Source organism: Polyodon spathula, chromosome 2, assembly GCF_017654505.1.
Source record: "Polyodon spathula isolate WHYD16114869_AA chromosome 2, ASM1765450v1, whole genome shotgun sequence".
Taxonomy (NCBI): domain Eukaryota; kingdom Metazoa; phylum Chordata; class Actinopteri; order Acipenseriformes; family Polyodontidae; genus Polyodon; species Polyodon spathula.
In genome coordinates, this window is record NC_054535.1 from 90,614,869 (window position 1) to 90,686,957 (window position 72,089).

Consider the following 72,089-nt stretch of genomic DNA (forward strand, 5'->3'; position numbering starts at 1 on the left):
TACTAGCTGCAGTAAAGCATTGTCTTGGATGGACTCCAGAGTAGATTGAGCATTATTTCCTGTCATATGCAACTAAGAACATAATAAAATATGCAAGCTAAATGGTTATTTCATTAAATAGGTGACACCAAGGCTTTCACATATTTATTTTTTCTTAACAGTACAGTTTATTAGGATTAGCAAAATTAGAAAAATGTAAACTGATGCATAGTACTGTACCCTAACTACTCCCATTTTCATGCAAATTGTAATTATAAATAACATTAAGGTTTCACACTTGACCACAAAACGTTGAACTAGGAATCTCATTATCAATCAAAAACTAACTAGGTGTGAAAAGCTCAAAGGACCGTTTAGTTTAATAAAGAACATTTTAGTGTGAATAGCCAAGTGAGGTATTATAGATACACAGAGAGGAAGTAAGCACAGAGTAAACAAATAGTTTAGCTGGTCTCCTCCCCCTCCTCAGCTGAAAAAGCCACACCTTTTGATCTGAAATCCTCCTATAGAAATATTTTCAAAAGTTATTCAAGATAGTGAGTTGTCAGTCTGGGAAACAGACCAGCAGAAAATAAAGACCAGGTCTCTGGGGTAACTGAAGAGGTAGAAAATCTGACCTTAGTCACTAGCCTGCAGAGTTTCAGATGGTAGTTATAATTCAAGGTGGTTGCCCAAAAAAAACAGGCAGAGTGTATTCTGGGTCCCAGCCTATTTAACTTGTGTCCAAAGAGTAAGACCACATCTCACAAGTGCCATTGTTTGTAGATATTCATACATCACACTGCGAAGGAGGTTGGAATCCATCACACATTTTTCTTTTTTTTTTAAAACTTAATGTGTTCATTTGTAATGTTTCCCCCCGATTTTCTCCCAATTTGGGATGCCCACTTGCTTTTCTCCTCACCGCAGCAATTCCCCACATGGCTCAGGAGACCTGAAGATTCAATGGGTGTCCTCTGATCCCACAACCAAGCCAGCTTCCTTTTTCACCCAGGAACTTGAGAGTGGAAGTCAGCGACCTGCTGACCTCTGGAGGACAAGGGTCAGCCCTGTAGGTGTCTGCTCTGAGCACACTGGGTGCCTGGCCAGCAGGATGAGCTGTAGAGTGATGAGGAGAAACAGTCCCTGCCAGTTTTACCTCCCAAACCCATGGAAGCGCCTGAGCCAATGTGATGCAAAAGACTGGCCTACTTTGCTCAGCCAGGACGTGAACCTACGCTGAATGGCCCACACTGCTCACCACGCGGCAATGCTTCTACCAGGTGAGGCACTTTGGTGGCATAGGCCAGTTGTCTTTGTTTTTTTTGGCAATGGCCATATTTGGGTTTCTGACACACAAAGGTCGAGGGCATGACCTTTTCTCAGTTTTGACATTTAACCTATAACTTATTCCAAAATGGGAAATCAAATGACATTAACATGCAGATGCAGAGCCAGTCAGATGCTGGCAAAGACACAGACACAATAGATACAACTCTGACATCCACTATATATCATTATAGTCGATTTTCTAGAAATAACTACAACTCATTTTAAAGCCACTGTCATCCTGTAATGTTACTGTAATGAAATGTGCTTGATTGGCATCACTATTTACAGTCCCAGTATCCACAGAATATGCCCTCCCCCTTATTAAAGGTACAGTTCAGCTTTATTAACACCCAGTTCTTGGTCTTATTTTATTAGATTAACTGTAAATGTGTCCAGCAAGAATTATGTCAAATTGTGTCATGGTTTTGTTTTGTGTAAAAACTGTAAGTTGAGACCAAAAACACTGTCAACTAAGTCAGGATCCAACCTAGGAATCCACAGGTGAAAGGCTTAACCTTTTTGCTTTATTTGGTTGTTGTAGCCAACCATACACACGTATATAAATTATATAAATGTAATGCTTATTTCTATTGTACGCAATCAGTTACTGTGTAATATGAGTTGATGACCTTAACCATATAAATAAACAGAAAATAGAAAAGATTTAAGATGTTTTATGTGTGTGTGTGTGTGTGTGTGTGTGTGTGTGTCTAGTTCAGCTTTTCCTAACTGAAACAGTTTCTTTTCAATTTTTACAAGCAGGGCTGGGTTAAAGATATATGGCACTGACAGACATCTTATGGTTAAACTTCCTTTTGCAGTAAAACTAGTGGGGCTGAATGCTTGTTTTAAACTGCAATCTGTGTTTTTTTACCCCTTGTGGTTAATTTCTAACACTGTATTCACATTTCAATTCTCTACGCAGAGGAAGCTGCATGATCCAATTAAACACAGTATCTAGCTACTGTCATGAAATGTCTCCCAGCTTTGACACTGATTTTATAGCGTAGTAGTTAGTAATATTCAGTGGTTCAAATATTTTGACCTGGGGCCATATTTACAAAGATTTAACACCTGAACACCTGAATCATTAGAGAATGTTTTTTTTTTTTGTTTGTTTGTTGGTTGGGTATTCATTCTACATTGTTAAAGTGATTGTAGACTACAAAATACTTCCATAAATCTTGCACTTCATTTAGCTGCATATGTCTCATGTGTAGTTTTGAAAGGAATGCTATAGTAAACATGTATTTTTTATTTTACATGTATCTGGTACTAAATTAATTCAAAGAACATTTTCAGTTTCCTTGCCTTACTCAACAGGCAACCTCTGCAGTGTAACTCGCTGAAAGCATGTCAGTCAACAGAGGAAGCAGCTGATTGGTTAACTGCAGGGTAACATCTCTTGAAAGGGTGGGGAAGTGCAACAGAGACTTCTTTAACTTAGTGTTGTGCGTGATATCACATCTGAAAATGTTTTTCTTTCAAAATTGCACATTTGAGACGTATGTAATGAATAGAAGTGTACAACAGGTAAGATTTATGTCATAATTGTATTAGTTAAAATCACTTTGAAAAAGCCATATATGGTCAGAATGTGATAGAGTAGCCTTGTAATTTTGAATAATCTTGTTTTTAGGATCCTCGCCTCAAACAGTGGAGACTATACTGGGTGAACACGATAACTGGCTTAGCTTTTCACCAATCTTCTTAATACCTTTCTCATAAAACTGCTAAACGTACTGAGGATAATCTCTCTTGTGATCTCGACATAACCGTTTGAAATGTCGAGATCCAGGGCTAAAACAAAACTTTCACTAATATGACCCTAAGTCATCAGATGTTCATGTCCCTTAATTTCAAGAACAAAGGTCTTTTGGTTTGCAGACTGCTCCATTGCTGTGGAATAATCTGCTCCCTGAAGAGTGTACTATATGAGAGGCAGCATCTTGCTCCTTCCTGACAGAAGACCACATCTGTTTAAAATTGTGTCTAATTGACTTTAATATCTTAATGGCATTGATTACTTTTAAAACTCTCAGGATTTTCAACAAAGCTTGTCAATCTGTTATATTGTTTTAAACAAGTGTTCTAATAAAATACAAGGTACAGGGTGTTTAAATAAAAGATGACAATATATACAATAATATAATTATTAAAGCATGTTCTGCTTTTCACACTTACCTATTAATAAGGTCACTTAAATGTGTAGTTAAACTTTTTTTGATTTTTTTCAAAGTGCTCTTCACTGTTTGCAAAGTGAAATAAAAACAGCTTATGTTTTTGAAAATAATAAATTAGGTGTGCTTACGAGCCCTTAAATCGACATTCAGAGTTGTTTATGTCTAGTTGTAACTATTATCATTTTTTTATTTATTTCACTTAGAAATAATAGAGAAAAAACACTGGCGAAAAATCTTAGCTAATCTGACCCACTGAACTGTGCCTCATTCAGTCGTCATAAAGATCAAAAGTAACAGGAAGTGTACAGCTTACCTGGATAGAGCAGGGAGTGAATTTAACAGTCATAAAGGTTATGATAAAATACACAATTCTTATTAATCTATTTAGAAGTGACAAGGGATATTTAACATCCACAAAGCAGAGGAACTTCAAAAAGGCTGTAAATATTCCAGTCAGCCATACCTACCATACAGGAGATGAATGTAGCATTTAATACTAGCCCAAAATAATGTGGAAAACTGGTGATGTCACTCGGTTGCTGCAATCAGTCATCCCGAATTCTTATTGGTCAAGCTGCTTCAGGTGGCGCCACCCAGTGCCAAACAATTGTAAAACAAATATATTAATCAGCTTTTTTAATCAATTTGGTTGAACCATATTTGACATCTAATAAAAAACTTGTCATTAAAAAAGAAATATGTCTTGCCAATAATTCTTATTATCAAGTCTAAAACAAATGCATACTGTAACACTGAAATTCAGTACAATGAAAAACATTTGATAGTAAATACTGTTGTAAATGAACTTTTTAAAAGTATACATTACAACTTGAAACCTGTATTTCCTATTGTGATCACAGACATTTTTAAAGCACAAAAGCAAGGCATCCTCAAAACTAAGGTAATGAGCAAATCAGAGATGCTGGCCTGTATTACTGTATCTAGGGTTTTCAGAATGTTTGAGAAAAGCATTCGCAGGAATGTTGAAATCAGCAGCAACATCTTTCTTTATCTTGTACACCAACCACTTTTGTCTGCAAGGATAATGGCTGTTTTTTTTTTTTTTTTTTTGCGCAGGTCACTAATTTCTCTGCTTTATGGAAATGGCATTGATGTGTGAGCACTATAAAATGCATCACAGGGCCAGTAGACGAAAATACAGTACAGAGGTGCTAATCTGAAAATTTTAATATGGAAGTTAACAGATTTCCCAATATGCTTTACACACAGCTGTCCACACTGGGGCAATTCATTCAAATTCTTGTTAAGTAAATTTCTATCATAATAAGTAATTTACAATAAGCAATTGTTAAATTTGTCCGGGACCATGTAAACATTGTAGTATCAGGGCATTTGTTTAATCCATTTGTCTTAATGAGAATTGACTATATATAGATTGTATGGTCTTGTAAAGACATCAACTGTATCCTTCAGGTAATGTGCTGTAAACCAGCAGCTGCAGCTTCTCAAGCATATTTGAAGATAATCATTAGTAGCTGTTCTTGGCTGGTGCGTCAATCTGAAGTAAAAGGGAAAAACATCTCTTTAGAAGTCTAGACCTAGATTCTTATGAAAGTGTTACATTAGGTAAGGTTTTCGATTTGTGGAAATTCATTTTAGTGTATGCCTGTTGCCCCAAATAAATAATTCTGCCCATCCAATATGAAACCAGTCTTGGCTGTCACCATTTTTTGTAGTAATGAAGAACAAATATCCCATTCAGTCATTCTGCAAAGGTAGTAAATTGATAACATTTGGGATACCACTGTATTTGAAGAGGGTACAATTCTATTAAGATATTTGATGATATTTAGTGAGAAAGGGGGTTTGATTGGAGTAAACAAATGTTGTTTGTCATTTTTTTAAAAAATGGATAACATATTGGGAGACCACTTCTCTTTTTAGATGGTGTTCTCATTAATATATATTGCATGTATTTGAAAAGTTTTAAGGATAATTATATATTATAATGGGTAAAATAGGCAACCAATAACAGGCAGCATCCCTCAGTGAAGATCCACCAAGTGGCTAACAACCAAACTGTAATAAAGTAAGAAAACGCTCTCTGAATCGATCTCAGTAGTTACTTTTGCTACTATGCAGCACTGCCAGCAACTTATTGTTCATGCTAGTGTATTACAATTTTTGATAACTGTTGTATTTAATTGCATCTTCTGTATCCTTCTGAAGAGATGATATGGAAAGAAACTCTATAAACAATATATTGTGAGAGGATACAAAGATGGTGGTGACCACTGAATATCTTATACATACTTTTTATAATAATAATAATAATAATAATAATAATAATAATAATAATAATAATAATAATAATAATAAAAACTCAAACAATGTCTCAACAAGTTATGAGAATGTATGAAGTTTCAATTGCAACCCAGTCCATGGCAACAATTATTAGATTGATGCACAATAATGGAGAATGGTACTCCCAGTGGGAATACACATAAAACACTGCTAATGCTAAACTGTGGCTGTCTCCTCTTAAGCTGGTTTGAGGTATGGACACCAAAATACATTTAAATGGATACAGACAAAAAAGGAGGCCTGTCTTTACCTTGAACCAGGTCCATTTGTGTTTTAAACCCATAGGCCTGGATCAATCTGAGGGTCATTTTAGGTTTGACAGATAATTAGCTCACTGTGTTTTGACACATTTACTCATTTAATTGAGATTACAACTTCAAATACAATACCAACCTTTTTGGTTTAGCTGGTTCAAGTATATCATAAAAAGAAAAGAATAAAAAGATGAAAATATTTTCCATCTGATATTCTGGAAGACCACAAGTAGTTTAAAATATGTAAAAAATGTCTTATTTAATAATAGTTTCAAAACACCAATTAAATAAGTAAGGGACATAACGTCAAGTTTCCTTCATCAAAAGGTCGGTCTGCAGAATTACATTAAAAAAAATACCATGGTACACAACAGCTTGATCCAAAATGAATGAAACCTAACAAAAAGGGAGCTTTCTTTAAAGGGAGTTTAATAGCCTCCCTTTAAAACAAATCTTGCATTTACTTTTCCTGCTGAGTGTTTTCTGTCCATAGCCAATACCCCCTGCCCTCTCTATCATACACTGTATAAAACACTGGTCTTTTTATCAGAATAATGTTATCTGGTATATGATAACTTTATTACGTTTTTTTTTTTTTTTTAAAAAGGAATTACATTATTTACAGAGAAAATGGAAGAAAAGCATAATCCATTCTAGGTAACTGTCACAATTCACCTTCATGAATGTATTTCACTTTAAGGAAATCTACCCCTTCGATATAGTTTGATACCATTCAGTATATATATTATATATATATATATATATATATATATATATATATATATATATATAGTGCCTTGCAAAAGTATTCAGACCCTTCCTATGGTGTCCCATTTTGTGAAATTACAAAATGATGCATACACATTTTTTTAAACTTAATATTTTATTCAGAACTTGAATGTTCAAACTGAAGACTTCTACGGGTAAGATAAGTTACAGGAAACGTCAACAAAAACTAAAGAGAAAAAACTGAAATATGTTGATTGCATAAGTATTCAAACCCATCAACTCAATATTTGGTGGAAACACCTTTGGCAGCAATTACAGCCGCAAGTCTTTTTGGGTAAGTCTCTACCAACTTTGCACACTGGCTTGGTGCAATTTGTGCCCATTCTTGGCAGAGAGCTCAAGCTCTCTCAAGTTGCTTGGGGATCGCTTATGGACAGCAGTTTTCAAGTCTTTCCACAGATTCTCAAGTCAGGACTTTGACTGGGCCACTCAAGGACATTTACTTTCTTATTCTTAAGCCACTCCAGTGTAGCTTTGGCCTTGTGCTTTGTATCATTGTCCAACTGAAAGGTGAATTGTCATCCCAGTTTTAAGTCTTTAGTATATTGAAACAGGTTTTCCTGTGGTATTTGCCTGTACTTTGCTCCATCCATTTTTCCTTCAATCCTAACAAGCTTTCAAGTCCCTGCTGAGAAGCACCCCCATAGCATGATGCTGCCACCACCATGTTTGACTGTAGGGATGGTGTTGACTGAGAGATGTGCTGTGTAACGCTTGGCATTTAGACCAGAAAGTTCCAATTTGGTCTCGTCTGACCACAACACCTTTTGCCACATTTTTGCAGTATCACTCAGGTGCTTTATTGCAAACTCCATGCAGGCTTTGAGATGGCTTATTTTTAGTAATGGCTTCCTTCTTGCCACCCAGCCATACAGGCTACTTTTGTGAAGTCTTATAGATATTTCTGACTAATGCACATTTTCTCCCATCTGAATCTGCCACTGAACTCTGTAGCTCTTTCAAAATTGTCGTTGGCCTCAGTGGCATCCCTCACCAGTTTCCTCCTTGCCTGGCTACTCAGTTTGGAGGGATGGCCTGATCTAGGCAGTGTCTGGGTGGTACAGTGCACCTTCCATTTCTTGATGATTGAGTAGACTGTGCTCACAGGGATTTTCAGAGATGTAGATATTTGTTTGCACCCTTCTCCCGATCTGTGCTTTTCAATGACTTTACCCCTGACTTGCTTTGAAAGCTCCTTGGTCTTCATAGTTGAGTCTTTGCTTGAAATTCACTACCTAACCAAGGAACCTCAAGACAGGCGTTTTTATTCTGAAATCATGAGAACCACTAATATTGGTCACAGACAGAGGTCATTCAACTAATTGTGTGGCTCGTTAAGGTCATTTTGTGCACCTGAATTAATTTAGGTTTGCCACAGCAAAGGGTTTGAATACTTACGCAATCATGACTTTTCCATTTTTATTTCATATTAATTATCTATTTCTTTTTGTTTTTGCTTTGAATGTGTGGAGTAGGTTGTGTATAACACATATTAATTCCCACTTCAATGTGTCATGACTGCAAGCTTTAAAACAACAAAATGTAAAAACTGTGAGAGGGTCTGAATACTTTTGCAAGGCACTGTATATATATGGGGGGAATAAAAAAAACAGCAAATATATACAAGTTTCCAGTGTGTTACCAATTTCGATGCTTAAAATAGTTTTTTTCTGATTTTATATTTATATAGGCCTAGTCACATCTTTCAATGTTGAAGGAGTGGTCACGGTTGAAAGCATTTTCACTTCTTAAGGCCCAGTGGTAAAGTGGTATCTGGAGGTACAAGGATCTGTATAACAATCATAGCTTTTGGTGATATTATCTTTCACTTTTGCTTATTAGTACTACTGGTGTTGGTAAGCTCTTTAAGTGCCAAAAAAGATTTCACAACAATTATTATTATTACGGTCTAATAAGGCTTCAGGGGTTTGAGCAGCAATCTTTTACAGACACTGCTCATTTTTCACATTAGTCAAAGCACCAGAAGCGAAGCATACATTTCCTTAAAGACTTTTAATAAAACAAGAAAAAAAAAAAAAAAAAAAACACAAGATTATTATTTTTTTCAAAAGACACCAAGAAATTCAGCTTGAGACATTTTTACAAATGCTATTTTATGCACAACCACCCAGTGCAAAAACTCCTTCTCCAGCAATATTTAGTATTATCACCTTTCTCCTGTTTTTTTTTTTTTTTTTTTGTGTAATTTGTTGCTTTCATGAAATATGAAGTGTACAAGGGCATTCATTGGGTTCACTCCTAGTTTCTGATAAATATATACAGAAACACTAAAGAGAAGAACTTACATTTTGTTAGTTCTGAGGTAAAATCATAAAGGCTATCATGTGCTAAAGAGAGCAGCTGTAAGAAAATGGCTACCTTTTTTTTTTTTTTTTTTTTTTTTTTTTTACATTAACACTGAACAGAAAACAATGAACCAAGTGGTTTTGTCAGCTACAGAGGCTAAAACTGTTCATGGTTAAACCAAGGTGCCATGTTCAAGCTATCCCTTTCTATCACAGAAGACTTTCATTAAAATTTTACTTCCCACTGAGTGAGGGATAGAATTGGCTTTCAGTAATAACAATGTTGTGTTTGAAACAATGGCGGTGCATCAACTAAAACAAAGCTGGGGGATACAAGAAGACATAAACCCAGATTAACGTAGCAATTTGCTACACAAATTTTGGAAACTGCTAATGCATTTAAATTAAATACAAAACATATACAAATATCTCCTATATTTATTTGCTCTTTGAGATTAACACTTAAGTAAGTACTCAATGTAAAACAAATAACTGTTCATCGTTAAGGTCAAATCCTTACAAAATCGGTTGGAGCCTGCCATGCTTTTAAACATCAGGGCAAACTTGCAATTTTCTTATTAAACTGTAGATATTCTAGTCATATACTGTATAAGTAAAGAATCTACAGAACCATCTGGTAAACAAATAGCATGCTTACTATTCATTAATGGAGTGATAATTAAAAAACTAAAAACCTGGTATATAATTAATAATTTTTTTGGATTTAAAAAAAAAAAAAAAAAAAAAAAAAAAAAAAATGAAATCACTATCCTCATATTTGTTCATGATTCATGAATAGTTCATGAGTATACAAGTGTCTACATTTCTGTATTCCAAACACACATTAGAAGTCTGTTTTCAGATTTGACCTTAATGACATTTCTCTACCATTTACTATTGGTTACCAATATATTAGTATCTGTCCTACGGACCAAATCTCACATTTTTAAGGTTCTGCGATTTTAAAATATGACACCAGTACAAGTAGGATGTAACACAGCTCAAAGCTTTTTTCAATGCATAACTGAAAACCGAGAACAGTTATCTAACAGTGCTCCAAAGGTTAAGAAACATGTATGTAAAGCAGCCTTGGTTGGTTTCAATTTTTTCAAGTAAAATTTCAAAGCTACTCCGTTTCCTATTAAGTATCATTTTTGGTCTCTGGCTTCCCATTGTCCTTTTCATTTTTGTTTGAGAGCTCAGCCTGGTGATTTTCAGCTTCCACAGGAACATTTAAATCCTCTTCACCTTTATCTTCTGTTGCAACAGGTGCTGCCCTGCTTGTCTTCATTTCAACTTCCACTGCCTGGACAACACTTGTGACCTCCTTCTTGTTGTTTTTCACAGCCCTTAATGTGAAACGGAAACAAAAGAGAAGTAGCGGTACATTAGATTTCTGACCAGAACACTGAAAAGTGCACTCGACTGTTAGAGACCAGTCACAAGGAAGGACATATTGCTAAAAGTTTTCGTGAATGTATGATTTTTTTTTATTTTTCAATTGCAACTTTCTGATTTCTTGTTTTCAAAATGGAAATAAACTCTTAAAACTTGGTTATGATTTGTCTAATATTTAATTATTAGGTACAAGTAGCATGTGTTTTTTTTTTTATTATTAATGTATTCTGGATTCTGATCAGCTGCATTCAACATAGCCGACTGTGTGGGTGGAGATAAAGGGGAAATGACACTGAGGGCAAGTAAGTCTGATGTCAATTATATTTTTAAACTACCTAATCAGCAACAACTAGGGGTCTCAATTAACTTGGACCTGGATTAAAAGGTGGCCCCATGATCATTATAAAGTATAGATATGGCAGTGACATTTATTCTTCTTTTGGCCTCGGTTACAAAGACAACAATTGAACTTGATCACTATGAGTCTTTCTGATTCACTATAACCAAGTTAAGCCATCTCAAAAAAATAAAAAATAAAAGGGACTGCTAATTGTGCAAGGGAATATCTGTGTGCTGCACTCAGTTCAGCTGTCGTCATTTAATTCTCTTCTGCATGCTCAACTCTTTAGTATTACACCACCGTAAAACAGCAAGTGAAAGAGTTCATAGTAAAATGGTATTAATGGCTGGACCCATAATCATAACAAGGCATGACCTAAGACATGTTACACAGTTTTACCGTTTAGCTTATACCACCTTTATTTGTCTGAAATTGCTATATTTACCCAATACTTTAATAATATGCTTCTTTGGAAAGGTCTCTGTTGGGCATCAATTAACTCAATAGTGAATCCTACTATCTGCCTGACTGTCCAGAAACCGTTTTGTTATCTCATGGAAGCACTCTTTAACAACATTCTTATTAGCACGGTCTTGAAATCAAATTTTTGATATTCACTGTACCAAGCAGGGCTCTATGGTGCACCCAGTTTGTTTGCAAATAAGACCAACAAAGTGGTTTGTGTGACCATCAATTTAGTTTTAGTCGCATGTGTGCGACCAGTGATTTCACAAGCAAATTTTGTCGGCTACAAATATAAATTTACCTGCAAAACAAAAACAAGGTTGTCCGGATAAGTTTGAACTCACAGGAGTGTTTTTATGACTGTCCCCCAGGGATTGTAGTCTATTGTATCACTACTTCTAGTTAGCTGAACTCTAAAAACTATAAATCCCACACAACTGCTTTTACCTGTAAGTGCATGTAATGATGTGGGCTCCGATTAGTGTTCAGTACTCATGGTTTGCTAAAACCAAAAAATAAGCCAAAATGTAGCCGTTTCTTTTTAGTTTCTCATCCCATAACTGGTCAAGATCGACAAGCTTATTTTATATACAGTATGATGATTCCTAGGACATGTCTCCAGGTAACTGCATTCTAAATAAATAAATGTGTAATAATAATACAAGCATACTTGTGTTTATCTCATTTACAGTACCTCAATAATATACTGGCACCATACAGTTAATACAAGATCATTCAAGAAAACATGTTAAATCCAAACATTTATTGAAAATTAGCCACTAATTAATATGACAAAGACCAAAATACACTATTTCTGGTAGTTTAACAAACTTTATATATAATAATAATTAAAAAAAAAAAAAAAAAAAAAAACACACTTAAGCAATTTCAAATATTTGTTCATGATAAAAGTATTGGCACCTTTATGGTAAGTCTGTAAAAATTCCAATACAAATGCTTTGGACCAATCTAAATAAAGCAGTAGCAAGAATTGTGTATCCAATCTGTCTGAGCTGAAGGAAATATAGGTCCAGATTTCGCCAGCAAGATTTAACATAATGGTTGAGAATTATCCTAAAGGTCTGAGTTATAATAAAACCAAAAGGAGCACACGAAACACTAAAACACTTAAAGATTATTTGTTAAATTACTATAAATTGTATAGCTTTCTGTTTTGTTAAAAATTGGTTGCAGTTTAACTAAATAATCCTTAATCTTTAACCTTGAATTATGGTATAATAAGTGCTGGGGGCCATTTATTTATTTATTGACATTTCTTTTGTGGTTTCATACAGGGGCTTACTATTTTCCGTATAATCGTAATCAGTAGCTTAAAAAAGGTTTGCGAAAAATGACTTACATGCCATGCCTTAGAACATGCCGTTCCCACTCAGAGGAACGTTCAAACGTGCGGCCGCAGAATTCACAAGGAAATCGCTTTTCAATGTAAACAGATGCTCCACTTCCAGGAGAGCCTGGCGCATCTGGGAAACAAAACCAGGTTTTAGCGATAAGCAATGCACACAAATACTAACCAAACATACATTTTCTTTGCAAGATCACAAAATATACAAAAAACTGAAAAAAAAATTTGTGACATCACCCTTTGATCTTTTGATTGATTCATTCTTCAAATCTTCTACTAAAAGTAGTTTGTGTGGCTTTGAAGAGAAGGGGAGTGCTGGCACATACATTGATTAACAAACCCACAGAAAACTGTTGATTCCTCTACCAAACCACAGTCAGAGCAATTCAACAGAAAATCGAACACCATTTTATTACGCAACAATCATTTCAACAATTAGCTAATTATATTATTGCACATTTCAAACGTAACACTTAGAAAAAGGCTTGTGATTTCAGTTTAGTATTTCATATTGTTTGCTAAAAGTAATACAATTATACATTTACATAAAGTAAAAAAAGGTTTTCATAATTACAAATTGTGACAAAGCTTTTTATTCACAGTCTACCTGAACACAGTTCTGGGTTCCTAGCACATACAAAACAAAAATAAATCCTAGCTCCTGTTTTGGAGCGCTAAGTAACTTAACAGGATCCCTAACTTTTAGCCAGACCACTAATCCAGTTTACTGACTTTAAATATATTATCCACAAATCACAGGATTTAACACACTTTGTACCTTTTATACCTGCCCGGCTTATTTAATTACAAACAGGTGTATTAGTTTAAGTGATTGCCAGCCAATCAGTGTTGTCGGATCGCTATGGCATTCTGGGAGATGTAGTTTTTCATTCCTTATTTAAACAGCAAGAACTACATTTCTTTTTTCCCACCCACAATTTTTAATGTCTACCTATATTCCATGGTAATGGTACTATTCTGGTCCTATGTGTTTCCCTTCTACAATTTTATCCCATATTCTACCCCCCCCCCCCCCCCCCCCTTCTAATTTGTATTTCACATATCTTCTGGACAGCAATCTTCTACATCAACCACACAGACATTAGATTTAAACTCTTGCATTTCTTTCTTGGCTGTAACCATTGTTGAAACAAGTTTACAGCCCACTTACATTTTGCCTGAATACTCAAACTGGTTAATGGCAATGACATTTAAGTCTTCTTCTGTTTTAGGTTTACTCTCCGTTCCCGGTTCACATTCCTTGTTTTTTTTTGCATTTTTATTTTTCTAAAGCCACTTTCATGTTCTACATCGAAAGCAGTCCCCGCTATTATCTTCACTTACAACGGACACTTTTGTCTCTAAGTGGGATTTCAAACTCTAAGGATCTCTTGACAACATTCCCACAATATGAGAGACAAACACTGTAACTGTTTGAACCAAGCGTAATAAAAGAGGACAACTCTAATCCAATTACCATATTAACAAGCTCGTTACTGAATAAGTATCAATTAGGAATACATGTTTTAAGTGGCATAAACAACTCAAAGTGTTGAAATCAGTAAGAACAGACTCCACAGTTTCTTGTGCATAACAGCACTCGAAACAGTGACTTACTATTACTGATTCAACAATTCAATTTTGAAAATAAATCAATGTTACCTTAGCTTCCCTGGGGTAAACTATTTATTTTAAAAATGTAACATTAATTATTGACCCTATACAGCTATGGCTAAACATTTAGTATCAACTAGAATTTTAGGATTGAGACAGAATTTTAAAAAAATACACACACACACACACACACACACACACACACTATATATATATATATATATATATATATATATATATATATATATATATATATATATATATATATATATATATATAATTTAGATATTTTATTTAACACCATGTAAATACAAAGAAACTACAAAATTATATCGCAAATGTCTGCCAGAAGCCATAATAGCAGTAAAGTATTTCAAAGTGTCATTTTTGGCAGTTTATCATTAGGTATATGGAAAACTACAAAGCAATATGTAATTCAATATGTTAGCGTTACATTATTCAGCAGGTTCTATTTATAAAATTAGTTCATTCTATAGCGTGATGCAAATCTTACGGCCATAGCTGTAGTTATTATATCAACATAACCAACTTCACGACATGGTAAAATAATAAACAACTGCAATGAAAAGTTCAACAGGTTACATAACAATACAAACATTCATTTACAAATAAATAAACCTATATATATAAAAAGTGTCAGCCTAATCATTCAGAAAATGCATTTACATTGTTATTACAATACAGGTCTAAATTAACAATATGTGATCATATATATATATATATATATATATATATATATATATATATATATATATATATTATATATGCAATATATGTTATATATATTTATATATATGCATATATATATATGCGACACACACAAGAAAGCATAGTGGGGTGTCCATATCAGTGCGGCCAGAGCTGTGTGAATGTGCTGCTGTGAGAGTGAAAGACTGTTTTTTGTTTTTGGTGTAGCCCAGGCTAACAGGGGGCTGGGAATAATCTTCCCAATAAACTTCGGATTCAAGTATCTGCAAATTGTGTGCGTCTCCTTCCTTCATTTTGCATGGTACGCTACAATACTACTTTGGCTTGTACGCATTGTAAATCCTTTTGAGAACAAAAATGCCAATATTTGTTATAAAGGTGGCTCTACACTGGAGGCAAGCGACTGTGGCAAACCTTTTGTATCTACATCAAAAGCAAACGTTTTAAGTCCAGAAACTTTCAAGTGACCCTAAAGTGCACAGCACCACACAGAGGGCACTTAAAAAAATTAGTCCCCCCCCTACCCGAGTATATTTATTAAATTCACTGCCCAGACATACTAGTAATAAGGGCGGAAATGTTCTGCCAGGCATTGTCCTTTTTACTTTTGTCTTTGTATGAATTTAATGAACAATTGTAGAGCACAGGATACTGCTGCACTTCCTGAATCAATTTCTCTACTTCCATGTTTATGGCGTATTTGTGTTATGACTGACATTACTAACATTGCTTCAGATTGGTCCATTTCACTTCAGTCACCCACGATGCACGGCAAAAATAGAACACAGTTCTATTCCTGTGGAGTTGCTCGCTTCACCCAGACTGGCTGTTCGCTGGTGGTGTAGATGCACCCATGCATTCCACTCACTTCTAAATTATTTGCATACGTCACATGCTTTCAGCATAGATCCACATTAAGGCAAAACACAAATAACGCGGTCTACTAATTATGGACCCTGACAACCACAACATAATGGCTAACACTGTATTTTTTAAGTTATGAATATCACAAAATTAATTACTTACATCTATTGGATGTTTTCTTTGTCCTTTGAAATAGAAAATACAAACAGAAAGGTTTTGTTGGGCTTAAAAAAAAAAAAAAAAAAAACTCTGCAGACAACCTGGGAATGTGGATGTGTGAGAGATTGACAGCTACTATATTCAAGCTGTGCAAGTAAACAAACAGGTCTGGCAGGTTTAGAAAGGGCTTCACTGTCTCTAAGTTTAGTGCAGAATGCTGTACTTTCATAGCTTGCCCCTTTTTTACTACTGACCTTTTATCTCACTCTTCTCACTTTCCGCCCCATCGTCATCGTCATCCTCCTCCTCCTCCTCCTCCTCCTCCTCCTCCTCCTCTCATCCTCTTTCTCTTCCTCCTCTAGCTCCACCTCTTCCTCATCTTCGCTGGTTAAGCTCTCCACCTTTTCTTTAATCGACTCAAGCTGGTCCAGGTTAATTCGGCCAACCAGTTCAAAGTTTCGGCTTACCTGTGCAGAGATTAGATTTGAATGGAGACATGTGGCAGGCACTCATAGTGAGAAGGCCTGGGAAAGGTTTCCTGACTTGCAAAAGCATATGTTATTTCAATATCATATTTATTGCTGGCACCTTGAGCAACACAAATTAAGTGTTTTTATTTCAGCTATAATGTGAAGGTCCTGCTGGTGGAGTTGGGCATGAAGCCAGAAGGGTTCTGAAGGCTCACCTTGTGCTCCTCATGCAGGTGCCCCTCAAGCTCCTCCCGTTCTTTGCTATCATAATAGCACAGCTGGCACTTGTAAGGCTTGAGCTCGTTGTGCTTCTCGATGTGCTGCTGCAGGCTCTCATCGCTGGAACAGGTGAAGGTGCACTTGTCGCAGCGAAACACAATCCCCTGCAGGTGCTTCGACAGCTTAGAGCGGCACACCTCGATCGGGACCACTCGCTCCTCTGTGGGATGGGAACAATCGCTCTCATCAGGGCTCATTCGTATAACCACTTGCAAAGGGATTTCTCTTTATTTTGCAAGTTCTAGGGATGCTTTTGTCTGAAATGTTCAAACTGTCATATTCAACAATCTTTTCTGTAAATGGGCTGCGACTCAATCACTTGTTATGCAACCCTGATACGTATTCTGTAATAGAGGCAAGCAGCATTCTCTTATTCAGTTTCAGCCTGATGGGAAGGGCAGCAGATATGGGTCAGGGCAGTGCATAGGCAATTGATTGACAAAGATTGTTGATGATTCAAGTCTTTAAGACTCTAGAGGTCATTTCGGATAACGGACTTTGCAGGAGATTTCCACCTCCAGTTCCCTGATCTTTGAGAAACAGTCATATGCATCAGATCTCCAATCAATGCCTCCATTTTCAGTATAAAAGAAAATCGAATTTACACATACACACTGGCGTTAAGAGCTTCCCATTTGTCCTCACAAACATAAATCCTGCCATGGAGAGTTGTGCAGTCTCCATAACCATTTAATTTCTTTCTCTATTTGAGACTGCCTGCAAGAGTGTCGTGGTTTCAATGTGAAAAAAATGTTGAACAAGGGTTGAGACAACCGAACTCTCTTAATTTTGTCATGCCTCCAGAAGTTAAAGGCCTACGTAATTAACTCCCTTCTCCACCTAGATACCTGTTGCAGTGGTGCAATTAGGTTAACTTCATGGTAAGAAAATAACCTAGCAAATACAGTATCAACAATCAGGTACATGTTTCATTCTAACTGACCTTGTTACCTGCTATTGAAATTTCACTATCTGTGATTCATAAGATGGGCAAGCAATGGTAAAAAAGGAAAGTCCATATATAGTACAGTAACTGCATCATCTCTGCTGGTCTGGAGGCTGCTATAAATTAACAATAGTGGCAATATGATTACACTTTGTGCCCTCCTGCCCTTGCTTCAGCAAGTTTTTGCCATGAATGACTTACCCCTGTGCAGGACAATATGGTCAATCATATTGCTCTTGTATTTGGTGTGGTAGAGACAGAGTGGGCAGCGCAGGTCTTTGGGGCCCTCTTCAGGGGTGGCTGTGTGGCCCGCTTCCACATGCATTGTGAATGCAGACCTGAGTGAGACAAACACAAGACAGTTTACAACAGAGGTCCTCAAAGTAATTTTGGCACGGGCATAAATTGATCTTACTTGGCTGTTTGCGGGCACGCTAACTATTGCATAGGCTCTTATCTTACACACTGCCTTCGACCGCGATATATATATATATATATATATATATATATATATATATATATATTAAGAGTTTAGTGGGGTTATTGTATGCAATGCAAACATTTGTAAATAGCATGTTTACACAGATAACTGAATAAAAGTGTCGCTTTGTTTCAATTTGACAAATTTGTCAACACTACTCTGTTTTAAAGATCGTTCATCTCCAGTACAATTATTCAGAGAAGGTGGATTCGTAACTAAATATACAAAATTATAAAAAAAAATTAATAAAAATACTGATAGAAAATTAAATTCTAAATACTGAAATGTATTACTTTTTTCAGTAACAGTCGGCGGAATTCAGTGCTTACCCGGCATATTAACACTGGCCTCTGCTCAGGAATGACTAGACAGCTGTCAGATCTTACACTTTCCCACTGACTACTCACTCTTCTTCAATTTTCATGCAGAATACCGTGAACGGCCTCTGCTTGCTTATGACTGGACAGCTGTGTAAAACTTGGCAGATATTTCACTCTCCTATTGGTTAAACTTACAGTCGGTACCTGCACCTGAAACAGACGCAGTTTATGTCCCACCCAGCTAACTTATGATTGGGCTACTGCAGAGACAATGCAGATATTCAATTGGTTGATCGTATCGCAAACACAATTCAGAAAAAAAACAAAACGTTGATTAAGTACAAGCACAGCATAAGCAAGCAACAGCGTCAACAGACTGCTGTGGCGCTTTTGTTGGAAAATGTGTTTAAAACTTCTTTATTTTCCTGCCAGAAATGTGTTCACGACCCATAATTTAAGAACAGCTGACTTTGAGGACCACTGGTTTGCAACATGGAGATGTCCTCTTCATCCTGCCTCTACATGACTGAAGACCATTACCAGTAATGCATAGAGCAGCCTATTCCAAATCAACCACATCCCCACCTTACTACTTTTCGACCAGGGGTAGAATGGCTACTTTTCAGTCAAGCTAAAAATAACTGACCAATCTCCACTTTAAAAAATGTTTGTGCACTACATTTCAAACCTGCTTGGATTTTTAAAAACTATGTATTAATGTTCTAAAATGTCATTTATATGTAAGTGATACACCACAAATGCACTTCCATTCATCTGAAACTACACACTTCACAATTATTTTCTGTTTAATTTCATACAGCTGAATATAATTCAAATATTGATTTTGTGAGTTCGCTACTCATATACATATGAAACACACAAAAACATTACAACTGTCGCTTTACAACTTTGAAACTGAATTGTGCGATTAGTCGACTACCAGTTTCTAGCCAAATGGTTAACTAGTCGGCTGTTCTGTGCAACCCCTAATCATTACTATGGCCAACCAAAGACATTTAACACAATGCTTGTTTTTACTACTTGGAAAAACATTCAACTCATTGATGCTTGGAATATATTGAAAGACATTAATGGCCATTGTATCAAAAAGTACTCAGTGTTCAGAGATATGTCTCTGTTGTATTACAATGCTATACAATTTGAATATCCAAATATGAATTTGAATTTTGAAAGAATATTCAAAAGACAACAAATCCATGTTTGCCAAAACATGATTTATTACGTACAACTAGTTGTTGCCAATATATCTAAATTTCCAAAGAGACACTGAAAACTGAAATATGGGCAAATTGCAAAGTACAACTGTCTTGAATGTACATTAAAACAAACAGTGAAAGGCCACTTTTCACATTTTAAATAAATGTGTTTTACAAAAGTATTCAGAATTTTCTAAAGACCCTTAGGGGTCCCTGGACACAAGTTAGAACATGTCTGCTTTAACATAGCCATGGAAGAATGCTGCATCTGTTAAATAATAAGAGCTAGAGAGTGTATTTCAAAGCATTATGTCTTACTTGTAACAGGTAAAGAAGGAGCAGTCTTTACACTTGAACAGCTTCTTCCCACCATGCCTGTCACGGTAGTGGCGACGGAGGCTCTGCATGTAGCCCGAGCTGAAATCGCAAAACTCGCAGGTCAGGGGGCCTTCTGGTTTGACTTCGGCTACAGCGCTGGGCCGAGGCGTGGGGCTGGCACTGCTGTTATTGCGGACGGCTTGCTGGTAATGACTCAGTTGCTGCTGTACATCCGGAGGTTCCGAGTAGGAACAGTCTGGATGAGAGTGAAGAAAAAAGAAAATAAGGCATGTCAGCAACAAACATATCCTCCGTGGCAACTTCTCTTGCGCTTTGTGTACTACAGACCCGATAGAAAAGTGTGTGAGAAATGCACTCTCAACTTGATTAGCGGTAGCCACCAAACACTTATGAACATGCATCAAAACACCAAGAAACACAGAACCAACTGTCCAAATATCTTGAGTACTAGAATGTCTGGAACACCTATAAAAGTACACAACCTGTTAAACTGTATTATGTTTTCAAGGTTTAGGTTATGTTTGCATCTGGCTGGGTGGGACAAGCAACAGACCTGCTATAGTCCCTTCTATCACAGAAACCTTCAACACAACAAGGCACATCTGTTTCAACACAAACAATGGAACACAATGCACTGTGGGCTTCAGTAGCAGGTTACTAATGTTTTGACCAGCCAGTGCATCATTTCAGTGGACACTGTAAAGACTGTCGAGATATTCAGGGATTGGATGTACGGTATTTCACAAATTAGGATTGTTGTATACTTTAGAAAAGAAAAATACTGCCTTGAATACTGCCTTGTATAAGACTACGCGGCAATCTGATTCAAGCATTCAAAATTTTAAAAGGTACTGACAATGTTGACCCAGGGGACTTTTTCAACCTGAAAAAAAGAAACGACCAGGGGTCACAAATGGAGATTAGATAAAGGTGCATTCAGAACAGAAAACAGGAGGCACTACTATGCAAATTAGATTTCAATACAAAGGAAATGTGTATCAGTATGCAGGTAAGGTAACATATAATCAAAAAGACAGATAATGCATCTATTGAAAAGAAACAAGATGTAGTAATGGGAAGCAGAGAAATGTTGTGCAAGTAACATTCCACTTATCTCTAAAGGGCTTGATCCTTGAATAAATCCACTTGTTAGCTTTCATTCTTCAAGAAAAAGGAATGCCAAGAGGGTTTTTTAATAAGGTGTGCCATGCAATGTTTTATCAGTATAACTAGAAACTCCAGGGCTCTTTGCTACAACAAAGCAGCAATACCAATCCCTTGCAAGGCTTGGGCCAAAGTATATACGATATGGGGGTCAAACTTCTGTGCAAACAGGCTTTCCTTCTCAAGACAGATTACTTTGAATTGCTGACATGCATGAAATCTGCAGCTCTCTATTACAAATAAGTTCTAATCACCATGGGCAAGAGGCAGACCTGACATACTTTTATCAGGGGCTCAAAGTAGATGCTTGGTTTACAGGTGCTTCTGTATTCATGACTGGACCTACTCAAAATGGTAAAATTTCATGGGTTCTTGGTTTATTTGCACCATAAGGCCTACATTACAGTGTTTATAGGACACAAGGAACATAGTGAGTGAGATAGGGGAGAAACATGACCCCCAAGTTGAAAGAGAGAGAAATGTATTTGCATGTACTTAAATGATAGTGTAATTCTGTGACAAATCACCCTACCACCTCAAGATTTACACCTTGTGGGTTGTTCCAGGCAAGAAACACACAAAATACAGGCTTTCAGCCTGATCTGGTGAAGAGGTTCAAAGTTATGCACAGGGGAAGAAATATGGTCCCTGAGCAACCCTCTGACCTTAAAATCAACCTTCACTCAAAAACAATTTGTTCTTGAGACTTGTGTTAGTATTGGACAGGAGGATTTCAAAACAAACAAGTACTGTTACTTCTTAAGAAAATGTATGAACTTTGACCTTAGGGTGAAACCCCCCAAAAAAACTAAAACCATAAGCAAAGTTTGTTGTGTGAAAAAAATAAATAAATAAATAAAATAAAACCTAACCTACCCATTCAATTCCAAGGAGATCATAACTATGCCCTGTACATAAGTGGAACAAAAGTTCAGCAGAATTTGGCAACATCAATGACTTATGACACCTAATGCATGACAATTGGAAAAGCAGTTTCAGATACATGTAAAACAATTGCAGTACACTGCGCCCTTACCCATGCACATTTCAGGTGACTCAGATATTTTGAATAATGCAATAAAATGCACTTTCGTATGTAGAAATACAGTGGACATTGGCAAACACCAGGCACAACATTTCCTCTGTCATTGTTTTACCCTTTCATTTTTCATATATAATCACCACAAATCTGAAATGATGTTGCCAGCTATTTGACACCTGATAGATTGATACACTGGGACACTCACACATAATTCATACAGTGTTACACTGTGCTTCCAGGTGCAGATAGTGTAATTGCTTTGATAGCATCGAACGTGCACAGTAGTGGAATTAATTTTAAGAAAGACAATGTGTCTGTTAAGTGCCAAAGAATATAAAAAAAAAACCTTCAGGGATTCTTGTTTTCAGATGGTTTAAGTAAAAGAGATCAACTTATTGCAATGGCTTAGATGACATTTTAAAGCAGGACATGTGGATTCTCTCTACTTAAAAAAAAAAAAAAAGCTACATTGTCTCGATTTCATTACTCCTGTATATACGTAAAGGTCATCGTTTGTGTTGGCATAATAACCCTCTTGGAAACTGCCTGAACAAAAGAGTACTAAATGAATGTAGGTGGCAACGAAAAAAATCTACTTGCCATCAGATTCGTTGATTTCTAATGTTTGCCCAGTCACCTGGGGTGGTTTCTGGGCTCTGAAAGCAGAATGGTTGGCGGCACGCATCTTGGTCAGAGTGAGGGCTTCCCCATGGTCCTTCTGTGAGTGTTCCTTGAGCTGGCTGATCGTCATGGAGGAGAAGGAGCATGAGGAACACTTGTAAGTGTGCTCACCTGCTTAACAAGAACAAGAGACGGGGCTTTTTCTTCACTTTTTAACACGGCACGTGATCGTTGGCAGCTGGTATTATAATACAGCACTCATAATTTGAAACACCTGCTCACCCATCTCACACCATGAGCAGCCATATTAAAATAAAAATACAAGTTTAGTAAGCTGAATGAGAAATATTTAGGCTGCACTTCGACCTCTCTGTTGGTAGAAATGTTTGTCACTGAACTAAACATGGTCACATCCAGTATTTTTAATATGGCTGCTCATGGTGAGGATTCTAAGCTTCCATCAAAACAATTTTGAAGTACGGGGGGGGGGGCAATAAAAATCAGCAAAATAATTTTCAGTGAGACCTCTCTGTCAACACCTATTTTGCATAGGAAAGCATTGGAAAAATTGAAAATAACAATGTGATCTTAGCGTGGTCCTCATGGTTGATGAGTGTTTTTATCAATAATCTTTTTTTTTTTTTTCCTGAAAGTCTGAACATACTGCACTTTTTTTTTTTTTTTTTTTTTTTTTTTTTTTTAAAGAACTTGGTGATATAATAGCATTATAAGTAGGTCCCAATCAAACAGGTTTTTTTTTTTTTTTTTTTTTTAAATATTTATGGACATTAAACTATTTGAACCTGTACAAGACCACAAACAAAAAAGACTTCTCCCCATCATTATGGCAGAAGTGTAGAAATCTTCTGTCTTGATTGGAAGATGGAAGGTGGCATATTCCAGGTCTATTATGATCAGTCACTCTGACCATCTTGAAACTGTCTGACTTGATGTTTTGTGCTGCTTCTTTCTTTCAATGGACAGACCTTGACATTTCCTTTGATCTTGCTTTGGTCATTCCCTTCTCTGGGAATAAAAATGGTCACCTGTCCTTTCTTTATTCGTTTAAAATAAGGAGCTTCTCCTTAGGGAGGTTTTTTTCCCTATTCATCTGAGCTAGTAACAAGACCTGGAGTTCATTCCAGAATGTTAAGAAATATAACATAGATAAAAAAAAAAAAAAATGATTTGAAACACAGGTTGTGATGTATATCAATGAACCTGCATAGGTCCCAGGGCATCAAATGATCCCAAATCCATCAACCTTCTCAGAACTTTTCTGTCTTACCAACGACTGCTACTAATATTTGCTCAAATGTAATTCTGTGCTCTGACAAGAAATATTCAAATGTTTTCAAACAGGGTTGGAAATGTGTTTATTATTGTGCAAATCAGCATCTGTGAAGTCTCTTACCTGCATGAACTTTATGGAAGTGGCTCTTGAGGCGACCCATATAGGCAGATTTGAATGAGCAAAGTTTGCAGCGAAACGGCTTGTGCTGTCCGTGGTGAGACTGAACATGACGATCCAAGCTAAAGAACAACATAACGGAGAAGATACATCAGGAACAGGGAAAGACTAGAAGACACAGATGTGATTTAAAGTTATAAGAGAAGAAACTATATGATTTTCAAGTGGTCTGTATGCTGATGTCTGATTGAGACCAGTCTGATAAGTGTTTTTGAGCACTTGCTTCTAAAACCTCAGAAAGTTCTGCCTTCCTATGAGAGTGGTGAATATTACATAAAAGAGAAACCATGCAGTACAGCCACCACAGTATTTGAAGTATAACATTTCTTAAATTGTGATGACAAGTAAAACATCTATAAAAGATATTGGTTTATATTAAGGTCAAAAACAACAATGTGATCCACCATATAAACTGCAACAGAGATTTTGCAAACCACCACTTGCCAAGGATATACCACCAAAGATATACTGTCTGAAGTCTGTTTATAAAAAGAGTCCTAATTTAATTCCTTTACAGATCTCTATAGTTCTGATATAGACATACTGAGCTAATGAATTGTTTTTGGTTTCAATCAGTTCACTTCTTTTTAAACAGTATTGCTATATTCTGTACATAGAATTCCAGTAGCTACAAATGTATAACAAAATCTTGAAGGAGGCTGCGTATTAAGAGGTTTTAAATCTTTATTTGCATTTCCCAAAGCACCTTTAAGGATTTTGTATATCAATTTTTAAGTGGTCACTTTTGGAGTTACAAATTAAAGTGGTATTTTTTGGGGGCTGGCATTATTATGAATTGAAAGTTATAGATGAGTGAAAAGATTTATTTATTCTTTTATGAGTGCAGCCAAAAAGTATATACCTGGCTAAAATGAACATTCCCAAAATAACTAACGGATATAAAAATGGCATCTAGAAATGTTACTCAGTATATAAAAAATAAGTAAAATAAATAATAATAATAATAATAATAATAATTTTGGCTTTGAGCCTCATGTCAATACCCCATCCCTGTCCTGTCAGTGTTAGTCCTTACTTGTGCCTGAAAGCTGACACGAACTGGCAGTACTGACAGCTGTATTTGTCCTCTCGGGTGAACATGGCGAGTGCAGAGTGGCTCCTCTCGTGGGAGCGCAGGCCTTGCATGGACATGAAGACACGATCACACTGTGTGCAGGCATGCCCGCCAGAGGGCCTCTCCTGAGGCTCCGTGGCTTCTTCAGCCTCCATTTGAAGCAATTCCACATTTTCCTTCTGCACAGAAACAGGGGCTTCTGAAGAACCTGCCAGGCCTTCCTCTGCCGAACCCTCATTGGCCACTGCTTCCTCTGGAGGAGTGATAGGGGCTTCACTCACTTCCTGCTAATATAAAGGAATGAAACCTTTAGGTCAGCACATTCAATAATAGAAAACAATTAATGGTCAGATCCACTTGTCTTGTTTAAAAAATAATGTACTATTCAAAAGCTTTACTATTTACTGTAGATAATTACTGTATTGTATACTGTACTTGAAGTACTCAGTATTTAAACCACAAGACATGTACTACATGGTTTCAACGGATTTATTTTAGTATAGGCTCTCTTCAAGAAGTACAATCGTATAAATACTACCTTTACAGGAAGACTATAGCATTTATCCTGAAGAATCTCCATGTATTTACCTTTAACATGACAAATCCTAGCGCTGCAAAAATGATCATCAGCCCCTAAAGACCTCTTTTAAATGATCTCTTGAGTGGTTTCTATAAGCAGGTTTTATTGCCAATTATTCCAATTAGTTGGTTGCAATGTTTGCAGCAGTGTGACAGATTACACTCAGCAAGCAAGCCAAGATGACTGCTCTCCAGGCCAACTAACCAATCTAGCTATTGCATAACCTCCTATTTCGTAATAGTATTTAAAACAAAACTACTAAAACGTAAAAAAAAAAAACATATTTGAAAAGTATAGTTTTTAATTGTAATGGTCTCTAATTCACCAAAATGTGGCACACACAGCAAAAGGCGTTTTAAACACAAGATTTTAAATTTTTTTGAGTTTGAATGATGTGTCAGAAAAAGACAAAAACAGCTGACGCTTTTCTTGTTCTAGAGGGCCCAATTTAGGGCTGCAATGAAGGGTACATTTTGACCTTCAAAGGTTGGGAACACATTACTGAAGAAAGGTTCGAACTTTCAATGGTGCTAATATGCATAATTTACTGGTGACTTCACCATAGCTACTTGTTTATATTTTAAAAATACACTATATAGAACAATAATCATTTTTTTTATAATTTAAATAAAAAAACACATGTTTATTTATACATAATTGATGCTGCTTGTGATATATACAGTAAGCTTGTATTGCAGCACCAACTACAGCTGACTTGGGCAAAACAAAGCTTTATTTAAGTCACCGCTCCAAGCAGGTTCTCTGTCAGTGTCACATTTTACTACTGCTAAAAACATTTAGAATAATACTCCTACTAATAATAACATGAACTTAGACTTGCCAAGTGACCCCAAAGATTGGTTATGCTTCCATGATACGAGTCATTTGCACAGTTTGAATTCAACTTTTTTTGGGGGTCGTCTGGCCATTTAACATAAAAAAAAAAAAAAAAAAAAAAAAAAAAAAACATAAACAGCAGAGGGGTTTCGAGAAATTTCTTTCAATACAACGTAAGCTATACAACGCTTTGCTGTCGAGATGGCGAATTAAGAAATTAAATGTTTTCCTCTGGATACACGAGCTGGAGAGGGGAGGGGCGGACGGTGCTCAGTTTTCGAAATTAAAATGATTAGTGTTGGTGTATATTTAAGTTTCAAACATACTCTACCATACCACTTCTCTTACACTGTCTTGTACACTAGGTATTCAGTACACATTTTACTGAAGCTCTACAACCACTACAGGTACTGCCCCAGTGCTTTGGATACTATACCTGGCTAGCAAGCAAATCTTTGAACACAGCCCTAGCTCAATTACAGTCAGAAAGATAAGAATTACCAAGCTCTGATTAAGAGAGACAATGATCTATCTTGTTTTATTTTATGATTTATTTGTGATTTAACAAAAAACAGACGAAGAACTAGACTACAAAACTAATAGCAATGTGGTCTAAATTAAGGATATCAGCTGACCTTTACATGCCCAGCTTTGACTTCTCCATACTGGACGTGCTTTCGGAGGTGGTTGCAAATTGCTCTCAGGGTGGGATGAACCTCAACACAGAAGTTGCATCTGTAGCCAATGGGGGAGTTACTGGCTTGGTTGTCAGGCTGCAAGACAAAGCAACAATCATCCTGCATCATCAATAAAAACAAAAGTATTTTTAAAAGAGAAAAGATTGGAACCAAAACCAACGATAAACATCAGCAACACTGTAATTACTGTCCAATGGAATATTCATTTCATGCTTTAAACTGTGGAAATAGCAAGACCTATTCAGGGGTGTGCAATTCGTATCGCCAGATGCCCAGGACAACAAGACCTGTGTGAAGGACAGGTTTTGCAGTTATGCTTTGCCCATCGGACATTTACATTTATTTATTTTTCAAAAAAAAATTTCAATAAATTGTCTTTGCAGAATTTGATGGAGCCTACTGTATATATTGTGTGCATTTTGGTAGGAAAACAGTAAAAAATGCAGAGAAACTTGACAGGTTATACACATCCTTTAAAAGTTTGGTTTCAGCAGTTAAAGAATGTCAAGAAAAATCAGAATTCCAAAAAGCAGCAGTAATGGTTGGTAATTTTGTACCTGTGATGCAACAGAACTAAAACACCTATACATCAGGAGTTTAATTCAGTTTAGAGGTAAAAAAGGGGAAAAACATATAGCAGCTATTTTTATATTTGAATAACGCCAAATATTGATTATTACAGTTGTACTCTTAGTATGTTACTTAAATTTACTAGCAAATGTGTTCCAAACTGCACTGAAATGAACATTTCCTTAAAGTATGTTAGAAATCTGTTGAGATGAGGTGGGGTCACAGGGAAACCTGTATATCATGAAGAATTTAGTGAACTCAAACTACAAGGCTAGATCCACCCCTGCTAATCACTAATTGATTGACTTTTTTTGTATGTGTTATGTGTGACAGGGAGGCAAGTAGATTTTTAAGAAGGACAAGTACATTTTTTTTTTAGCAAGTTTTTTTTTTTTTTAAATTGCACACCCCTGCTATTAATGGATCTACAGTATTTTAGTTTAAATGTATAACTGTTTTCAAAGATAAAACACCTAACTCATTAGCTTAATTGAAGGTAAGCAATCTCAACTTGTTACTTTCTCGGGTTTTTAAACTGCAAACTCTTTTTGCCCAAAATTACAAACTAAAGTTAACAGTTTGAGATGAAACCCCTTAGCGTGGTGTTTCAGATATTTGGAAATAGTGCACTATTGAGCTGATCTATGAATGAACAGAGGGTTTTAGTCATAATTCACTGTCATAAGTAAACATTTCTCCTTCTAAAACCCCAAAAATGTGAAATACCTACCTTATCTGGTTTGTTTTCTGCTGGTTCCAGTCCTTTCTGTTTGCTCTGGAGTTGCTTCCTCCTCTCCTGTCTTTTAGCCCGCTTCTGGAACTCTTCATTGTGATTTGTCAAGTGGGAGCTGAGCTCAGCTATGCTTAAGAGCTTGGTGTCACAGTGGGCACACTGGAAGCTCTGGTTGCTGATGCTTGTGCTGCTAGGGATGGTTGTGAAGTCCCGTTTTAGGTCCTTGCTGTGGTGGTCTGTGTAGTGCATGCAGAGTAGTTCAGCAGTGTTGAAGGACAGCTTAAAGCACTTAATGCACTTATAGGGGAGCCACTCAGCATCCTTCTCTTGGTCTGTCTCTGCCTGCTCGGGAACTGTTTTTTCCTCAACTTCAATTTTTTTTTCTGGGTCCTTGGCATAGACCACGGTGAAGTAACGTCCCAGTTTGCTGGAATGTTGCCTCTTGGGGAAGACCCCTGGGTGTCGTTTGATGTAATGCGAAACAATGCTTTTTTTACTAAAAGCCTGGAAAGAGCACAGAGAGCATCTTCTCTTCTCAACCGCTATTCTCAGTTCCTCACTCAAGGGCGGGCTTTCGGTTTGTGAAGCCACAGGTACAACTATTTTGCTCGGCCTCTCACCGACGGATTTGGAGGCTGCCAGGCAGTGGGTGTAGTATGCATCAATATCATGTCGTTTCTGGTAATGCGCAGCCAGTCCTTTGCGGATGGGGTTGGTATAGGAGCACAACGCACACTTGAAGACATTGTTTTTGCCCTCAGGCTGAGCCCGGACATTGTTGTGCTTGATGCGGTAATGACGAGCTATGCCCTTTCGGGTGGAGCAGAAGTATTTACAAAGCTGGCATCTGAAGACTGTGTGAGTCTCTGCTTTGTCACCAGCGAACTGGGAAAGAGCTGGAATAAACACACCCACCCCCTGTACCTCCACCAGATTTGCTGAACTGTTTTCAGCTTGTGGTCCTTCTTTTGCCACAGCAAAACTTGTTGCTGATGTCTTGAACATTGCAGATGCAGGTTGATTGTGGTACTTTTCATAGTGGATTTTTAGCTTCTCCAAGGTTCCATGGGTATATGGGCACATCTTGCACCTATATGCACCATACCCCTGCCTTTGTGATTTACACTTTTCATCGCCTTCGTTTAGCTCTATTACCTCCTCAACATCATCTGCAAAGTCTTCAGCGGTGACCTTCACTAGAGGGTGGCGTTTCTGGTAGTGTGTGAGTACACCATGGATGCGGGAGTTCACATATGGACAGTGCCTGCACTTGTAAACAGAACTGGGGTTTATGTCTGTTTCCTGTGCAAAATCGGCAGCTTTAACCTTCATGCCTGGATGCTTTTTGCCGTAGTGAGTCAGGAGGCCATGCAAGCTATTGTATTCAGACAAGCAGACAGTACATTGATATGGATTGCTAGACATTGAAGTGCTAGCATAAGAAATCTGGGAGGCCATTTCAGGAGAGCCCACTGAAATTTCCAAAGGTTCCTCATCTTGCTCAGAAGGTTGCCTGTTAAACTGGCTGGCCTCTGGGACTTGTGCCTCTGGCTTTGAGGTTTGTGTCTTTTGCTGCTCAGAGGAAATATTGCCTTTGATGATGTCCAATAACACAGATTCATCTCCACTGACTGCCCATGGGTGAACAGCTTGATAGTGATTGGTGATATCCCAGATTGAACAAGCCTCATAGGCACAATCTCTGCATTGGTAGTGCTTGGTTTCTGGGGTTGCCATCTGCTGGGAGGTTGAAGTCTCTGGACCTGCCCAAAGTTTTGTGGCCATGTAAGTGTAGTCAACATTGTGTTCAGGGTGTCGTCTTTGGTAATGCATAAGCAATCCATTTGGTTCGGCATGAGAATAGATACACCACTCACAGTGATATCCTGCCTCTAGGACACCATCTTGATATGCCCAATGTAAAATGGTCATAGCTGTGGCCTTTACAGTGGGATGGTCTTTCTTGAGATGCTTCTTCAGAGCATAAATATATGGAGATATATAGGAGCAGTGCCTGCATTTCAATGACCTTAAGAGCTTGCTCTTCTCATTTTCCGAACTGGTGACTGGGGCCGACACACTCCCAGACTGGATCATCTGAGCACGCTCACGCTGGCTGCGGACCACTGCTGTATGTCGGCGCACAAGGTCGGCATTTGCTTTCACGTCTCTGTGCTTCTTCTGATAGTGAATCAGAACTCCTTTTACTGTACGGTTTCCATAGTCGCAATGCTGGCAGAAGAACAGCATCTCTCCTTCTCCCTTATTTCCACCAGGTTGAGGTTGGGAAAAGCTAGAGCCTTCTAATCCACTGTTAAACTGCTGCAGAAACTGTTTTGGTGGTGCAATTTGCAGCTCATCCATAAGCTTCAACAGACCGGGGGTAGGAGGAGCATGCTTAATGTATTTTGCTGTGACTTTTATTTCTGGGTGCCTCTTTTGATAATGAACAAGCACACCCACAACTGATCGGTTACTGTACACACAATGTTTGCAGTAGTACATTTCCTCTTTGTTCACATCTATTGAAGGTGTGTTAGATATCTTAGGAGGGGAGGGTGTGCTTACTTCAAAGGCTGGGTTGGAATTCGTTTGGGTATGATCTACAGACACTACACGCATGGTTTTCTGGATCCGGAAATACGAAGCTTTTTGCTCTGGGTGTTTCTTCTGGTAGTGCACCAAGACGGAGTGCATGTTGGGGCTGGCAAACGAGCAGATATCACAGTCATAGACTACTACATTATTTATTGTGGCGTCTTTTTGAGATTCTGCATCTAGACTAGATTCTGTCTTTGGGATGCTCTTGCTTACAGGGCTTGACTGGGATGCACTGTGGGGTACTGGTGTGGATGTTCCAAAGCTTTTAGGGCCAGAGTTTAAGATTTCTCGTAAAGTTTGGGACTCACCAGTCATCTGCTGAGGTTGGTCAACCACATAGCTTGAAAAGATCATTGCATTGTTAATCTTCACTGTGGGGTGCATTCTTTGGTAATGTGGCATCAGGCTTCGAACATTTGGACTGGTGTACAGACAGAAGCGACACCTGTAGATCAGATCAGGCTGGTTGAAGTTTAGGACGTTAATGGCTTCAGGATGATGTTCACCATAGTGTTGATTAAGATCATCAAAAGTTGTATATTCCACATAGCATTCTAGACAACGGTACACAGCACTGTGATCATTTGGATCCAGAATGTACCTGAAACTAAATTTTATGTAAGGATGCATTCGCTGGTAGTGGGTGCTAACACTGCGGGCAGACTTGTTGCTGTAATCACAGTGTTTGCAGTAAAATAAAGATCCAGAGTCCTCATTATAGTCAAGGGACTCCTGATAAGCATCTCTACTATCTTGGTCACACTCTTCGTGTGGTTCTTTGGACTCTGGAGGAGCACCATAATCATCATCATCATTATCCTCTTCATCTGACAGGGTCAGTTCAATAGGTGGCATATTACTGGAACCATATTTTGATAAATTAGAACCATAAGGGTCATCATTTTGGGAGTCATCTGATTCTCTAACATATATCCTGTGTCTAGGATACCTGTAGGGCTGATTTTTCATCAGCTGCTCAGCTTCTGTTTCTTCCTTCTCTTCATCCACTTCAATTTCTACTTCATTCTCTTCATCCTCTTCCTCATCGTCAATATCCTCCAGGTTGATCACTGAGTCCACCTGCTGCTTGTTTTGGCTGATCTTACTCTGTAGATTGTTGGCAATTTCATCAATTCTGGTTCTTTTTTTGACAGGCGACAGATCTAAGGGCAAGTCATTGATTGACTTCCTGGCATTCTTTGTTACCAAGTGCTTTTTGGAAGAGAAGCCTAGTATTGAGGTCTGAGTTTTCTGCACGTACGTTGGTGAACTATACGTCTCTGGTTCCGAGTCCTGTTGGTCATTGGATAGCCCCTCGTAATTCGGAACTTGCAGATTGTCACAGTATGAATGTTTATGTTGCTGATGAACACGAAGACCTTTCAAGGTGGTTGTTGAGAAGTTGCACAAGGAACATCTGTGAGGATTTGCCTGGCTTAGCTCTGCCAGTATTCCTGATTTTCTACCATTCACTTTGGAGTTTATGTTTCCTCCATTCATGGGCTCCACACTTTCATTTAGAGAGCTTAGGCTTTCATTCTGTAAGTTCATGGTCTCCCACTCTGAAGATGTTCCCACATGACATTGCTTGTGAGTGCCCAACTTTAGTGGACTGGTGCAAATGAACGGGCATTCGTCACACTTGTATACAGTGGTCTTGCCAGACAGATGGATGTTCTCTATATGACGAGAGATACTCCGACGATGCATGGTAAGAAAAGAGCAAAAAGGGCACTGAAACCTGTTCATGTACCTTCTAAATGGTATTCCTTTAGTTTCCAACATTTTGTTATCCTCTTCGGACAACAGCTGCTTGCCAGAAACTTCTGACGACAAAGAGTTTGAATGGTTTGGGCCATCCACGTCCCCCAATTCATCATCAGAGCTACTTCTGGAATCGTTGAGCATGCTGTTTGTTTCTATATCCATACCAGAGTTGGACAAATCAGATATCCCAAAGGATGATCTTTCTGATAAGAGTGAGGCACCAGTACTGGCAGAGGTTTTAGGTTTCATCTGTGAATACTGAAAAGGAGCAAACTTGCTTACTGGGGCAGGAGGGGACCGTAAAATTGAACTACTCCTGACATTAATGGAAGACCCTTCATTGCCACCTACATTTTTGGGCATAAAGCTGGAGTTGGGAGTGCTCCTATGGGAGGAAGAAGACTCTGGCTTGGAAGAGCCCACATTAATCCCTTCTTGTTGCTGGCTAAGTGAGGAAATAATCTTTACCATATTGCGGTGCTTCTTCATCATATGGTCACACCACCGTTCTCTGCGCAGGGTCTGGTAGCCACACCACTCACAAGAGAAGTTTCCCCTAGATTTGGTCAATGGCTTGACCATTGACTCCAGAATGCTGCGCTCAACAACTTCCTCTGGCAAATCGCTGCAGGATTCTTGCCCAGGTATCACTAGAGAGGAGGATGAGGATTCAGATATGGGCTCAGGAGCAGGCAAGGGTGCTTCTAACAGGTTCGTTTTGTGGTACATCTTTTGATGTTTTAGAATCCTAGCCCGTCGTGGAGACTTGTAGGTACAATACTGGCAAGAGAAAACCTTCCCAAAGCCATCGTGCATTAAAACATTGTAGTTAGACTGCTTAAGAGCTGGTGAAACTGGGGCACTCCGGCCACCTAGCAATGGGCCTCCAATATAACCATGGACCTTCCGTGTATGCTCATTGAGAAGGTTTTTTGACCTGAAATAGCGCACACAGAACTTGCACTGGAAAAACTGGCTTACAGAATTCAAAGGATGGTTAACTGGTTGGTTGAACATTTGGTTAGAAGTGGTAAAATGCCTCGAGCTGGATTGATATGGGTGAAGACCTAAAACAAAGAGAGAAATATTAGTGTTTTGGTGTCATTAAAAAAATGCTGCAAATCATTTGCTTTTTCTGTCTGTCCAACAACTCTCCATTGGGCATCAATCTATAGTTGATACAATTTTATTTTGCTATTTTCTTAGGAAAGCATCTCATTCCACACTGTTTAACAAATATGTGGTCTTATACAATTACTTTACAGAACAAAAGCCTTTTTTGGTTCCATATCAACATCAACCTTGTCAGCCAGGTGGCACTGACAAGAAGTGACAACGTGAAAAGCAAGTTCTCTTAGAAAACACCTTCATTGTTAAACAGAGACAATGCATTATGTTTCTTCATCAAGGCAGGACACTTGTGTTTCAAGAACAATCGACTGCAACCACATTGCAACTGGAACCACCACGAAGAATGACTACTTTGCAACATAAACTTCTGCAGGACATGAACTAAGTGATGCAAACAGCACACTGGTTGGAAACTTGTGATAAATCATGGGTGAGAGGGGGTTCTTAGGAAGTATAATAATCAACTCAATGACATCAAGCATGTAATTAATTTCTAAAATATATTTTTTCTCCCAGGGAGCAGCGGTTTCAAACATCTGACATGAACAACTACATTGCCGCAGATATTATGAAAATCCAGTCTTTCAGATAATGGATATTAAAGAAAATGATAATAGCCTTAGTTCTCACTCCTTTAAGCAGCGACTTCTTTTACTTAAGAGATGGGTTGTCACAACATCAGCATGTCAAGAATATTATCTTCATTGTGGTTTCCTGGTTGCAAATTGACCTGGTCGTGTCATGTAGACACACTACCTAGATCATCAAAATGCTATAGGAACCAAAAGTCAAACGTGCAATCTTAACTTTATTCAAATGTTTCTATTCAGTGTTTAATGCTATGGATGCAAGTCACTGAAGCCAAAATGTTTTGTAGTAAGAATTGTCATTATGAGATTCTTTAATTTATCTTTTTAATAAACTCTGGGTTCAGTCTGACAACTCAGAACAATGCTTTCAAAATATGGGTTTAAATGGGAAACTACTGGTCCACGTTCACATTCATTTTCAGTTTCATATCCCACATTATATGCACTCCCCCATTCATCTGGTTTATACAGCACTATCAGTTGTCATGCTCTATCATTGTGTTAGTACAACCACATGTGACTAACACACTAATGTACAGTCATATGTGGTTGTAGTACATCCTTCAAGAAGCTGCTTGATGAGATTGTGGGACCAATAAGCTACTAACAACCAAATGAGCAAGATGGGCCGAATGGCCTCCTCTTGTTTGTAAACTTTCTTATGTATTATTAATACCGATTTTTTTAAAAGCACAAGTATCACTCTTGAAGGTGTGTGCAGTCACACACTGTGTTGCCCCTATCGCATCAGAGGCATAGGTTGTCTCAGTAAAACTACACAACTAGCTGTATCATTTATAACTTAAAATGAAAATGTAAAAACCAGACTGCAGTCTAAAAGTCAAAATTCACCTTCTCCTTCATTTGAGGTTCCACACTCATCCTTCAATCCAGACATCTCCTCCTCATCATCATCTTCATCATCCTCATCACCATCACCATCACCATTAGGGCTGTGAGCATTTGAAGTGTCAGACCTAGGCTGACTGGAATTCCCCTCCCCGACTGCTGTCGGCTGCAGGAAAGCTGTGTGAACATCCTGAATGTGTGCCTTGAGGTCATCGTATGTTTCTGCACGGAAATCACAGCCATCACACTGCAGCACCTCCATTATTGTGGACCCCTTGTAAATCCAGGTAAACCTATAAAACAAAAGTAGAAAACAATAAATAACAGCATTGCAGCTGAACAAATACAAAAGATTCCTGCAAGTAACCAAAGAACCTTTAGTTCAATCTCTGGTGACTTTTTTTTTTTTTTGGTACGACAGGATTTAGATGTCCATATTCAAATCATAGTACAGCAGCTCCAATCAGAACGGGTCCTCTAGAAATGCTTGTCCCTTGCTTAGAATATACAGAACTTCACAGGTAGTTTTTCAAATGCTTTGTTGAATGCACAATTCTTAAGCAGGTTTTATGCTACTTTGCCAAACCACATAACTGATGGAAGATACTGTTCTTGGAAATATTTCAGTTCTAACTGTACTGTATGTTGTTACCTTACAGTATCTACATGCTACCACATGAAGAAAAACATGAGGGATTGCTTGTTAATAAAAACTTTCCATGATGGAATCTACCCACCCCCCCACCAACCACTGTACGCATACTTTAGGCTACAATATATCTAGTAGCCCTCAGAAAAGGTACAACAGTGGCAAGAAGGAGGTGGCTGTTATAGGTACAGTATGGATCACATTACAACACAATAAAAGCCCCACCCCTATCTTCTTTCCACAGATATCTAAACAAACTCACTAGTCTGGCTCATGTACTGTAGCTCGCAAAAAGCTAGCTCATCCAGTTTTAATCCACCACCCCCCATTCCTTGTTGTTTCAACTGTGCCAAAACAAGCGACCGAGTTTGAAGTATTTATTACATTTTTACCATGTCACGGTGGCTTTAAGACAAGCTAAGCTGCCTAAATCCTCAGAAGCAGCCATTTTAGCTCAGATCTTCTTGCAGTGGTGTTCACAACATGGCTTCACATATCTGATCTACATCTCTGGCAGCTGAGTCATGACAGAGTTGCTGACAGAAATGCATCTGCCAGACGTATCCAAGTACTCTACTGGACAGCTTAAAAAACCTCCTGTGCCAGCCTACTACAGTATTTATTCCTTTAATATCTGGACTACTGTATCAAAGAAGTCTCAAAAGACATGTATTAAAAAAAAGACTCTCTTAAAGCCTTGCAAAAAGAGAAGATTTTGTAGAAACTGAACCTCCATGACAGGGGTCTAAAAATGCAAAGCATCCGAACTTTCCTTTATATTGCTCAGAAAACATCTGCAGCTGGCTGAGCCCTAAGCAGAACACCCCACCCCCCCACCCCCCCCCCCCCCAAAAAAAAAACAAAAAAAAAAAAAAGAACACACCAGCATGACCCAGCCTCCTGGGAGACCTTCCACTGCATACAGAGGACAAAGCCTTCTGACTCTGGCTCCCCAGATTCCAAAGTCTACTGACATTTGTTAATCACCAACCGGTCTGTCTGCATCAGCAAACCCTGCCAACAGTCACACCCTCTACTCAAACGCTGCGGCAGCAGCTGCTGTGTCTGAAAGAGGTCCTTTGAATAAGCCTGCAGTAAGCCGATTACGAGTTCAGGGGTTTGTCCTTAACCATTGGTCAACCTTCTACACTGAAGATGCTCGCAGTTAAAACATATTGTAACATTTTGCTTTTTCCAGAACAGTGTAACAATACAAGCCAAAATATGAAGACTAACCTTTCTAAAACCAACAACCGTTGTGAAACTCAGCTGGTCTTTGATAATAACAAGAATTTTGGATTGCTACAGTAATTGGTTGACCCTGTGTTGATGTTTGACATCACTGTGAGCAGCCAGTCATGCAAGAGGTTAACTCAGAAGCTGAGAGATGCCTTCCAGAGATTCTGGAAGATTGAAGTCAGGGTTAAATCTCATAAAACCACAAGGCCTACTAATCATACTGAGAAACCGTGATCTGTAGGACCACTTACAGTACTTCATTAAAAAAACAAGGCTTATTTTTTTTCTAACAAATGACTTATTCAGGAGGAACATACATCACAGATCAATGAATGTTTTCCTTTTCTTTTGATGTTTTATATAGTATAACACTATTCATCCTAGGAGGCTGTTTTTTATTGTTTTTTTAATGAATGCAATATAAACAGAATACAACATTACATTTAGAATACAGTGTTCACCATTTGACAAAATACAGTATAACCTCTAAAATACTGTTACAGATTTAAAAAGCTATGTGACTGCAAAGATAATGCTGGCATGCCTTCAGCAAATCACCAAAGGACATTCAACAAAATTCTGTAATACTGTACACAATGGACCTCCAATTCTCAGACTTGACCTCAGACTTGGGTTTCTTCATCTGGTGCTTTGCCTTGACAAGGGGTCTTAGAAAACATCCAGAATTTGAGCAGCATTCACTACAACATCACATTATCTCTTGAAATGTAAGATATTCTCTGCAGACAAAGAGCTACAGTAGCTACAGTTTCAGAAATTGTTTAGGATATCCTTAAAGGTACTTATGTATTTACTTCATACATCAGCAGCAGCATACAATTACATGAAATAATTGTCAGTGTTGCACAAACACTACAGTTGGAGAGAATATTTGAAATAAATATGACATTCTTAGCACAGCCACAGCCAAACAGGTGCATGAAAGAAAGATATGTCACACCTTTGGAGCTGTTGGGTTAAATGCATGCTAACTAATTACAAACAAAAAATACAAATTCAACCTCATTGTTTGACATTTTTATAAGAAGCTCATTTCAAGGTCATCTGGTCACACCTTTGGTTATGGAAGTGTAGGCTGCTCCATGCCAGATTCTTGACTATGAACCTCTGATCACCAGAAAGCACCATGTAGCCACCTGCCATATGGAAGACAGTGCATGAAGTCTTATTGGCCCCCACAGTTTACTTTTTTTCTTCACAGTTTCATTTTCAATTATGTCAACTAAACAATGTCTTGGCTTGCATTGCAGCAGAACAAATCCCAAGATACTAACATTCTTAACAACATTTGGTCAAGGAAAGTAAAATAGTACCTGTAAAGAGCTGCATACAATACCTGCATTGCTCACATCAGAAGTGCTGAACAGTTAAAAGTAATTATTTATCAGGTCTAGTTTTTTGCCAGCTTAAATGCACAAGCCTTGTACTGTGTGGCAGGCACAGCACAATATACCACAGGAAACTGAGATAAAAGCAGAACTTACAGCAAACTAGATTATCCACAACAGGTCTGACAATTTCACTTCCTTGACAAATACCAACCTGGTCATTGTAAATTAACTGAACAAAGAAGTTTACATACAGACTTTGAAAAGCTTAATGGTCTTTTGTTTATAGACACTATTAGGACAACAATTCTACCTGTCAATGAAAACTATCAAAGTGAGAACCAGGAATTACGCAAAACAAGAGTTGCAATGAAAAAACGATAGCTTACTAAGCAGCCCCAAAAGCAAAACCGTAAAGAAAGCTGACGAGATAACAGATTTTTCCACTTTTTAACAGATGGGTCCTTTCCATGTATCTCCTGAAAGTATCTTCTTGTATGGTCTTTATTGGTTTGCTCATCTATCACCGTGTTGTATTCTTCTAGTCAACCTGGTGGAATTACAGTGCTGGAATCTAGGGTGTTAAGTAGGTTTGTGTACTAAAATACTCATTAAGATATAGGTTTTGGAGACTTATTCTCACCACGTGGCTCACATGCTCTAGATTTCCAATTAAACAGAAAAAAATATAAAGCTACTCTACAGTGCCACAGTGTAGTCCTTTGTTCTAGTAATGGCTGCTTCGGGGTATCACACAACTACAACTATTTTTTTTCTTTTTACAAATTTGCCCAATTTACCAGAAAGAAAAAGTCAATATTAAGGTATTATTTACTTATTTATTATGGGAACTAAACAACAAAAGAGTTTCTGCTCACCTCATCTGTTGCCAGAGGACAACCCATTATTTCACAGTAAATGTTCATAACTACAGTTGGACGACTATACAAAAACTGACTTTAAAAGGAACTACAGGGAAACAGGGTTAACTTCTTTTTAACATCTTCTCATTTTACAGAACAACATTAATCCAGTCATCCACTATCTCTTAAACACAGGTATGCAATATTTTAAACAATGATAGGCCCAGTCATCTCCAAAAAAAATCCAGTGTCCTTGATTTTTAACACACAGACCTTACAAGTCTGTTCCAGGAAGCATATGGCAACAGAACTAGGTCAACCATTAACCAAATAACAGGAAGCTTCTCTGAGTACACCCAACAGAAGCCCTTTAAATGAGCAGATTCTTTACTATGTGACCTTCATTAATGTCAAACATGAACACTGGGCCATGGCAAGGCAATTAAAACAAAGGAGGATCATGGAGATGGAAAAGTAATGTTATCGCTGTCTAAATTGACAGATACTAGTAGGCTTTCTTTAAAAAAAATATATAAATAAAGACCCTCTCCTCTTTCCCCTTTTTAGCATGCTGATGAGCATGGCAAACTGAAATTAACCTTAGCAATATGGATAGAAATAAAACACATGGAAAATAAAGGACATACTGCACCTTCAAACCCAGGCACAGCACCAGTGTCATGAAACACAAAGTGGTAATTTAGACATGTATGGTACCACCTCTCCAGTCAAAAACTAGTTTCTGCAGTTTACTAGATCTTGAAAAAGTCCAGTTGGTGGTAAAAGGCACAACCTGCTGAAGTTCACTTTTGAGCTCATGTTAAGGATGCTGCCACAGTGTTTCAAACCAAATACATTTTCAGAATAATAATACAAAATAAAAAAAAAACGCACAACTGAACTACATTTGTTCTTCCATCACAGGTTTCATGTCTGGAATCCACTCTGAGTTCATCTCAACCGGTCGTTAAGAGATGGTTACCAGAGATTGCCTCTCTAGCTTTTAATGCTCAATATCCATCTCTCTCTTTTTCACTGACATGCTATATAAATCATATCATCCGACACCTGGGACAACAAGTTTTACCATTCAGACAAGTACTTCACACAAATTAACACTTTAAAAAAATATATACGTAATTAAACCTTAAAGCAAAAACATATGTAGTACACAAATACACATATCCTTTTAATTCACAAACCCTTGGTCACACACAGTAACAAACATTTTTAAATTAATGCTGCAATACTATTAAATTGCCTTTGTCTGCAGTAGGAGCCCAGTAAAGTTTGACCACCAGCTCTAGAACGAATACTTAACATAACAATTACAAAATCTATTTTATATGTAATTTATTTATTTATTAAAAAGCTACTTAAATCAGGTGGTTGGCAGAGGGTTTGTAAAGCTACAGTGACTTGATTATTTTTAATACAACTTTGAAATTACTCCATAGCACTGCACTCTTACTAAACTGCTACCTTCTCAGAATTTTGACTTGACTCTCCATTGAGTACCCTCAGTCTTCCACTGAAACGCCCACAAAATACAATTATTTCTCTTTATCCAATGGCCATAAAGGGAACCAAGTGTCACTGCCATTCTTCAGGGTAATGTAGTTTAGAAACCAATCCTTTAACCCTTCCGCTCCGATGAACATTCTACCTGTTTAAGCTCTGCTGACAAAACGTGACTTTTGGCTTGTGTATCAGGACAAATATCCACTGAAAATATACTGTATTATACCTTTCTATTTGATTTCCTGAAGCAAAATTTATTATGAATCACTAATTGATTGTGTTAATTCTTTAATAAAAGCAAAATCCAAAATGTGATATTCTATTTGTGTGTGTGTGTGGCGCGCGACGGGTTGGAGGCAAGCAGATTTTTCCCTTGGATAAGAACTTATTTATTTTTTTAACTTGCACACCCCTGATAAAGCAGGTTGATATTGTCTATTGTCTGTGGGTATCAATATAAATAATGCACTAATGGAACTATAACAGTAATTGCAGGTGTACACCAAACATTAAAAGCAAAGTTATGCATAACTGAAAAACATTAATGCATTATGCATTACGCAACCTCATTTACCCCCCCGCCCCCCCCCCAAAAAAAAAACTCTGTTTCTTTAGATTAGAAGATAAATGCAATACAAACTAGCCTACAAACTCTCGTATTCAGGGAATGAAGACCCAGAAGAAACAATAAAATCTGCCCTTAGGCTTCTGAGCTTCTCATGTAAACATCACCAACCGTGGTTGGATCAACCTCCTGACCCATTTCACTTGTCCTCATAAACTGTTGACCAAAAGCTAAAACGCTGCACAGCCAAGTGCACTGCCTCATGTGGATATTGCACAACCTGCTTAGAGGAACTATCCCTTAACTGCTGCCTCTTGCTTGAATTATCTTCTGCGTCACAGCAGAAGCAGCAAGATTGCTGGCTCTGCAGGCTTGAAACCTCCATTTCACAGAGCTTGCTGCAGTTTCCAAAGCAACAACAGCCATGGTGTTCCACCATTTTACAATTCTGGAGGGCTCTGAAACCACCATCTCCACTTAGTTGCAATCCTACTGCACAGATGGAACTGTTTAGAATAAAGCAAAACTGGGTCAATTCGTTTTCTGATTTGTGCACCCTTTGAACTAGTAGAGCAGTTGCATCTAAACATCCTGATCAAAAGGCTGACTTGAGGTGGTTGGCATTTTAGGAGTTGATTTTGGGCTTCATATAAAGCTACCTAAATGGCTAAAGGTGTCGTTTGATGCTGTCTGGTAAACGTTGTCTCCAAAAGAACTTCAGGAAAAAAAAAAAAAAAAAATCGTATTTTTGATTCCCAACAGATCCTTCTTCTCTTACTGCAGGCAATGCTCAACACCTTCATTACTAAGATGTTCAAGTATTTAGGAAACAGCGTTCATGTTTACTACACACTACTGTAGATTCAACATGTCACAACACCTCCCTGCTGCTGAAACCACATAAGCAGAATCGGTTTGAAAAGTTTGATGTGTAAAAAACTGGCCCTTGAATAAAAAAGATTGCCCCTAAGATATGGTCGAAATCTTCTAAAATGTGTAATGGTGGATTAACGGTTTCTCTCACACTTAAGTATAGTGCATGCAACATGAAAGTAACAGGATTTACACAGGACTCCTGCGCTAATGTAGAGTGAGCACCACGCAGAGATAGCAGGAATGATCCGTGTTTGCAGCGTGAAGGTAAAGTGAAAGCAGCGTGAAGCTTCAGCGAAGGACGCGTTGAGGTTCAGTGTGGGCGGGCATTGAGAGGGGTACCTTTACTGCAAGCTAAATTATTGTGCAGCTCTTCTTTTTAGAGTGTCACTTCAGAAGTAATTTTTTGCTCTTCATTTTTTTTTTTTTTTTTTTTTACAACAACTGCATACTCGCACATCTATGCTTCAGGTCAAAACAAAAACTTAACTTGATTTCTGCTGATCTTTAAAGACTAAGAGTTTAGCATAAGAATGAATGCGTGTTACAATACAATACATTTTATGACACATGTGTGACTGTTCCTCGCATGAAAAATAATATGCAAGTATTGTTAAATACACAGAGGTGTGTGTACTGGTAAAAAATAAACTGCGTTGTCCTTTACTTAATAATGGTAGCAACAGTATAAACTGTCAACCTTTTAACCTTATAACTAAGTTAGGATTTTGTAAATATGCCAGTAAATCGATAAACATATCGAAAATATGTCTTGGTTCAATAACCTGGCAGTTTTAAAAGTATCAAGTTATTTAAACAAATGATAAACTGAAAATATTTCATTATTTTCACACCGCATCATACTCTAACCACACATTACTTACTGTACGAAACCTAAGCTGTGAACTCTGTCACATGATGAGTAGCTTAACTTAAGGCGATCGTATTTCCTGCTAGGGGTACCACGTACACGCACTGTATACGTCGTTGGAAAGCCCCTAGTCTGTATTTTTTTTAAACAAGCCATGTAGGTGTCTGAGGAATATGCGCGTAACCACCAGGCTGAGTGTAAAGAGTTAATAAATATTTGCATGAGTACAATATAACGGGTTATTTTTGTAAAACTATATCATCTGGCTGAAGAGTCAGGAACGTAACACCAATTTATAACATTGTTCCTACGGGAAAATGTGCTTCGACTTACAACGCGACTTTCAGGAACCTATCGTGTCATAAGTGTGAGGACTGCCTGTAATAAGATATCTGAATATACCAAGAATAAGTTTTGAATACCCGAATACTCGACCTCTAATTACTAATAACAGTGACAGGTCCTTTGAACATATTAGCAGCAACCACACATAGGGACGCATAGATAAATACAGCAAAGAAACATCTAAGAAGAAACATATGCATCTAATGTATTCAAAGTAAAAAAATATTTAAACTGTAAGTAGTAAGAATATACAGGCAAGGGGAACTAAAAAACTTTAAACTGCATTTTTAACACCCTTTGACAACTTGCATAATAAGCTTGTAATGATAACCATAATAATCGTATTATTTATCGATTGGGACCCCACGATAACGAATCGATACAATTTTAAAGAAATTGAATATTCCATTAAATAAAAATGTACCTTGTATATATTAACTTACTGTCAAGAACGTAATCTGTGGTGTTGCTTCTAAAGGTTACGGAGTATGCGTCTGTAAATAAATACAGGATGATGATGCAGAGATCAAGAGTAACCTGCTTTGTTAATGTATTTTATACATATTTTGTTTTAAATCAGTCCCAACTGTAACTGTCTGTCTTGAGCGACACTAACACTAATATATATTAGACACACACACACAGTGGCTTGCAAAAGTATTCAGACCCCTGACCAATTCTCTCATATTACTGAATTACAAATGGTACATTGAAATTTCATTCTGTTTGATATTTTATTTTTAAACACTGAAACTCAGAATCAATTATTATAAGGTGATATTGGTTTTATGTTGGGAAATATTTTTAAGAAAAATAAAACTGAAATATCTTGCTTGCATAAGTATTCAATCCCTGTGCTGTGGAAGCTCCCAGTTTGCAGCGATGAAAGAAATTGCCCAAATGAGGACACAATTACCTTACCATTGGCCTCCACCTGTGAACCATTAAAGTTGCTGTCACATTTTCTGGATAAAAACCCCACTGTTGAAGGATCATTGGTAAGGATGTGAATCTGAAGGAAAATGAAGACCAAAGAGCATTCTACAGAAGTTAGAGATAAAGTAATACAAATGCATAGATTAGGGAAAGGGTACAAAATAATATCCAAGTGTTTGGATATCCCAGTGAGCACAGTTGGATCAATAATCAGGAAGTGGAAGCTGCATCACACCACCCAGGCACTGCCAAGAAAAGGCCGTCCCTCAAAACTCAGCACTCAAACAAGAAGAAGACTAGAGAAGCCACAGAAAGGCCAACAATCACTTTGAAGGAGCTACAGAGTTCAGTGGCTGGGAGTGGAGTAATGGTGCACCAGTCAACCATATCAAGAGTTCTGCATAACACTGGCCTGTATGGGAGGATGGCAAGAAAGAAGCCATTACTCAAAAAGCATCATCTGAAAGCACATCTGGAGTTTGCCAGAAAGCATGAGAGTGACCCAGATGCAATGTGGGAAAAGGTTTTGAGGTCAGATGAGACCAAGATAGAGCTTTTTGGCCAAAATTCAAAGCGCTATGTATGGCGCAAACCAAACACTGCCCATGCCTCAAGACACACCATCCCTCAGTGAAGTATGGTGGCGGCAGTATCATGGTGTGGGGATGCTTCTCATCAGCAGGGACTGGGCATCTTGTTACAATTGAAGGAAGAATGGATGGAGCAAAATACAGAAAAATATTGCAAGAGAATCTGCTTCAGTCTGCTAAAAAACTGAAACTTGGGAGGAAATTCACCTTTCAGCAGGACAATGATCCCAAGCACAAGGCCAAAGCAACATTGGAATAGCTCAAGAACAAAAAGGTGAATGTCCTACAGTGGCTCAGTTAAAGTCCTGATCTCAATCCCATTGAGAATCTGTGGCACTATTTGAAAATTGCGGTCCACAAGCGTCGTCCAACCAACCTCAACAACCTGGAGCAAATCTGCCAAAAAGAATGGGCCAAAATCACTCCGACACTGTGCAAAGCTGGTACATACTTACCCCAAAAGACTTAAAGCTGTTATTGCAGTGAAAGGTGGCTCTACCAAATATTAATGTGTGGGGGTTAAATACTTATGCAAGCAAGATATTTCAGTTTTTTATTTTTCTTAAAAATATTTCCCAACATAAAACCAATGTCACCTTACAATAATTGATTTTATGCGTTTTAAAATAAAATATCGAACAGAATGAAATTTCAATGTACCATTTGTAATTCAGTAGTATGAGAGAATTGGTCAGGGGTCTGAATATTTTTGCAAGCCACTGTATATGGAAATATGAGTTCTGGTTGGAAATCTCCCTCCCAACCTGTGAGGGCACGAAGTAGCGAAAGGGATAGTCTTTGGGCGGGCTGGCCGGATAGTTCATTTCCAGGGTCGGGAAGTCGGTCAGCCTGGAAGAAAGAGAGACTCCGTTGCAGGAACGTATTGACCTGGAGGGTAAATGAGGTAGCAGCTACAAGCAATAAAAACAGCTGTAATCGTTTAACAAGGGGTCATGCATGATAGCATAAAGGGGCCGGAGAATTGTTAATTTTTTCCTTCACTTGGGTTTGTGGTTATAAACTGGAAGAACCGTGTCAGACACAGAGAAAAGTGTACCTGAAATATTCGTGAGTGTACTGTTTGTTTGTTCGTGTCTGTTTAAGTAACCGTGTTTGTATATCACTAGACAGCTAAGCACATATCCGGAGCTGTCGCCTTGGGCCAGCACTAAACCGGATCAACACTGCACTACAGTATTTATTACTATATTTTGGTTTGCAAAACCATTTACATTATTTACCTCCATGCTTTACACATTTGTGTGTATTGCAGGGGGATTTCTTGTTTGGTCACCAGACCAGGAATACAAAATAAAGCACCCTTTTCTAAACTGGATTATAATTGCCTGCCTGTGATTATTCCTGCACTACCTCACCTCTGCACCTGTTCACTATTAGCAGCCACTTTTCCACAATATATTTTTTACCTTTCCGTTTTGAAACAATGCGCTATCCACAAGCTTTTTTGTTTGACTTCTGTCTGAGTCTAAATGCCGGTGGATCGTAACTCAACGTATGTGATCCAATGAAACATTGCAAGTTGTACAAAATAGTTTGCCATCAGTAGAATGCAAAACTATTGTACACGATCTGCTGCAGTAATTATTGTAAAAATTGTTTTAATCATTTTGGACATTCACAAAATTTTCACTTGCTTAACAGGATCTCCTAGGATACTAAACCCACCCTGAATGTCCATATCTACCAAATCAGTGAGGAGAGCCCAGAGTGGTTATTGGCTGCTGTTAAGTGTCAATCAATAAATCGTGTCCAGTTTTCTTTTTGAAATTGAATCAAGCTTATAATCACATCAGGAACCCGGACCGGGTGCGAAGCACTACTGTGTAAGTAAGGAAGCTCAGTGCTAATCTAAATGCCACAGCAGCGATTTGTATGTTTCTAAATCTAGACTTTTTTTTTTTTTTTGTAATGAGCTCTCATTATGGTTTCTTTTTATGTATCTAATTGGATTGAACTACTTTAAATTTTACCTGACTTTTTATCTAAACAATCAAAACAGTGTTTTAAAATGAGACTCAGTGGAGCTCTCAATACGGTTTCCCAGTAGTACTCAAAGAAATGAAAGAAGTCATTTACAAACCGCTAACCAAGATCATGCAGCAGTCTCTTGACACAGGGGTGGTACCGACAGACTGGAAAATTGCAAACGTAATACCGATCCACAAAAAGGGAAACAAAACTGAACCAGGTAACTACAGACCAGTAAGCCTGACTTCTATTATATGCAAACTTATGGAAACTATAATAAGATCCAAAATGGAAAATTACCTATATGGTAACATGGTCCTGGGAGACAGTCAACATGGTTTTAGGAAAGGGAGATCGTGTCTAACTAACTTGCTTGATTTTTTTGAGGATGCAACATCGATAATGGATAATTGCAAAGCATATGACATGGTTTATTTAGATTTCCAGAAAGCTTTTGACAAAGTCCCGCACAAAAGATTAATTCTGAAACTGAACGCAGTTGGGATTCAAGGAAACACATGTACATGGATTAGGGAGTGGTTAACATGTAGAAAACAGAAAGTACTTATTAGGGATCAGTATTAGGTCCTCTGCTATTCCTAATCTACATTAATGATTATAGATTCTGGTATAGTAAGCAAACTTGTTAAATTTGCAGACGACACAAAAGTAGGTGGAGTGACAAACACTGTTGCAGCAGCAAAGGTCATTCAAAATGATCTAGATAAGATTCAGAACTGGGCAGACACATGGCAAATGACATTTAATAGAGAAAAGTGTAAAGTACTGCACGCAGGAAATAAAAATGTACATTATAAATATCATATGGGAGATACTGAAATTGGAGAAGGAATCTATGAAAAAGACCTAGGAGTTTTTGTTGACTCAGAAATGTCTTCATCTAGACAATGTGGGGAAGCTATAAAAAAGGCTAACAAGATGCTCGGATACATTGTGAAAAGTGTTGAATTTAAATCAAGGGAAGTAATGTTAAAACTGTACAATGCACTAGTAAGACCTCATCTTGAATATTGTGTGCAGTTCTGGTCACCTCGCTATAAAAAAGATATTGGTGCTCTAGAAAGAGTGCAAAGAAGAGTGACCAGAATTATTCCGGGCTTAAAAGGCATGTCATATGCAGAAAAGCTAAAAGAATTGAATCTGTTCAGTCTTGAACAAAGAAGACTACGTGGTGACCTAATTCAAGCATTCAAAATTCTAAAAGGTATTGACAGTGTCGACCCAAGGGACTTTTTCTGCCTGAAAAAAGAAACAAGGACCAGGGGTCACAAATGGAGATTAGACAAAGGGGCATTCAGAATAGAAAATAGGAGGCACTTTTTTACACAGAGAATTGTGGGGGTCTGGAATCAACTCACCAGTAATGCTGTTGAAGCTGACACCCTGGGATCCTTCAAGAAGCTGCTTGATGAGATTTTGGGATCAATAAGCTACTAGCAACCAAACGAGCAAGATGGGCCGAATGGCCTCCTCTCGTTTGTAAACTTTCTTATGTTCTTATTTTGAAAATGTTGTCATCTCAAATAAAAACCTTTAACAAGTGTTTCTTGCTGTCAAACAGCAGTCTCTGTCTTTATTCCACAGGCGCAGCACTGTCTGGTGCTGATCGGGTCTACAAAACCTGTTTTCTGAAAAGTGGTAGTTTATCCCTCCCTGTGATTTATGAGAATATTAAAACATTTAAGAAGCATACTTTTCTTTCTTTCTTTCACTTAAAAAACAGTGATCAGTCAAACGTGGATTGACATTTGACTTTGCAGTTTAAATACTGTGCATCTGGTAAAGGCACTCTTAGTGGAGTGCAGGATGTGCTCTTTAGCCTGGAGGTTACCGGTTCGAGTCCAGGAGTTCCCAGGAGGCAGTGCACAATTGGCTGAGCGCCACCCAGGTGAGGGAGGGCTTAAGTTGGCCAGGGTGTCCTCGGCTTCGGAGGACAGCATGCGTTTGTCTTCGCCACTCCCATGTCAGCGAGGGTGTGGTAGCAGTGAGCTGAGCCTAAAAGTAACTGGGTATGCCAAACTGGGAGAAAATAATAAAATAAAAATTGGCAATTACTAAATTAAAAAAATAAATAAATACAAATAAACAGTGTATGTAGTAGTGTTATGAATAAAACAATCAATTTTTAATTGTGTTAGTTTTTTCTAAACAACAAGTTTCCGAAAAATTATGAACATGTAATTAAGTATGAGCTGGAGTTCAATGTTTGACAAACTCTATTCCTATGAGGATTTTGACGATGTGTCCAAAAGGGTCTACTTGTTTTGCATGAACTCTCGCGACGCTTTAAGATATCCATCTTATATAATATATATATATATATATATATATATATATATATATATATATATATATATATATATATATATATATATATATATATATTAATTCACTTGCAAGCGAAAAGCAGTCATTTTTAAATCTTTTTTTTCCTTGTGCTTCACTTCTGTTTGCTACAATAAGCATTGTTTTTGCAATGGTGAAACACAATGTTTGGGTCGCTAACACAGAAACGTACAGTAGTTATATAATTGTATAGTTTTGGCAGGGAAAGAACTCATGTAGAAACAAGGCAGCAAAAAAGGCTGACTAGGGAAAAAGACCAAAAAGCAAACAAAAACCCATATAAACCAGGTGAAGAACTCAAAAACTAACATGCGTAATAATTATATTTGTGTACTTGTGTTTGTTTGTGGGTATGGGGATAGGGGTCAGTTAAAATGGGCTCTGGACCTTGACCTTGCTGTAACTAAGAAGTTCAGACCTTCACATAAAATAATTGACTAACCCTTGTCTAGGTTAAAGCAAGCTTGCTCCCCCCCCCCCCCCATGTAAAATTATTCCTCATCCAACTTCGAAGTATGTCCTCATTCTTCATCAGCTGGATTTGTCTCAGAGAATGCTACCTACTGTATTTGCGCTACAGTAGTTACAGTACTTAACAAGCCATATAGAACAATTATCTTTGTAGCTCTTCTAGTTTGAAGCACGAATAATAACTAATATGTTGCAACATGTTCTCAGATTACTTTTACTGTATTTTTCTCTTCCATGAAAAAAGCTATGGGGCTTTCACTATACAGTAGAACAGGTTAAATTTAAGTTCCATGGTAACACACTGTAGGCCAGGAAATTTAAAAAATATTGTGCACCTTTAAGCTTCACCATAATGTGCCACAAAATGTAAGAAAAAACAAGATATACTTACTAATAAACTGTTCATTGTAGAAACTCAATTAAAATAAAATGCTAGGCAGAAACAAATAAAATACATATATTGTTAAGAAGATAAATGTAAAACAGTGAGACAATTATATGGGTCAGAATATAGCTTGTTTTTTTACACTTCTTAGGAAGCGTCCATTAACAAGAAGAAAATGGATAACGTACTGCAATACAACTTTCAGCCTCTGCCACGACTGCTGCATGCTGCACGTTTGTCCTTAAGAACATGGGTGAAGTAACCCATGCAGATAGTGAATGACCAGAAGATACATTTTAATTGTTTCCATTGAAAAATCAGATATCTTGGCCAGAGCACAATGGGCAAACTATTCTTCAGTGTCACTGAAGGTCAGTAACAATGAATAGAGGTTCTGTCAAAAACCAACAAGTCCCTGGCCACTGACCTGTGAAAACCAACCAGAGGTATTTTAAGCGTTGGCAACTACAGCATGAAAGAAAATACAGCAGCTCATGTATCTACAGCTATAGCCAAAAGTTTTGCATCCCTCAATAGAACTTTGCTTCATAAAGTCGAATGAAACTATTTTGATAAAATAATCTGAAACTCCTTTGGCAATCATTATAAAGCATTCACATGCACCATTTTTTTTAAACAATCTTTCTCATTTTAATGAAAATGTGTTTTGTGAAACGTTGTTGGAAACACACTAGAAACTGTAAAAAAATTTTTTTTAAAAACCACTAATCTTTACTGACATTTTCCCTTGCAGTAAAACAATCAAGATTCATAATTCCAGTCAAAAGTCGCATTGCAATAAACTCAAAACAGCTCCTTTGCAGAGAATCGTTCATTTTAATATTGTATTAAAGCTTACAGAAGATATTGCAGACCCCATGTACTTCAGTAACAATCAATAGAAGCTATTCATTTTGGAGCAACTTTCTTTCGAGCACAAATTCTTTTTATACACGGTAGTTTCTATAGGTAGTTTAATGTACTGTACACTCTAATACTAAAAGCAAGGGTTACTGTGATTAATTTAGAAGTGACCATTGATGATTTACAGTATACTCCCACCAGTACTGTGACAACTGTGGATGGTTTGTAGAAATAACAGAAAGGGGGGGGCTTGCTTTGATATGATTTCCTAAAAATGTAACAAATTGTTCAATTATCAGGACTTAACTCTCAGTGATATTTATAGAACGATTCAAGACATTTGTTGGCTTCATCAACGAGTCTAGAACAGTTTCCTGAATATACAACTATTTCAATCCTAAAAACAGACATTCTGTAAAAATATTTAAATGTCACTCTTTCATTTTCCTCTTTACACTGTTCCAAGTCCTGAGCATTTGACAGAAGATACACATATTTGTACATTCCTCCTAAATCCAAAATTCCCCCGCACTTTAGTATTTATGCAAGTCATGCTTTACAGCAGCCGCTGGGTTCTTCTTTACGATAGCATATATTCAGCCTATTTTTGCTCTCCTGAGAGCCTGTCTGGCTACAGTGCCAACTACAGTCCATAGTGAACTAAAGGTCATCAGATAAGTGTGATCGGAAACCTCAGGAAGAAAGATGCTTACACAACCTGTAACTTCAGTTTTGTGTACCGGTAACAGAGAAGAACTGTGTGTACTGTAGCCTGTGTTGTTCAAAATACACTGATATCTGCTAATTTAAGGATAGGAATAGGAATCCTGATATTTTGTTTTTTTTTCAGTTTTCATATATTGCTAACTACATATTGAATACAGTTCAACAGGTTTCAACTACTATGGGACAACACTAAGATGCAGCACAGCAGCCTTCTCTTATTCACATGCACATACAGTAGAACCTGTCATATTTGATGTAATTGGTTCCAATGGTCCATTGGGTATGAAGATAGTTCCTTGAATAATGTTGGGACACAACAAAGGTACACAAACATATACTACACAAAAAAAATCAGTCAAAATTACCGTAAAGCAAAAGCACGGCAAGACACTATTTGGCAATATAGAAAACAGCATTGCAAAAACAGTTTTTACCATGCTTTCTCAGCCTGTGCCAAAGTAATCCATCTGTCTTTGGAGGCCAGCAAAAAAAAAAATATTGTTTCAGCTTTTTCATGGTAGTTATTATAATAATATATGTGCAATTATAATAATAAGGTGGACATTAATCAGGTTATGTCTGTACCAACGTGTAAATGACATGAGCCAGAGGTCCATCGGGCTAATACAAGGCACCCAGTCTTAAAGGATCGAATATTCTACATATCATTCTGAAAATTTTTTAGATAAAGCCCTTTCCTCCCTATGTATAAATGCATGATGTCTTACTGATGAATTCTTTGAATGGAACATTCCATCTGCCTGTTTGTACTTTTATCCACATTACAGTATACCCCATTGACTCATCAATAAACTTGGAAATAAGCTTGCTGGTAAATTCTATACATCATACGTACCATTCATGTGCAGCTCCACCGCAATAGCTTGCAATATGTTTTCTTTTTTTTCTGCGTCCTTGTATTTTTTATGTGCTTTATTATACAGTTCTATGTGGTCAGCTATGCAGAGACTAAGCTTCTCCAGAGGCATGTTGAACACAAAAAACAGGAACTGCAAGAAGTCATGTTTTGCCATCAGGACACACCTTTTCTATCAGGATGATGAGCTTCACCCATCATAAAGTAACTCATCTGGTTTGTTAGACACAACAGAGACAAAGCCTGGAAGACACAGCATAGAAGGTCAGAAATTCTCTAGTTCAGGAGGATGACTTAAACATCAGAAGTAAATGTGGGAAGCTAACATTAAAAATAAAGCCTTACATTCAAAGTTTGTTTTCACACTCAAAGTCCACAACTGGGCAAGAATCTAGCAACTGGAAACATGATGAAAGTCTACTTCTCTGTATTTCAAATTCCATGGGTGATCTTATGACAATGACAAATAACTCTGTATTCTGTAACAGTAGACTTAAAGAAACAATGGGTTGTTCCATGCTAAATACAGATGTTGTTCAACCAGTTCAGATATTTGGAAAGTAGTGGCAACCTACTGTCTCCCTCAGTAGTTGAAGATAATGAAGGCATTACCACTTGTCATATATTTGCTTACAGATGGTAACACAGTGTGACAACTAAGTTAAAGTAAGTTATTGCTTTTCATATGTAAATATCTGTTAACGTCTATATATGTAAGGTCGCGTTTAAGCAAAATGTTGCGTTCTAGACACAAAATAAATCCATTGGACAAACAAATATTTTGTCTTGCGTTCATGGGTTGTACAGAATGGGAAAGGGACACAGACAGCACTCGCTGTAATTATTACACTGCAGCAAAATACTCGTTTAAAAAAAAAATGTTCTGCAATATAGCTGCTCTGATAAAGGTACACTCCAGTCCTGTAGGTGGCAGCAGTAAGCCTCATATTTGGATTACACAGCAATATTAAGGCTATTTACTTTTAGGCCCTGTCCACACTATATACTCTTGAAGGAGCTGGAGTCTCTTATGGTTTCTCAGTCTGCTGTTGTAAAGAAAGTTGTTGTGTCAACATCACAGGGATCTCGCCTTGTGATAAGATGGGATTTTACTATTTTTCATTTTATGTAGAAATAAAAAACAGCGATACATTTTGTTTAGGAACTATATATTTTTTTTAAATTCTCAATTAAATGTATAGTGATACGCCCATGGGTTCCCAAAGAGAAATAGTGATTCACCCCTGCCTGACCAAGCACAATCAGCATTGCAACACGTGCATGTGGGAAGGGGAAGAAGCGAAGTCAATTAGCCCGGATAGACCCAAACAGGTACACTGGGCTAAACATGAAAGCACAGCAAAGAGGCATTTCATAAAACACAGCCACATGCTTTTGAACAGTCAAGTTTTGTCTGTAAATAATGTGTGATATAAAGTGTGATCACTTTTAAATAGTCATATGTTAAACAACATACAGGATCAATTACATTAATAAAAATGTACTTTTTTTTTTTTTTTTTCTTTTTTTTTGGTGAAGTTACTTTAAATACTTAAAAACAACAAGGCTAGGATTTTACCGAAAAAGAAGTGCTGCAAACTAGGGTGGCTGAACAGCCCATAAGGTGGGTCAAGTGAGGTTTTATTTGTCGATAGAGTGCTTATTTACATGTAATCAAAAATAACTGGTTGGGTTGGAGGCAGAGGCCAAGGCTGACTGCAGTAATTCACTTGCCAACAGAAGGACACAGTTTATGTGCCAAATTCCCATTAGCATATTTCACATTTAAATGTGTAGTTGTAGTCAAATTAGGATCCCATGTTAATGTATACTGTAATACAGAACCAGCGCAAACACTGTTGTATGAAATTGTACGATTTATGACAAATTAATTAGAATGACAATGGACATATGTGGTAATCTAATTTGCATAGCATGATACCTGATGGTGAGATGATCTTGGTCATATCAACTACTGTATTAAAACTGCTGTATTAACTTTGAACAACTTCATACTCAAAGAGTCAAAAGTGGGAACAAAATATAACACTTTCTGGGAATGTATTTAATTATTATCCAATTCTAATTCAGAATATATTTACCATAGTGGGTCAAATTAGTCATTGAGTAATTGAGAATTGGAAAACACTTTAAAATATCTTTTTATATATTTAAAATATATATATTTTTAAATACAACAGTATTTCTTAGGAATTGCAAGGAAGAACACTGTAACTCATAGCTCTGGTGGGCCTCTCCACGAAAATGACAGAAGTCCCACCAAAAGTTCCTTAAGATAATGCAAGTTATCCAGATTAAGTTGAAAAAGGGTGGTTGAAAACCCCTCCCACATGTACATTATTGACAGAGCACAACAAATCCTTCCTTTAAGGACCATCATTTTAGACCAGTAACTCATACTTAACATGATAATGACATCTAACCAGTGTTTCATGACTTGAGAACATTCTTTATACATCTGAAGGCCACAACAGGTTTGTTTATTTATATATTTATTTATTGTGATTCTCTACATTCCAGAAATATAAAGATCCTCAAAGTTCAACATTTGCATAATGAATATTTAAAATCCAAGTCTAAACTCTTGAGGCTTATCATTCCACCCTCAACTCTAGTCATGCCGTGCTTTTCTGTGTCTGGAAACATTACAATCATCCTCCATTTTCTAGTGAGGTCCACTGTCACAAAACTTAACCATAAGTGAATAAACATATCCTAAGATTGTCTGCCCTTGTGGGACCTGCAAGCTCATTACAACATCAAATACAAATCTTAAGTCCACCCTTGTTTCATGAATCTTGAGAATTTCTGTTTCACTTCAGGCTCTCCCCTAAGACTGTCTGCTGTGCTTTCCTCCATTTTATGGTGAAGCCCACAATGACATACCTGACTTAAGCTCTGGCAGCACAAACATCCAAGCCCCAGCCAGCAGCAGAATAAAAAGAAACCAACTGCAGTTCTAAAGACCCCCCACCCCCAGAAAACGGGGAGCTTCCAGACAGCGGGAAAAGCACGTTAAAAAATCCAGCCTTTACGGTTTTAACAGAGTAAGGTGGTCCAACGGGAGCTGAAAAAAAACCTGGACAGAGCTTTTAATTGAGTAAGTCTGGACTTGGACCAGAAGCAAGCTGTCGTTAATGGAGGATCAGCTCTGACTGGCGCTGGGAGAAGAGAGCTAAGCGTGCAATGGCTTCTCTTTCCAATCTAGCTAACAAGAAAACAAGAAAACAAGAAATTCTGTGATCAGACCTACCTAAACAAACCCTCCTGGGGATCGGGTCGCAAACTCAAGCTCTAGGGAGGTCCAGTTCCGTGTCCCGATCTCCAAAAAACGTACAAATAAAGGGGTGGTTGAAAAAAATAAAGAGGTCACGATCTGGCTGGCTCTACGTGTCTGAGTGCCAGAACGGAGAAGCTTTCTTTTCTCTTTCTCTTCTCGTTTGCTCGCTCTCCCCCTCGCTCAGTGATCCAAGTCCTCACGACTGGTCCTAAACTAAAAAAAAAAACCTTCAGCTTCTTCCAGCTGATTACACGGACGCTATCCAGATCGCACAACGTCTTGCTTAAATGTATCATTAACAAAGCCGAGATCTTAACGTTTTGGACTCATGTTTTACTTACTGGATATTTTTCCAGAAAAAGCTATCTTACTAAAAGTTGTTTTGTGTCTCATGCGTGTGCCCGGTCTAGAGGGTGATCGCCATCTTTCCTGCTTCTCCTTTGCTGCAGCTGCAGATGACCTGAGATCCTCTGAATAATGAGCAACCAGAGACAAGGAAGACAATCTGCAAAGCAGCCAACACAAAGAAGTTTTGGAGACAAGCATGCACCAGGGGGTGCACAAGAGTTTGCAATGGTGATGGAATGGACAACGTGGTGTATCCAGAAGCCTCTTAGATTGCAATCAACCCCAATTAAACAGAACAGCTTTCAGCCTCCATAGACTTCTTTGTCAGGAAACATTCCTGTCTATCTACATTTAGAAATTTGGACTATGCTTAAGAAACAGCGTTGGGCAGCCTTAAAAGTATCAATATCCTTTTTTTTTTTTTTTTTTTTTTTTTTTTTTTTTTTTTTTTGCAAAGACCATAACCTAAACAGTACTGGTCACATGCAACCAAAGAAAACCAGAATCAGTTTCTTGAGGTTCAAGAGGGGGTGATTATTTATTGGTGTGTGTCTGTCTCTTTTAATGCTTAAGAAGTAGATGTCTTTGTCTTAATCATCTCAAAACACCTTTTTTTTTTTTTTTTTTTAAAAAGCCAATATGACCCCAAATGTTTTAATTAACTCAGTTCTTAAAGAGTTACCATGGTTGTCCTCATATTCTTACTGAACTGAACTGTACCAACATCTTACAGAGTTTTCTAAAAAGTAATTAATGACCATGTTATGCATGTTTATCAGTATATATTATGCATTTCAAGAGTTATCCATCAATATGTTACATTTTTTTCTAGGAATATGCATACATAGGGTCTATTTTAATGATCTAAACAGAGAGGGAATGTTAACACCACTGCCAAAAAAATGTAGAAACCAGAAGACCAGAAAGTTCAGTGAAATGTGTATTAAAGTTAATAAGAAAGTGTATAAATCAATCCAGAGGGAAAACACCTCCTGGGTTAATACAGAGTTAAAGGGCTGCAGTATGTAGACATGCCGCTGTTCAGCTCATTACAGTAGACCTTGTACTGATGTAAATAGAACAGCTTCACTGTGTGCTCCACGTGTGGCCATGTTGGTTTTCTTCAGTCTGTTTCTTTATATAACCAGGTAGAAACCTTTGCAAACAAAGCTCATTTATAATCATTAATAATTATGTCCAAGATAGTTTTAAAAAGCTGTAGTAGTACAGTAAGTATGTACAGTTTATTTACAGTATATTAAAATAATAGCTAAATATGGCAAATGCAATCATTTAAATCCCATTATGTCAAGCAATTGATAATAGTTCTACATAGTAAAATAAAATGGATTAAAAAACAATTGAGTATCATCAGCCAATCAGCATCCAGCTCTAGTAAGCTTCTATCAGATGGTAGATACCTGCTGGAACGTCACTGCATCACATGTGAATCAAATTTAAAATCAGTCCGCAGAAGTAATACAGACGAAAGCAACCAGTCCTGGCAACTGCTGAGTCAGCCAATCGTAGCCTGTCTGCTCGACTAGAGCTCAGACAAGCATCTTTCAACAACAACAAACCAAGACAAGGACAACTGAGTAATACTGCTCTATTCAAATATCTGGCACTGTTCAGATAAACTATAAGCAGGTCTGTCAAGTAAAAATGTATTTAGTTGAGTAAAGATATTTGTTTTTTTTCTCTAATTGTGTATGTGATCTTTTATGAACATTTTTGGGACTATTTGCCTAAAACTTTTCCCAGCGGAAGGGTACCTGACCAATCATTTCAAGTTCAACGTAAATGTAGGTTTTAAAATGTGGGTCGACACGCTTTGACCTCGGTTGAGCAAGACAAAATGCATGATGGGTGTTCATAAGTGGATGAAGCAACAAACAGCCACGCCTGCGTGAAGGTCTAACTTCCACAAGGAACATTTCTGTTTATTCTGTTTAGCCAGAGCCAGATTGCTGTAGGGATGAAGAAACATTTGCTTTAATCAACATTTGGGCCAAAGATTCAATTCAGAGAAGTTTGGATGGAAGCACTGAGCATGCGTATTGTGTAGTTACTTCCGTCACCCAGCTCAACCCTGCTTCTCAAAAATCAGTGTGAAATCACATAGCCGACCCGCATAACACTGGGTCGTAACCCAGGTAGAGTCTGACCCATGTAGAGCCTGCCAGTGTGAAAGGGGTTTTAGATTACATTTTGAGTATGAGGATTAAAGTATGATCCACCTCATGTCAGTACACTATGAAGAATGGTGTGTGTGTGCTTCAACTTATTATATGTGTACAAGAATCATAAGAGGGCTCTTTCCACAAACCTTTAGCTCATATGTTCCAGGCTAACATAGTTCATGAATATTAAACTGTATTTTACTTATGTTAAAAGCTCTCTTAATGTTTTATGATGTTTGCAATCATTCTGAGAACGACTGGGAATTGTTTCAAATACCTTAAACAAAATAAAACAGAAGAGAAATGTAAAAAGAAAAAACAGCAATCAAAATGACACGTGGAGTTTCTTAGTCTTTATATAAGTCACGAGTTAAAGCTTTGGGAATCCATCTAGATCACTTTATCTTCTAAGGTGATTCTTATAACCATCACTGTGATTGATACAAGTCCTAATAGTTGACTCGTTTTCTTCAACGAATACAAAACAGTGTAATTTCTGAAGCTTTTAAGTTTAAAGCTTTTAAATGACAAGACTGGAAGTCCCCAAATAATCTGTAAATTTGTCACTGGTAGCAAAACAGTTAAAATCCACCTCTAGCAGAGAAACTCCCTCATTGAATTTGAAATATGTGCCTTTTTCATATCTCTCTGCCCAATGCATTTCAATAGAACTTTTCAACAATCTTTCTCTGATGTGACTAAAATTGTCATGACACAAGCGCAAAGTGTCTCTGAAATTGGCAAGCTATCTAAAAAGTGTTTGATTTCAATATTTTGTATGTCACTGACAGATTTTTTTTTCTGTCAATCTTATACTGCCTGTTGTTCCACTTGTTATGCCAAAGGCCATCCCTAAAAATGTCTGCTTTGGGTTAAACAATACTAATTGCCATGCCAGTCTTTTAGTAAACTACAGGACTCAATCACAAATCTTTTACTTAAAGTTGGATATTCATGAAGTATTTATAGGTTGTTGTGTAGGGGTGGAAAGAAAAACATTCACAGAAAAAAAATCCAGAATAGTTTTGGTCATCTGAAAACATATAGTTCTTCTTTAAGAATTGTGATGTCACTCACAACGTGGTTTCAAGAATGTGGATGGGACTCTTTATTAGTCATAAACAAATGGTTATTTCAATTTTTTTTTTTTTTAAGTGGTACCAGTAATTAAATCTTTAAGTTCTTGACTTACAATTACAGCGTTACAATATCAGGCTTCAATAATGTTCTGTTGTATAAGAAAGCTAACCTTTGAAAGGATTGTTCCTAAAAAGAGAGTAAAGTTTATTGTAGCAAATTTGCATAAATGTACATATTACATTCAGATATTAACGTATATCACATTTTTACCATGGTTTACTAACATTCCCATCAACTTTGTTCATTTTATTTTAATTTTAATAACCCAGGAACATCGTTAGGTTTATCAGTTTTTTTGTTTTTCAAAGGATTATGCTGGTTCAACAGACTGAAATTCTGGTTGAAAAGCTGGTTATACTGGATCAGAAAGAAAGAAACATTCCTTTCAATGACCCAGGTCAAGTGTAATACTTTAGTGGTGCACACACTGAAACACTGTTAACATGTACTACAGGTTTATTTGCATGATGCACAACCATACAAATACAATAAACAGCACATCCAGTTACCAGCACTAGAATGTTCAGAATGAAGATTTGTCATCTTGTACAATGTCTCATTCTCAAGAAATACAGTATCACAGTCGCTCAAAGCGTAATGGTTTAATCAGTCCTTTATCTGTTCTGTACAGTTATGTTTTCACAATGCTTTGTATTTTAGAATGGATGATGCTAGCATTTCATACTGTAATTATTTAATTGTCATGTCGGGCCTCATTCCCTGGACTTGTTCTACACTATTCATTTTGTGATCATTTCAGTATTTTGTGGTTGAATTAAACATGGATTTTACATCAACATTGTGCACATATGAATATGATTAGGTTTTTTTGTGTAGAGTAATAACTTTTTGTTAGGATCCCAATGGATGGTAGCTCATGATAATAAAATCATGTTCTTGTTCATTAAGTTCTTTGCAAGAAAACCAGAGGAACTTTGGTCAGTTTTACCATGTCTATTAGCAGGTATCTAGGCTAAAATCTAGACTCATCTATACAAGAACTGATTTATGTTTTACTTAAAACTTTCTCTTGTCATACTGTTTACATTTTTTATAAAACTAGTGTGAAAAGTTTCAAATACCAAAAAAATATATTATACTTATAAACTGATATCACACTGATGAAAGTTTGTACTGTACTGGCTGCCCAAAATAGTGTAATATTTTTAATTGAAACACAACCAGGTATGGTAATAGATCATTTTGAACCAAAAGACATATTTCCTTATTGCACACTGCCATACCGTGGTATGCCAGATTTAGTTTTATAAGGACTACGTTGGTGTATTGATGGGGAAACAAGAGAATCATAAATTATAAAATAGAGGTGGATATTCCTTTAACCACCCACACAATTTGGGAACAAAGGGGAACCTTCAGAGTAGGGAAATAGGACATCCTGTTGGAAGGGGAAGAGGGAGGAGATTATACTGCATGCTACTTTGGAACCATAAGATAAGTTAATCATTGCTCATGTTTGTATTTCATCTTCTCTGCATAATATATGTTACTGTCAATGTAGATTTAGGCACCTTGGAGGATCTGTGGAAGCCACAACCAAATAACTCTTATTTGTTTTTGGAGAGACTTTGCACAGTCTTCTCACACTATGTGTCCACCTTTGAGCTGCAAATATCTAACAATACCCATCTACCTCTGGCATCAAAATGTGGTTAACTGGGCGTGCTTGTTGTTTCAAGTGTAAAATGTATCTTGTATCTACAAGGGTTCCATGAGCTTACATCATCAGATTTGTCCTTTACTGGTATTTATTATGTTAACCAACCCTATGTTACCCATAACATACGTGATAATGATGATGAAAACATTGACTTTAACCCTAATCTTTTTATCACAGATTCTATGATGGGGAATAAAGATGCATTCTAAAAAGTAGCAGATCTAGATACACCAGTCATTTAAATAATAAAATAGGGTCCTCTCTGTCAATTTACATGTACATTTAGTAGGCCTTGCATACACTTTCACAGATTCTATTTTAATTATTTTAAAATAGTATTATTTAATAATACTGTAGGGCACTGGGATATTTGAGGTGAATTTAGTCTACAGTCCTGTGTTGCCATCACCTTAGTCATTGAGAAACAACAAATCCAAAAATGATCGGTGCAAGAATCAGCATGTTGATTGCCTTATGTCATAGTTCTTGAGAAAGGACACTAACCTTTCCTGGGAAAGGTTAAATTAGCATGCCCTTCTGTGATAACAAGTAGCAAGATGGGCCACTTATTGCAGATTTAACACCTTCGACATGCCTGGGCACGGAATCTACAGAAATACATCCTTGCAAGGTCTCCTGTGGTATCCTGGATCATGTATTTCACAGGCTAAGAGTCAGCAATGTTTATTTTGCAGTCACCTTGACTGATAGACTGGGAGTGTAGACTGAAGTCACATTATACATTACAATGCCATTAAATACCATTTGGTAAAAGTGATTGTACAGGTTTTATTTGGTAATACTGGGTCAAAAAATGTCAGTGCTGCAATTAAATAACTGGATAGCCAGGTAAGATGGTAAACACACATGCAATTTAAATGATTCTATCATCTGAACTATTTTCTTCACTAAGTTTTTTTCCTGGTTCTTGTAAGTAAAACATGTGCTGTATATGTGAGTTTCAAATCATATCCATTACTGGTTTCCAGCAAATCAGTAGTAATTGTTGAAATGTATGTCTGAGCCACCAGTTATTTTGAAAGATGTATTTCCTGCAATTTATGCACCTACAGAATTTTTATATTTTTACTTATTTTTTTATATATAAAACTAGAACCAGCTAGCTAAGTTATTTATTTCAAGACTCCTCAACTCTTTCATCACTGCAAACCTCCAAAGACGGTTTAAGAAAAAATAACTCTACTCAGAACAGCAGACCATCTAACCAGGCTTGGTATTTTTGTATGACACTAAAAGTATTTAATTAGTTACAGTACATTTGACTTTGTGGAAAGTTAATAAGCAAACCCAATCTGCTTGTTTCTCAGTTTTGTATTGTTAGCATGGAATGTTCTCCTTTAAAGACTGGAGGAAAGACTTTCATGCTTTTTGATGCCCCTTGATACATGTATCTAAATTGTCCCAAAATCTAGTTTTAAAAACATTATATTTCAAAACTCCAAATAAAATACTTTATTTTCAGTTAAAATAAAGACAAGCATGTAAAGAAGTACAAATTAAGTTCCTGCGTGGAACATGCAGAACAGAAAACTCTTTGTCAACCACTTACAGCCACAACATATATCAATATGTCTTTAAACTTGAAAGATTTGTTTTTTTCAGACTCCACTGTAGTAGTGGAGCTGTAAATGTGTTCAATTTGTAAAAGCATTCAATTAGATTTTGAATGTAGTTTAGTGGTGTTTTTTTTTTTTTTTTTTTTTATATATATTTAGTTGTCTCCAATTTTTTACCCTGTTTTCTCCCCAGTTTAGTGTGCCCAATTATTATCTGTATTCTTGGCCCACTGCTCACAACCCCCCCCCCCCCCACCATTGTGGAACAGAGGCTGGAGCACAAGTCCACTGAAATGTGCTCCTGCCAATCTGTCATTTTACACACTGCAGGTCCACAGATCTGGAAGCTCCGCTGCAGAACCACAGGTGCCCTATCAGCCACAGGGGTTGCTGATGCACAGTGAGTTATGGATTCCCCTGCTGACTTAGCCTTCCCTACCTGGGCAGCGCTGGGCCAATTATTTGCCACCCCCTAAGAACTCCCGGTCACGGTATAGCCTGGACTTGAACCTGCGACTATAGAGCACTCCACGTGGAGCGCTTTTTCCTGGATGCGCCACTTGGGAGCCCTTTAGTTTAGTTTTTTGATAAAGAACACCAATTGGCATAAGAGCATGATGGATGTCAAAAAGATCATGCCATCACATTTTTTTTTTATTTGGATCCTTGTGCACCATGTTAGAAACCTATAAATAATTGGAACTCACATGTAGCTCTTCCAGTCCAGAGTGAAGGTTATTATTTATAGATGCTCCTTGAAGCATGGATGTTCCTGGAGAATTTGACTCTGAATGAATCTACATCATGCAGGCCTGGTTAACCAAAATCCTGGATTGAAATGGGAGGACAATATAGTTTAATCAATGCCTGCCATGTTAGACTCTGACAAAGGCTAGTATAACTGCATATTTTTTGATGAGGTATTTAAAGTTGAGGATGTAGTCTACCAAACTAAGAAGTAATCTAAGTAGTAATCTAGTGTGTTAATGACTGATTGGAAGAGTGTACACAGGGGACTTCAACTGGCCAAGAACATGAAGCAACTCTGCTGTGCATAACTGTGGTGTTGTCCAGGTCAAGGCTGGTCTGTGGCAGAACTAGCAAACCTAGACTCAGATACTGCAGTTTTAATGCTTCCTTGTACACTGCTATTACCAACAAAACAAAATAAAACAGGAACAAGCAAAATAATTTAACAAAACACCTCTAATACATTTAACATAGAAAAGTGTAAGGTACTGTGCGCACACAATAACAATGTCCATCATAAATACCATATGGGAGATATTGAAATTAAAGAAGGAATCTATGAAAAAGATCTAGGAGTCTATGTTGACTCACAAATGTCTTCATCTAGACAATGTGGAAACTATAAAAAAGGCCAACAAAATGCTTGGATATACAGCGAAAAGTGTTGAATTTAAATCCAGGGAAGTAATGTTAAAACTTTACAATGCATTAGTAAGACCTCATCTAGAATATTGTGTTCAGTTCTGGTCACCTCGCTACAAAAAGGATATTGCTGCTCTAGAAAGAATGCAAAGAACAGCAAGCATAATTATTTCTGGTTTAAAAGGCATGTCATATGCAGACAGGCTAAAATAATTTAATCTGTTCAGTCTTGAACAAAGAAGACTAAGTGGCGATCTGATTCAAGCATTCAAAATTCTAAAAGGTATTGACAATGTTGATCCAGGGGACTTTTTTTCGACCTGAAAAAAGAAACAAGGACCAGGGGTCACAAATGGAGATTAGACAAAGGGGCATTTAGAACAGAAAATAGGAGGTATTTTTTTACACAGAGAATCGTGGGAATCTGGAACCAACTCCCCAGTAATGTTGTTGAAGCTGACGTCCTGGGATCCTTCAAGAAGCTGCTTGATGAGATTTTGGGATTAATAAGCTACTAACAACTAAACGAGCAAGATGGGCCGAATGGCCTCCTCTCGTTTGTAAGCTTTCTTATGTTATTCTGTTCTTACACACCCAATCTTGGTGTCTCTTCCTCTGCGTCTCTTTCTTTGTGTCTCTTTCTCTGTTTTCTCTTTCTTTGTTTTCTCTCTCAATGTTCAGGCTAGGCAAAGTGCCTTCACTGAACCATCTCCCCTAACAAACATTTCCTTTGTCTTTTATAGGGTGTGACCAGGGGTAATTTACTTCAATCATTCAAATCCCACCTGGCCACATTGCAAACTTTTCTAATTAACTAATAAATCAATTACCAGTTAAACTAACATTTTAAAAGGTGGCTGTGTAAATGCAGAAAACATTAGGTTACTGATATAACCCTGGTTCCCTGAAAGATAAGTGAATACCTGACCTGTGGCAGGCATATCCAAAAAGTATGGTTGTTGGTCTTCTTCAAATTGAAAGGGAACACACTTCTCATTGTGCAGGGCCACTGCCATCACAACAACACAAACCTAACTCTAGGAGGTGTCTACATTCCACAAAGACCATGACCATATCAGTTGATCTGACTGTTCATCACCTAATTCTTACCCTAAATCAGTGGTCTCCAACCTTGGTCCTGGAGCCCCTATCCTACAGATTTTATAGGCATCTTTACATCATCAGTGGCTAAAGATCTGGAATACCTGTTAATCTTGACTAATTAAGCCAATAATTGGTGCAATTAAGTAACTGAAAACCAGCAGAGCCAGTAACTCTCCAGGGCCGGGTTTGGAGACCCCTGCCCTAAATCTTCAACATAACAACTGGTTGATGGTAGATTGTAGTGTAGGCACCCAGCCTACCTCAGCACTGAAAAAGACTGAGAATCCAGTTATGGGAATGTTATTCTTGATGTGATGTACAATGATGGAGGAAAATCAAGGGAGCCTCAAAAGAAGCTTTGGGAAATTAGGGTAAATCAAAAATCAAAGGCAAACTGAAAAGATATTTCTGGAAAGTCTGCCAAGTGAAAAATGATGGCCAAGAAAGGCGAGAGATGAGAGAGGTCAAAGACGTGGTTAGGCTTGAGATGAAAGATCCAGGAAGTGAGAGTCATGTGAGAGATAAAGGAATATGTCACTGAAGAGATAAAGTAAGAGCTCCAAGTGGAAAACCTCACTTAGTGTGATGATATGTACATGTTTAGGATGCTAATTGTGTTATTCAATTAGGTAACGTAGCTTTAATTGTAAAGCATTACACCAACAATATACCTTAGGGTTTATTTTGATCTTAACAGCTGCAGGTCTAAATGCCAACACAGTGGTTAAAACTGGTTCTTTTGTGTTCCAAAATATGGAAACCAAACATGAAATGATGGATGCAAGTTTCTTTAGTCTTTAGTGTAGTTCTGGCTCTCAAAATGTTTTAATGTTTTAAATTAGTGTGGCATTGTGACAGAGACAGAATGATTCTTGGTGATAAATCTCCCTCCCCATCTGTGAGGGCACTGTGTAAAGGGAACACAGTGCCTTGGACTGGATGGCCAGATAATTAATTCCCAGGGTTAGGTAGAAGTCAGCCATGTAGAAAGGGGGTGGAGATATGGTACACCAAATCATTGACCCGGAAGGGAAGCAATGTGGCAGCCACAGATTGGAGGAGCGGTTGCAATCGATAACCAAGGGGGCATGATTGACTGTACATAAGGGGATGTATCGAGGTGGTCTGTTCCTTTGTTATGGTTAACTCTAAACCGGAAGGAGAACCATACTATGTTATCGTGAGTGTTTTGTTTGTTTGTCATGCCTAAAAAAAATACTTTGGATTACAAATAAAACCATTATTTCACCAGTACTTTGTTGTTTGTCCTTGCCTTGAGCTCTGCATCACCCATATACCCACGCACTGCAAACTACTTTGCCACAGGCATTTAGACCTGCCATTAATTGAATAAGCCCTATAATATATCGTCCAGTTATCAGTATTGAAAGGTTCAGGAAAGGACACATGGACACATTGTGATGTGATCTGTAGCACATGTGACTACATGACAGACTGTTATGTGATCTGTAGCACATGTGACTACCTGACAGAGTTAAGTAACTGAGCCATTCAGCATTACAATTTCTCAAGAACACAAGAACACAGAACTAATTTAAATGCTACATGAGAGCAACAAGTTCCTTTAAAAATGACATCTCACAATGGTTTGTTATGTGTAACTCTATGTAGTTTATTCTTCTACATCAAGCAAAAATTCACACTGTACAAACACCATGTCATCTGAATGCTGGTACAGTAGCTCAAGCTGTTGAAATTTAATTTAAGCGTCAATAACCTACTGACTGTTACATGTTAAATTAACCCTTGGTCCATATAATATAAAGTTGCTTTTCCTGTGAGTTACTTTTTCCCAGGAAACTTCTCACACTGTTTGGGTTGAGCTTCCTTTGCATGTTTAAACATGACACTGGCTGTGCTTGATCTTACAAATTATAGTCATAATTATACCTGTAATAACTTTAATACATGTGTTTATTGTATTAAATGTTTTCTATAAAATCAATTCTTCTTCTTCTTCTTCTTCTTCTTCTTCTTCTTCTTCTTCTTCTTCTTCTTCTTCTTCTTCTTCTTCTTCTTCTTCTTCTTCATATTATTATTACTCCAAGCACATGGCTTGGAAGCTTATTGTTGTTGCAAAGATTATTATTATTTTTCTTTCCACCCAAAACCTTAAAAGTTGCATAAAATGACAACTGTTGCATGATAACTCTTGAAATTTATCAGAGTTGTGGACACCAATGGGAACTAATGTCCACAGCTGAATGAACACAATTGGTCACATGGTTTGGCATCCATATTATCCATATATTGACCTAAACTACCAACAATATTTATTGGCATGATGTAATTTATTATTTTCCTGGTACTCTGGCATATTAATATATAGGGAACGACAAAATAATTGTGTACATTTTTCTTAGTTCCTGTTTGCATTATTCTAAACAAATCATAGACCTCTTTTTGCTTTATCATTCACCCTGCTATCTTGAGTTCCTGACAACCCATCTCAGTCTGTATTTCGCTTCCTGATTCATTGAATACTGTAACAATGTTGTTGCCAGTCTCTATGATAACAATAGATTGAGATGATAAATCGGTGTACAAAAAATAAGAATCCAAGTTTAGACCATAATAGCGCTTATGCTGGCAATGCTGTTGTCTGACAATGGCTCGACTTGTTTCTTCTAGATTACACACTGATACAGTCAATTCTCATTAAAATGAACTTGGATTAAACACATCTTCTGACACTATGAATTTTCTACACAGAGCCAGACAAATTTAGAACTCACTTGTTGTAAATTACTTACTAATTGTAAATTATAATACATATTCACTTAATTTTGAATTAAACAAATTGCACTGGTTTGCACAGCTAAATGTAAACGATATTGGGAAATATATTGACAGATCCAGATTAGCACCTTTGTACTGTATTTTAGTTCTGTTTGGGGACTACTTATCCTAGGATATATTTTGAGTTGCCATAAACAATTTTTTTAGTTGCCATATTGCTCACACATCAATGCCATTTCCATGAAGCAGCACAAAAAAGGTATTATCCTTGCAGATAAAAGTGGCAGTGTTGAAAGCAGTGGATAATGCACCCCCGTGCAAGAAAAAGAAAGGTGCTGCTGAACCATTCATCAATTGTTGTTTAAAAATGCCGGTTATCAGAATGGGAAGAATTGGACTGATTTCAAGTGCATTTTGTTTGTAATGTATATTTTTCGTTCACTTAAAACTGTATTTTCAATAAAATGCACAGTAATTTTAAATATATAATACTTTTCATTATACTGTAATTGAAATCTGATTTCAGTGTTAATAAAAACTGATTAATTCCATTTGGTTTAAACTAATAATAAGATATTTTTTGCTTATCCCTTGAAATTTCTATTAATAAGAGTTGGCTGTATTATATTCGTACCCCAATGGTATTTTTCAAACATTTATGTAAGGGAAGTACGTAGAAAAGAAACAGGCTTCAATATGTGGTGAACTGAAACAATGATTTATCATGCTGCTATAATATATGTCTTTAAATGTGTGTCTCTGATTAATATGGAAGATCTTGGACAGACTGGAAAAGCCAGACACCATCCAACTTTAGCCTGTAAGTTGTACATAATGTGGTTAAAGAGTTATTGAAGTAGGGGACAGGCAGAAGAGAGACATTTAGGAATTGAAAGAGACAAAAGAACTCCACTGCCCGATGAGGTCATCAAAGAGGGGATCAAGAGGCTATTATAGATGAAATGTCAAGGAGGGAAAACTGGGAATAGAAAGTGCTGGACGTGTTGTGAATTTGCACTGAGAATATGATAATATACAACTTAAGCTTGCATGTGAGTGAAACATTTTAATGTAATGGGGATTAAACCCAAGGTGCTTCAGGTCATTAGAATGAAACAGAACTTCAAAACAATCTAAATTTATTTTGCACTCCATAAGAGTATACTTTATAATAAGAGGCAAGGTTATGTGCTACAACAAATCCTTTTTTTCAATATCTGAAGTCTGTTCTTACACTCTTTTGTGACTTCTGAGATGTGTTAAAATGTAATGTGGAAATTATTTCAAATAACATGAAAGAGACTTGAAAATATAATGGGCAATATCATAAAATATTATGCTACTTCTAAAATAAATCACTATTATGTGTTTACCTTAAATCTCTGTCAATTAGAAAGTCCATAATCTGGACACTGTAAACTCTATAATACCTTCTCACTTAAAAAAAAATAAAATAAAATATAGTGCACTGTTATTAGCTATTTAACATTGATGAAAACTAAAAGTTGAAATGCGATGTGGACATGGATCAGAAATGTTTTTAAATTTGTTCAATAAAATAAATAAAATGAATTGAATCTTGGAAAACTTGAGTATCGATCATTGAGAAAAACCGCAAGGTGTGCGACCAAGTTCTCTCTGCAGTCCTGAATGAGAAGGATAAAGGTTTGTTGGAACATTCCCTGCTGGTATATATACTGTTGCTTTACTAAGTAAAACTGTCACAAAGGACATCAGAAATATACAAATGCAATAAAGTATTAGTTTAAAAATAAATTATAATAAATCTAATGTAAGACACTACAACTGTATAATAGGTTACGAGGCATACGTTTGGCAATTGGCAAACTGTCCTTAGGCTTCAGTCCACAAGGTATATAAGTGTTAAAAGTAGGAAGTCTTGGGTTCAGGTTAGATTTAGCCTCTCCAGTGAAAGTATGTATTGAATATTCAGGTGCATACTGCCTGTCTGACAGGAGGTCTGATTAAGAAATCAATAACATGTGACAGGGTGTTCAAATATGGTTCAATATCTGCACACCTAGGGGTGTTGTTCAGCACAAGGTGAAGCCAAGTGTGGTTAAACAGCCTAGGTCTGCAGATATTATACCTTATTTGAACACCCTGAAGTAAGTTATTGAGCTTATAAAATGACATCACCAATCCATCCCTCCCAAAGTGGAATTAATTGTTAAAGGGAATCAGTTTGCCACTCAACACCATGGCTCCAATTGAACAGCAAATTTGTGATGACAGCACTATAGAGCCATAACAAAACAAACAAAAAAAAAAGCTTTGTAAAACTTTCCCTCACTGGACTTGTTAATTGTAGGTATTAAGGACATGCATGTTATATTGACACAGCCCTGCTACAAAAGATGTTGGCTGTCATCTGTTGTTTGAAATATAGAGGAACCACAGCATGTCCAGTACAAACACTTACCATTTTCCATAATCTGGAAAAGACTGGCAAGAAAAGACTGGCAAGACCATCTTTCGGATGAAACGTAAAACCGAGGTCCTATTGTAAGGGTCTCTGTAGCAGCCATTGTGATGCACAGTCCACCCCCTAGTCTCTGTAAAGCTTTGAATAAAAGCATCTGCTAAATGACTAAATAAAAATACTGTTCATGTGTTAAAATATTTGGTAAGGGCTTCCAAGGAAGGGCTAGGTTGGCTAGGGTGTTCTTAGCTCACCGCGCACCAGCGACCCCTGTGATCTGGCCGGGCGCCTGCAGGCTCACAAAAAAAAAAAAAAAAGGTTAGAAGCACCTAAAAAGGTCTCCCCACCCTAACCCTAATGAGAGCCTTTACTTCTTAAGAGTGTTGGCATTATTAAAAGAACAGTATTCAGAGGCGCATGAAAGAAAAAGTCTAATATACAATGAGGGCTCATCCTCCACCATTATTTTAGTAATGCCTACAGAATGTAATTTTTGTAATGTGGCATTTTCGTATTTAACAATGCTGGTTCAGGGAGTTAGTTAGTTAGTTTTTAGCTAGAGCAATTACAGTTTTTTTAACCATATATACCATACAGATATGCTTTAAAATCATACATAGAGTAAGAAATACAGACAAACATAAGAAAAAGGAGAGTTGTAACTGTATAAGACTTTAAGAAAATATAAGTCATAGTTAAACTGAAGACTGTTCGTATGCAGTTGTATTGTTGCTAAACATATTGCTGTACAACAATGGAAGGATTATCCACCCATTTGACTGCCATAAGTATATAA

General features: G+C 37.3%; 1 protein-coding gene across 1 annotated transcript; it reads right to left on the minus strand.

The window, feature by feature from the left end:
• Positions 1-8,417: 8,417 nt before the first annotated feature.
• LOC121303494 (zinc finger protein 462-like) lies at positions 8,418-57,411 on the minus strand. Its single transcript, XM_041234215.1, is given in 14 exon segments — positions 8,418-10,517; positions 12,732-12,855; positions 16,358-16,438; positions 16,441-16,570; positions 16,789-17,012; positions 18,000-18,136; positions 20,135-20,390; positions 22,962-23,153; positions 24,397-24,515; positions 25,490-25,815; positions 27,581-27,718; positions 28,944-34,381; positions 35,888-36,177; positions 56,639-57,411. Coding segments are annotated over 13 exon segments (7,632 nt in total). The 5' UTR covers positions 36,147-36,177; positions 56,639-57,411; the 3' UTR covers positions 8,418-10,309.
• Between the last annotated feature and the right edge of the window lie 14,678 nt (positions 57,412-72,089).